Below are 63,452 nucleotides of genomic sequence, written 5' to 3' on the forward strand. Positions count from 1 at the left end.
CAGTTTTTTTTTCTCCTTTACATGAATTTCCTTTACCTCAAAGTCATCATCCCTTCCTTTCAATTCAAACTCAATTTCCGGTGACTTTTCTCGTAAGAAGAGCACAAAAACTGTGTAACCTTTAAATGAAAGTCTAGTGCTTGTCATTTCTTTTAAATCTGTCATTAGCCACACAAAAAATCTTGTGGGCCATTTTGGTTTCTTTTCATAACAGGAAGAATAAAGAAAGTTTTTTGGGGACAGCAGGTTTGCCAACATGCTGATAAGGGTTACACATTATCTGTTTATAAAGTACCAAATCTCTGAAATAAGATCAGTGCACTTGTACCATAACCAGCAAATATGAACATTTTTTAAACTAACGCTCTCTTCAAACTGCTGAGTCCCATGATGACACTGGCCAGTCAGGTGTCAACCAGCTTGTACCAAGATACCGATGCTTCAACAAACATTGACAAATCCATAGCTGGAAATCAGCTATGCTCACTTGCGTGTTAGTGTTGTTAAAATAGGTGGTAAGTTTATGAGAATGCATTTAGTGTTTAGACTTTGAGCTGCTGCATGAATTATTTACATTTATAATAGATGGATCCCATGTTTTATGGTGTACAAGTTTGTTTCGTCATTTTAAAAAGCTGTGCTACTAACCTGGACACATCCTCCACCACAGCAAGAGAGAAGGAAGACCAAGTATGAAACACTAGTTTACCACAAGAAATGTTATCTCCTGCCCAACAGATGGCCCATAGACACAAGATGAACTCTTGTGGCACAGCAGTGGTCAAGAGACTTACACGACTGCTTCTCCCACACCCAGGAAGAAGGGCCGTGCACAAACTCTCGTCCCATCACAGTTTGAACTCTGTGGGGAGAGAATAAAAATCCCTGACCAGCAGGAACCTCTGCAACTTACAATTGGGAACTGGCAACATTTCTAAACTTAAGTGAGAGATTCCCCAAGCTGCTCAGCTTAGATTAGCTCATAAGGGCTACGTCTACATGTGCCCCAAACTTCGAAATGGCCACGCAAATGGCCATTTCGAAGTTTACTAATGAAGCGCTGAAATGCATATTCAGCGCTTCATTAGCATGCGGGCGGCAGCGGCGCTTCGAAATTGACGCGCATCGCTGCGCGCGGCGCGTCCAGATGGGGCTCCTTTTCGAAAGGACGCCGCCTACTTCGAAGTCCCCTTATTCCCATGAGCTCAAGTAGGCAGCGTCCTTTCGAAAAGGAGTCCCGTCTGGACGAGCCGCGTGGCGGCGAGCCATGTCAATTTCGAAGTGACGCTGCCGCCCGCATGCTAATGAAGCGCTGAATATGCATTTCAGCGCTTCATTAGTAAACTTCGAAATGGCCATTTGCATGGCCATTTCGAAGTTTGGGGCATGTGTAGACATGGCCAAGGTCATGCGCATGTGCATTTTTATGCGCTTTAGCCTTGTAAACAACACTCTTCTGCTTCCTAGTTAATAAACCTTTAATTTGTTACAGGATTGGCTACAAGCATTTGTCTTTGGTATAATATGCACTTGACCTAGGGTAATTGATACTTTGGGACATGGGAGCATAAGCACCAACTCTACATGAGCTCCGGAATTTAGGCACACACGCCGCAGGAAAAAACAAGGGTATTCTCAGCTGTTTGGCAGAGCCACCAATCAGCCATCAGTCTGCTGGTTGGCAGCTCATGAGAGGTGCTTGGTGAGGAAACAGAGCAGGGGGAGAAACTGGGCAAGCCAGTGTGAGGCCTCAGGGTGAAGTTGGGGTGACCCACTCACAGGGAAAAAATAAAGGTCAGCATGTGCATGGGGAGTAACGTGAATGTTCTGTTTTTCATGTAAGGGATCATCTAATCACAAAGGCAGGTTAGCCCAAGTGGCAAAGGGCTGTCCAAAGGGCTGTCTGTGACTTCCTGGTAAGGCCACTGTAGTACTTGAGGCTTTCATGTTTGGCGGTTGGTGAAATCTACGGCTGTGTCTACACTGCAGGTTTTTCATTCAGAAATAATTTATTTTGACATTCCAACATTGAAATAACTTATTTCTGAAAAAAAGAGCATTCACACTGCAAGAGTATTTCAAAATTGAACATTCACACCAGAGAGCCCAATTTCAAAATGATAGCGATGATGGGATGCCCCCCAGAGGCTAATTAAGGGGTACACATGGAATCAATTTTGAAATTGAAAGGAGTGGGGGAAGCGGCAAAAGTTATTCCTTTTGGTGGATTTACTATTTCAGGTTAAATGACCTGTTATTCCAGAATAACAAGCTTTGCAGTGTGACAAGTTTTCTTGGAAAAAAGGGGAGCACAGGGATTGCTTCCTCTGTGGAGAAAAGAGGAAAAGATGGGCCTGGGACCTCACCCCATCAGCCCCACACTGGTTTTGAAGCTGACTGAGCAAAGAGAGGGGGAGCGTAGGACAGCATAGGATACACACTTACAAGGCAGTGCCTAGATCACTGAGGGGGGCACAGGTTAGTGATGCCCCACTGGGGCGGAATAGCTGCATATTGCTATGTTTCATGCCATGTGCTCACATGGAGCAAGCAAAGGTTTTTCCAACCTGTAACTACATTTCCTAGAATGAGTCAGCAGTGCTAGTGTTGATCGAGCAGTAGTTGGCAGAACTTAAGGAGGTTGAGAGGAAAAGTCACACCTAGAAGACTGTGAGGTTAGGGTGGTTATATGCATAAAACCAAGAGTTGAATTTAACTCAGTTAACTCAATGCCCCTCTTGCTACTTTTATGATAACAGAAGGCAGTTTACTCAGTGCAGATTGTTCTAATTTGCTGCAGCAAAGCACAATCTGGCCCCGAATTAGGGAATTTCCCAAGCATCTTTGCACCATGAATCTTACGCACTGACTTAAAAGGTCATTAGTGCCACATTAACCCCTGGATATATCAATGTACAGATCACATGGGTGGAAACAGAGCACAACTAATACTCAGGACATGTTAGAGTTTTAAAAGATATGCCAAAGACCAGTTTCCATAAAACAACATTTATTTGTACAACTTTCAACTTTGTCACTTAGAAAGAAGCAATTTTTGAAAAAGCTAGCCAAAGCAGGGGCACCTCATTTAACACCAAGAACCATCCATATTTTGCCAGGGATAGCACTGTGTATGCTAATGGTGGATCTGAATTTAGCCATTTGGCTTTTAAAAGTCTCAAGTCCCAGCTACGCCATAGCAAATTCATTTTTGTGACAGATTCTCTTAACACAGTGGTCCCGTGATGTATTTAAAGCACAGAAAGTACTTGCAATGCAAAGTGAAACTTGCTCAAGCCATCTTTTGAAATCTTATTGCAGGTCTGCAAAAGTTTTCTCCACAAGACTGATGTAAAGTTTTAACCATGTCAGTGGTCTTAAAAATTATAGAATACACTGAGCCAAGAGTCTATTACATTCAGTTCTATGGTGGGAGTCATTTTTTATTAATTAATATGGCCATTACTTTTCAAATGGTGCTTGCTGGTGCTTATATTATCTCTGCCCACTAGACACTAGAGCAACCAGTGGAATTCCCTAGCTGTAGACTTCACCTATGTAGCTAACCTACACTGAAGGTGAAATGCAAACATGGGACCCTCGTGGTCTATCTGCAGCTGCTTTCAGTCAAGCCAAAGAAGCAGCTTCCCTAGCTGAAGCATAGGAAACTATGCTAAATTTGTCACAATTGGAATTTCTAGTTCTGAACTCTTGCAGCCTTCTATGTAATCGTGATAACAATAAGTTCACACTGTTCTGCCCAACATTAAGAAAATATTCAGCAGCAGTCACACACCATACCACAGAAACACTAATCCAGGAAGCTATGCCTGCAACAAATCCCATTGCCAACTCTGTTCACATATCTATACAATAACATCATAGGAGCTAAACACATCAGCCACACCATCAGGGGCTCATCCACCTGCACGTCCTCATCATGTTCCAGCAATGCCCCTCTGCCACATACATTGGACAAACCAGACAGTCTCTACAGAACTGGAATACACATAAACCTGTAGGGGAACACTTTAACTGCCCTAGACATTCAGTTAAGGACTTAAAAGTGGCCATTCTTCTACAAAAGAATTTAACCACAAGATTACAGAGGGAGACAGCTGAATTGGAATTCATTTGTAAAGATGGCACATTTAAATTAGGCCTGGACAGAGATTTTAACAATATTACACTTTACAAGGGCAATTCCCCTTCCTTTGTATACATCCCACTTAACTTAATTTGCATCATCTACTGGTCCTACTACTGATGAGTAACCCCCCTTTTTCCTCCTTCCTTCCTTCCTCCTCCATCCCTCTGGATGCTAATCGCCTACTCTAATCATGTGAGGAAGTAGGTCTTACCCACCCCAAAGCTCATAACCTAGTACATTTGTTGATTAAGGTGCTGCAGGACTGCTTGTTATTTGTGAAGCTACAGACTAACATGGCTACCCATCTTGTCAATTGTGTTTTCTCCCTTCTCTGCAGCCAGGAAAGGAATCATGATGACTGAAAACTCCTAACAGATTCACATCTGATTTAAGACTGGCCAAGACCATCCTACCAGTGGCTGGATTTGAACAAAGCTAAGGAAATACATCCTATACCATGAAACCAGCTATTGGGACTTAGGGTCAGCTATGCCCTTGACTGATGATGCCCAACAAGGTGAAGAGCCCAAATTTCAAGACTTATTTAAAAGTCCTCATGTGGTTAAAGAAGAAAGAAAACCATCATGCAGATATCTGAAAGCCATGTCAGTCTGACCCGGTGTAAATAACTACTCTCCATGCCAAGGTACAGGAGAACCAAGATTAGTAACTTAGACATTTGCAATTATTTTTCCCTTGGTTTGTTCAGAGTACCTTAGACCCTCGACTCCACTGTCCCTTTTCACCTGGAAGTAGTTCAGATACAAGTTGTACTTACTGGAGTAAGCAGTATACCCCACCCTCCTCATCTAACAGGCCCATGGGCAGGAATTTCTCAGGGATGGTATCTTTATAAATGTAGACCACCCCACATACACAGGGGGCCCTGCCCTTCTCTCCCCACTCCCAACTCTCCAGCTGGCCCTTCCCCCTCCTCCAGCTAGCCGTACACCCTATTAACCCTCAAGTCACCCCAGGTTTGGCTCTCCAACACCCGATAGGCCCACCCTACACTTGGCCCAAGGACCCCCACCCCACCCGTGCTCAGACTGAATACCCTCCAAAAGCCCCCAACGCCCCCTCAGCCTGAACACAGTCCCCACCTGAGCTTGGACACCCTACCTTTGCTCGCCCTGAAGATTCCCTCGACCCCACCACTCAGCCCACGACCCCACTCCCACCCCTCTGCTTGGCCTGGGAGGGGAAGGATTATCTGGGGCAGGCAGTGGGAACAGGCTCATCTCCCCCGCTTCCCAGCACTCACCCCACAGTGCTGCATCTCTGTTTCCCAGCCTGCTGAGCTCCACTTCTCCGCAGATGGCTGGGAGGCCTTGAGCCAACCAGCGGGGACCAACAGGCCAGGAAGCTGCAGCAGAGCACCATGGTGAGTGCAGCTTCTGCCACCTGGACTCTGCCCAAGGTAATCCCAGGGGATGAGGGTGGGGGTGGAGCGGGGAGAGGGTGGGGTGGCCCCACTGCGGGAGGTACATTCACACCCTCGAGTACAGGCCTGTCTAAGCATTTACGCAGAGTACTCTGCGCTGTCAGAACACGCCTCAATAAACTGAAATATTGCTTTGTCAGGATACCTACCAAAAGCTACCCTCCAGCACTGGTCAGGGCAGTGACCACTGACGACTACTGTTATGACTGATACATGCAAATATACCATATTTCTATTGTTACCTAATTCTCCCCATCTCCCTTCTTCCAACCCAACCCCTCACCAACATCCACCACTGTATTCATCTTTGTTATACTGTCTAAATCTTACATATTGAACTAACAAGGGCAGAAACAGTCTTTGTGTTATTTGTTTATATAGTGCCCCTGACTGGAGTCCTTCTGCGCTATCACACCAGGAACCACGAATACCAGTTATTACATTTGTCAATAACAATACTATGCACATATAGACTATTCACAGGCCTTGAGCTGCTTTACAAAAGTGTGTAAGTAGAGCCAATGTCTTTCAATTCGAAGAAACTGACACAAACAGGTTTTAAGGTGTCCTGTGTCACACAATGACTCTAAGGCAAAGTCAGGTTAGATTCCTAGAGGAAGTTCCTCAGTTTGTGTGAACTGTGCATCCCCAAGGTGGGGAGAAGCAGGGTTAACCTAAGATCTCTGGCCTATGACAATTTATGCAAGCTGAGGATCTGCCTCCTTCTCTCTCAAGTCCCAGTCAGTGTTCTAGTAGCCTTGTCTCTCTAAGACACATGCACTTTATATCTTCCATGTAAGTAACATCATGGGCTCATTTCTGCAGCATGTTTCTTTCCCAATATTTGGTTACAAGAATGTTTTAGACTCCCAGCACACAGCTGTCACTTGGGTTCCTTCTTCTGAAATAGGGCTCATAGAATTATTGTGATTTCTCTTGTTTGACTTGGAAGCTTTTGCCGGCATCAGGTACCGTAGGTTCTTCCAAAATCTGGAATTCAAAGGAAGAGACTTGTCCTCTTTCCACTTCACAACTCTCCTGGATGGTAGAAGCTCCAGTGATTTTGGCAAGAAATTATAATCACTTATAACCATGTACTCAATTAATATTATTTTAATTTTCCTTTCAACGAGTGCCTTATGCAGTCCAGTTTCAAGTTCATACATGACTCTGTCAGAAATGTAGTTTTGGCTCAGTATAATGATTAATCTTCTGCTTTTTTCAATAAATGAGTGAACATCATCAACAACAGCTGTAAATTAAAGATAAAGTCTTTAATAAAATCAGTTGAAAGTACAGACTGACTCAAGACATCTTTTAGTCATAATAGTGTACACATTTCAAAGTGACTAAAAATTACTGTATGTTTTGTTTCTTTCCTAGTCTATCATACTACTGAGTAATGTAAAAAAAGAAAAAGATAAGAACAATTATATCAGATCTTAAATTCTGATCAATGTATGCAAAAGAGCAACGGAATGCTCATTTGTCTGTAGTCACCATACATTTTATTTCATGATGGAAAGCAATTACAAACCAACATATCTGCTTTGACTATTTTTTTTTAACCAAAGGAGGTCATCCAGAACAGTCCATCCTAACCTTAATGTGGAGAACATAAGAATGGCTGTACTGAGTCAGACCAAAGGTCCATCTAGCCCAGTATCCTGTCTTCCAACAGTGCCCAGTGCCAGATGCCACAGAGAGAGTGAACAAAACAGGTAATCATCAAGCGATCCCACTCATGTCATCTATTTCCAGGCTCTGACAAACAGTGACTCAGAGCACGATTTCTACCCATCCTGGCCAATAGCCACTGATTGGCCTGACCTCTAGTTCTCTGTTTGAACTCTGTTATCGTCCTGGTCTTCACAACATCCTCTAGCAAGGAGTTCCACGGGCCTACCTTGTGCTGCATGAAGAAAACATTCCTTTTGTTTGTTTTAAACCTGCTCCCCATTATTTTCATGTGGTGACTACCTACTTCAGAACAAATAAATAATTTTGCCTTATTCGCTTTTTCCAGATACTCTGATGCTACCAGCCATGCACAGCTAAGCATCCCCTGTAACAGTCACTCATCTTTTAAATCTCACTCTACTACTTCTTTTGTACCACCAGACCACCCTCAGAAATCTCAGTACCATAGATAACCAATAGAGAGGGAACCGTGCTAGTCTATAAACTACCAAATAAAAGCTGTCAAGTAGCACTTTAAAGACTAGCAAAATAATCTATTAGGTGAGCGTTCGTGGGACAGACCCACTTCTTCAGACTACAAAAGCTCACCTAATAAATTATTTTGCTAGGCTGGGTCTACACGTGCCCCTTCCTTTTGAAAGGGGCATAGAATCATAGAAGAGTAGGACTGGAAGGGACCTCGAGAGGCCATCGAGTCCAGCCCCCTGCCCTCATGGCAGGACCAAGCACTTTCTAGACCATCCCTGAAAGCCATCTATCTAACCTCTTCTCAAATATCTCCAGTGATGGAGATTCTACCACCTCCCTTGGCAATTCATTCCAGTGTTTGATCACCCTGACAGTTAGGAACTTTTTCCAAAATGTCCAACCTGAACCTCCCCTGCTGCAATTTCAGTCCATTGCCTCTTGTTCTATCCTCAGAGGCCAAAAAGAACAAGTTCCCTCCCTCTGCCTTTTGACACCCTTTTAGATACCTGAAAACTGCTATCATGTCCCCCCCGCTCAATCTTCTCTTTTCCAAACTAAACAAGCCCAATTCTTTCAGCCTTTCTTCATAGGTCATGTTCTCTAGACCTTTGATCATTCTCGTTGCTCTCCTCTGGACCCTCTCCAATTTCTCCACATCCTTCCTGAACTGCGGTGCCCAGAACTGGACACAATACTCCAGCTGAGGCCAAACCAGCGCAGAGTAGAGCAGGAGAATGACTTCTCATGTCTTGTTCACAACACACCTGTTAATGCAGCCTAGAATCATGTTTGCCTTTTTCGCAACAGCATCACACTGTTGACTCATATTTACCTTGTGGTCCACTATGACCCCTAGATCCCTTTCTGCTGTACTCATTCCTAGGCAGTCCTTTCCCATTCTGTATGTGTGACACTGATTGTTCCTTCCTAAGTGGAGCACTTTGCATTTGTCCTTATTAAACCTCATCCTGTTTACCTCAGCCCATTTCTCCAGTTTATCCAGATCTTTTTGAATTATGACCCTATCCTCCAAAGAAGTTGCAACCCCTCCCAGCTTGGTATCATCTGCAAACTTAATAAGTGTACTTTCTATGTCAATATCTAAATTGTTAATGAAGATATTGAACAGAACCGGTCCTAAAACAGACCCCTGCGGAACCCCACTAGTTATACTTTTCCAGCAGGATTGAAAACCATTAATAACTACTCTCTGGGTACGGTTATCCAGCCAGTTGTTCACCCACCTTATAGTAGCCCCATCTAAGTTGTATTTGCATAGTTTATTGATAAGTATATTATGTGAGACCGTGTCAAATGTTTTACTGAAGTCTAGGTATACCACATCCACCGCTTCTCCCTTATCCACAAGACTCGTTATTCTATCAAAGAAAGCTATTAGATTGGTTTGACATGATCTGTTTTTAACAAAACCATGCTGGCTGTTCCCTATCACCTTACCACCTTCCAATTGCTTGCAGATGATTTCTTTAATTACCTGCTCCATTATCTTTCCTGGCACAGAAGTTAAGCTGACTGGCCTGTAGGTTCCCGGGTTATTCTTGTTCCCCTTTTTATAAATGGGTACTATATTTGCCCTTTTCCAGTCTTCTGGAATCTCTCCCGTCTCCCACGATTTACCAAAAATGATTGCTAAAGGCTCAGATATCTCTACTATCAGCTCCTTGAGGATTCTAGGATGCATTTCATCAGGCCCTGGTGATTTGCAGACATCTAATTTCTCTAAGTAAATTTTAATTTGTTCTTTTCCTATTTCAACTTCTAAACCTACCCCTTTTTCACTAGCATTCTCTATGTCAGGCATTCCTTCAGATTTCTCAGTGAAGACCGAAACAAAGAAATCATTAAACATCTCTGCCATTTCCAAATTCCCTGTTACTGTTCCTCCCTCCTCACTGACCAATGGCCCTACCCTCTCCTTAGTCTTCCTCTTGTTACCAATGTATTTGTAAAAAGCCTTCTTGTTTCCCATGTTAATGAGCAGGTTCAAAAGGTGCTAATGAGGCGCTGCAATGAATATGCAGCACCTCATTAGCATAATGGCAACCACAGCGATTCGAAAGTGCATCTTTTCAAATCGCGTGCAGCCCATGGAGATGGGACCTTCCGAATGGACCCCCCCGAGTTTTCGAAAGCCCTTCTTCCGATCACCAGATAGGAAGAAGGGCTTTCGAAAACTGCGGGGGCAGTCCTTTCGGAAGGTCCCGTCTTCACGGGCAGCACGCGATTCGAAAAGCCACACTTTCGAATCGCCGTGGCCACCATTATACTAATGAGGTGCTGCATATTCATTGCATCACGTCATTAGCATATTTCAAACCTGCTCATTAACATGCCCCTTTCAAAAGGAAGGGGCATGTGTAGACCCAGCCCTAGTCTTCAAAGTGCTATTTGACTGCTTTTAGTTTTGATACATAACCAAGTTTGTGTAATGCTGGCATTCTTTCCCCCCCACATAACAGTGTATGTTACTGTAGAATGACATTTAGCAAATCTTTATTTCATAGGTTTTCACAACCTGGTGATGCTTTGAAAACACAGATCGCAGAATAATTTTGTTATTAAAAGTAGTGAATTAAATTAAATGGAGGAGACCTACATACAGCAAATCATATATAACAATATGCTCATGTGGGGTCAAATTTTTACTGAAACATTTTTCCCTGCAGACCTCAAAACTACATGAAATCCCACCATGTTGTCTGAGATTTGCACCCTTTGTGTAAGGTTATCTATTTATTGACTCTTGGTATATTCAAAATTCCATGTTATCACATCTATTTATTTGACACACGGGTGTAAGCCAGTTTTAATAAAAGCAACTTCATCTTCCACATAAAATCGTTAATACAGTGTGCCATGGGAAAATATGTTGCAGAGTAGATACATCAGAAAGTTGTATGGTAATGTCTAGCTTGATTTTCAAATCATTTGCCCTCTCAGGTTTCTGAGAAATTTTAAGCAGAAAGCTTTCTGGAAAGGAAAAAGCCACTTGCAGCATTTTCACACTTGCTCTGTGGTAACACCAAAGCTAAACTGTTTTTTCCCTCTAAATTAGACTTATCGTTTAACTAGACAAATGGTAATATTCCACCGTACTAGATTATTCTTGGCTGTGGGGGCAGTGTGACATATTTTAGCTAATAGACTTTTACATAAGAATGGCCATACTGGGTCAGACCAAAGGTCCATCAAGCCCAGCATCCCATCTGCCGACAGTGGCCAATGCCAGGTGCCCCAGAGAAGGAGAACAGAAGACAAGTGATTTATCTCCTGCCATCCATCTCCTGCCCTTGTTATGAAGGCTAGGGCACCATACTTTATCCCTGGCTAATAGCCATTTATGGACCTAACCTGCAAAAATTTATCAAGCTCTTTTTTAAACCCTAATAGAGTCCTGGCCTTCACAGCCTCCTCGGGCAAGGAGTTCCACAGGTTGACTGTGCGCTGTGTGAAGAAAAATTTCCTTTTATTAGTTTTGAACCTACTACCCATCAATTTCATTTGGTGTCCCCTAGTTCTTGTATTATGGGAAAAGGTAAATAATTTTTCTATATTCACTTTCTCCACACCATTCATGATTTTATATACCTCTATCATATCGCCCCTCAATCGCCTCTTTTCCAAACTGAAAAGTCCCAGTCTCTCTAGCCTCTCCCCATATGGGACCCTTTCCAAGCCCCTAATCATCTTAGTCGCCCTTTTCTGAACCTTTTCTAATGCCAATATATCTTTTTGAGGTGAGGAGACCACATCTGCACGCAGTACTCGAGATGTGGGCGTACCATAGTTTTATATAGGGGAAGTATGATATCTTTTGTCTTAATATCTATCCCTTTTTTAATAATTCCTAACATCCTATTTGCCTTACTAACTGCCGCTGCACACTGCGTGGATGTCTTCAGAGAACTATCCACTATAACTCCAAGATCCCTTTCCTGATCTGTCGTAGCTAAATTTGACCCCATCATGTAGTACGTGTAATTTGGGTTATTTTTTCCAACATGCATTACCTTACACTTACCCACATTAAATTTCATTTGCCATTTTGCTGCCCACTCACTCAGTTTGCTGAGATCTTTTTGTAGTTCTTCACAATCCCTTTTGCTTTTGACTGTCCTGAACAACTTGGTGTCATCTGCAAACTTTGCCACCTCACTGCTTACCTCATTTTCTAGATCATTGATGAACAAGTTGAACAGGATCGGTCCCAGGACTGAGCCCTGGGGAACACCACTAGTTACCTGCCTCCATTGTGAAAATTTACCATTTATTCCAACCCTTTGTTTTCTGTCTTTTAACCAATTCCCGATCCATGAAAGGACCTTTCCTCCTATCCCATGACCACCTAATTTACATAAAAGCCTTTGGTGTGGGACCGTGTCAAAGGCTTTCTGGAAATCTAGGTATATTATGTCCACTGGGTGCCCCTTGTCCGCATGTTTATTAACCCCTTCAAAGAATTCTAATAGATTAGACCACTTTTGTGGTCTTTGTTCCACTAGGACTCAAAATCTGCTCCAGCTCCATACACTGCTAACATTATTGGGTCTTATAATACCTGTGTACATCTTGGGAAATCTGATGACTGTCTTGTCAAGCCCTCAAGTTTCATGGTCGCAGCCTAGGTGGGGATTAGCGGTTCCACTGATGCATGAAGAAGCATTAAGTCACAGTTTTTATGTCTGAGAGCAGAAAAGAACATGGCACAGAGAGAGGCTGCTACCATGCTCCACCCTCTCTTATTCTTGTCTCTAAGACTTCGTCTGTACTATGTGATTCAAATTTGAATTTATGAAATTCAAATTTGAAATGCTGGGTTTTATAAATTTGAATATGAGTATCCTCACCTCCCCATATATTCGAGTTAGTGCTGCCACATTAAACTGCCAAAGACTGACTGTTTCAGCAGTGCATTGTGGGAACCTATCCCACAGTTCCCTCAGCCCTATAGCATTCTGAGCTTTTTCTCTGGTGAATATGGGAAAAAGTGCCCTGCAACTGATTGTGGGTATGTGATGTCATTTTCCCACATCGCACTGCCTTCATTCCCCTCCTGTGGAAAGCAAATGGCCATTTTTCAGAAGGAAAGAAGGAAAAGTAGGGAATCCCGGGTGAAGGAAAACCAAATAGGCTGGCTTCCGAAAGTGACTGACCCACGTATACTGGTTGCTCAGTGGCTTTTCCCCTATAGAAAGAAAACCTTTAGGTATGACTTTTGTCTAATTGGCCAACTAGCACACCAGGCAAGGGAATGTCATACTCACATGCCAGAATGACTCTGTGCCCTGGGATCACCCAGGTGACTGTGTCACCTCAACTCGCCCCTCCCCCAACCCTTGAAAACACCCCTGCCTGGGCAGAAGGGTATGACTTTTATGTGATAAGCCAACTAGCTTGCCAGACAGAGGACTGTCATACTGCCCTAGGATCACCCTGGTCTATGTCTGTACTACCCAATAAATTCAATTTCATAAAATTTGATTTTACAACTCTGGGTTTTATAAATTCAATTTTGAGTATCCTCACTTGCCACAATCCACACAACGTTGAGTTGGTGCTGCCACACTAGAGTGGCCAAACATCCATTGTTACAGCAGTGCTTGGTGGGAACCTATCCCACAGTTCCCTCAGCCCCACAGTCTGTGCCCTCCCCCTAGGCCCTGCTGCACTCCCACCGCTGGCAGCACTCACCCTGCAGTCTGGTTCCCAGGTCCCTGAACCTTGTGGGAAATGGGAAATTGACCAGTAATGCTGCGCCTGGTTCACAAGAGCCAGGAGCAGCGGGGAGCCAGGTGCTGTGCTGGTCAGTTTCCCGGCTTCCATGAGCAGCAGGGAGCCGGGAGCCAGATGCAACAGCACCAGTCAGCCTCTGGAGGCTAATGAATTCAATTCAAAGACATGGCGCTTCCACACCAGCCTTCATTCGAACTGTTATATTCAAACTTGACATGACACCCACCCAGTTCCAACAATATTATGCTATTGATATTAGTGCTCCCTAAGCCGAGCCAATGGCATTTACAGTGAAGACAGTCACTTGGTACAATTGAGCTAACTGCCTTAAATCGAATTTATCTGGTAGTGTAGATATAGCCCCGGTGATTGTGCCATCTCAACTGCCCATTCAGCCTGGGTGAAAATATTATGGGAACTGATTACAGCTTGTGATCTCCACCCTGCCCTCCATATTCTATTAGGAGATGTGGTTTGAGGGCCAGTTGACAGGGTCCCTTCAAGGGCTGTCTCCAGCAGGGGGCCAACCCCAAATGCCAGTGACTGCGAGGGCCAGCCCCCCAGTGCTGGATATCACAAACTGTAATCTGTTCCTGTTCAAGGAGCTCATAGAGGAGGGATCTGAGCCACTAGCTACCATCTTTGAAAAGTCATCTTTGAAAAGACTTCCTCCCATTGACAGCCAGCACCCAAAATCTTTGCCATGTGGGGAAGACTTCCCCCTGTTGACATCCACCCCATGAAATCTTTGCCACCTTTGGAACCTTCACCACATGCAAGGAAGGACAGGTGTGGGGCATTGTGGGATGCATGTGGGACTCCTCTGGAGGCCAATTTAACCAGTTTACAAGGAAGCTGTTTCCACACTACCATTAATCCAAATGCTAACATTTGAACTTCCTGTTAATCCCACTCGAGTTGTTGAAGTAAGAATATCGGCCATCACACCCCCTAGACTCGAAATAATGGTATTTGATGTGTGAACAGTAATGATTTGAAATCCGGCTAAGTGCCTTAGATTCAAAGCGTAGACAACTTGAGAGCTGTGGGTGCCCAATCCTGCCTTTCACATTCTAGAAAGGGAAAGAGCAAAACATGGAGCTAGTCCCAGCCATCCTCTTCTATCCACTCTGGCTAAGATGTACCTAGTGGATGATCCAAAGACCACTGAAGTCACTAGTCTCTGGATTCAGTTCTTTGGATTGCATTCAGGCACTGAAAATGAAGGCCAGAATAAATATAACCTTTCTCAAAAGCTTCAGATTTGGCATGCATGTAATTTAATGTGTATATTCTGTCCTCTGCATCCCCAAATCCTTTAAAAATATGTCACTACAGTAAAAATGCCACATTTAGAGAGAGCTTTCTGGCTGCAAATCCTGGCATCTTTGTGAGAATTTGGTACGAGTTCAATATCAAGAGCATTCCATTGCTTACCTCCTCCAGGAGATACATCCCGTTCAAATATACACAATTTGTAACCAAAATGTTCTTCTAATGTCCTGGGCAATATCTCCAAAGCAAATTTTCTTTCTTCTACATTGGTAGTTATGGAGTCTTTCAAGTAAGACACAAAAGCATCATATTCTTTTCCATCTGAAAAAAAAGGGTTTTATTTGTTGGTGAGTGAACCGATACAACATGATAGCTGACCCTTCATACTCAGCCTTGTAACTACTGCCCTCTTGGCAACAATTTTGAGATAAGAGCTCTCTCACTCATCCATCTGCCAATTACCTTTCACACAAAATATTCAAGACTAATTTCAATCTGACACACATAGATCTAGCCATTTTGTTTTCTCAAAGAGTTCAAAACCCGTGTCCCCTTTTTGACCAGCATTAACCATACCTCATTAAACGGAACTTCTTGGTAGAAATTTGCATCCTTAAAAGGTGATTTTACTCTGAAAAGTGACTCTGTAAAAATGACATTGTGGTATTCCAGGTTTCTTTCAGTTTCTCTACTTTAAAGACTGAAATACTTTGAAATGTACTAATGAAAAAGACCACCTAAGAGCTAGGTATTATTATTAATTATTACTATTACTATTCCACTCTTGGGTAGAGTTGTAGTGTGAAGATCATCAAAACAAAAAAAATCAAGATATATTTATATTTATACAGTAGGGTCTCAACATTCACAAATTAAATTATTTGCGAGTGGCCTTGCTCCCAGTGCTGCAGCTTCCCCGGGGCTCTGAACCCTGCTTCCCCTCCCACATTCGCAAAAATCCACATTCACGGGGTTTCTGAGCACAGAACCCTCACAAATGTTGAGACCCTACTGTAATAGCACAACAAAAAGAGGCATCTTCTCAGGCCATAGATGCTATTGGTAGTCACAAATACATATCACAGCAAAGAAAATTCAGCAGCAACTGCCACCATACATGGCAACTAATTAAACCTTATAACAGAACAAAAGTAGCATGGTCTCCTCTTCAGAATATAGTTCCTCAGATAACACCTCCCAATGTTTTCACAAAAGCTAACAGCTCAGCACAGGATGGGTTAATAAATTCAAGCTACCTCAGGCCAACTGCCCTGAAGCAAGTTCCAAAGTCCAGGGATGCTCAAAGAAAGCAGTCTACCTAATTTCTATTGAGAAAATTCCAGCTAGAGCACTTTCACTCATCGCAGCTGTGGCACTACAATATGGAGGAATAAAGCACTCTCTCAATTAAATAGCATAGGCTCTCGCTAGGACTTTGCAGAACATAAACCGTATGATACAAGGAAAAACCAACAGTTCCCCTTTATTGGTTACGAAGCACCAGTGTAACATGTTTCTGGTGGAATTCTCCCCCTTAACAAGCACGCATTCTGCCCCTGCTTTAACTTCCAAATGGCTCTAATATTCATGCTCAATTATAGCACATTACAGTAATCTACCACTGATGTTAACACAAGTATGAATCCCATTAGTGTGGTCTGTATCCAAGAGTAAAATATTCATCCTCCTAGCCAGATATACCCAATGATGGCTCCCTTGACAAAGAAATCAATGCCAGAATCTGCCAGGCCAGCCAGGCACTAGGACGTCTGAGAGCACGAGTGTTAAATCAGCACAATATCTGACAGTCCACTAAACTGAAAGTGTACAAGGCTGTAGTCATCACCAGTCTCCTGTATGGCTGTGAAACCTGGACCTTGTACAGAAAACATATAAAACTGCTGGAGCGCTTCCACACATGCAGCCTGAGGTCAATACTGCACATTCGATGGCAGAACAGAGTTATGAACCTGGAAGTCCTGGACAGAGCAGGAACCACGAGCATCAAAGCCATAATTATGAAAGCCCAGCTTCGCTGGACAGGGCACATCATACGAATGGAGGAGTCAAGAATCCCTAAGCAACTCTTCTACGGTGAACTCTCCCAGGGCAAAAGGAATCAAGGCAGGCCTCACAAGAGGTATAAAGACTGTGTGAAGGCCCACATTGATCATGCTGGTTTGAAACCAGATCAGCTAGAGCAGAATGCAAAAGACCGAACAGGCTGGGGTGCTCTTGTATGACATGCGTATGACAACTTTGAAAAGCAGCGACACGTATCCCTCGTTGATGCTCGTGAGAGGAAGAAAGCAACAACAGCAGCTGCACCAACAGAGCCAGGACAATTCCCTTGCCCCCACTGTGAATGCCCATGCCGTTCAAAGCTTGGACTCCTCAGCCACATGTGAGTCCACAACCGATGAGCCTGCGCAAGCTCAAGACGTCATCGCCGGACACGATGGACTACCTACAGCCAGATATAAAAGAAAAAAAGACCTCTTGTCTTAGCCCTGATGAAATCTTGTCATCCAGGGAAAACAGAGAAACGAGGCAGATTCACAAGCTGCAGAGACAAGAAATAAGTCCAGGACAGACATCTGCAATCACAGGAGTGGACATCATCCTCTTCCTCAGCCTACTAACTAACATCACTGCTGCTTTCTCTTGATTGAACCTCAGGCACCACTCTCTACCATGTTCTGATCTCTATTAGGCACTGGGAAAAGCTTACCAGTGTACCATTTGAGTCTGAGGAGACAAACACCAAGGTGGGGGTCAACATCACAAACCATATTTTGTTACCACCTTTCTAATGACCCCTGTGCATGTTTACTTGGAGGGAAAAGTCACCTGTGTAAAACTCCAGAGGAGAGAGGTCCTAAGGGCCTGTGGGAACCCCTCAAAAGATGGAAATGAAGTCTCTCAAGCATAACTCCCAACCATGCATTCTGAGGCCCTCACGTGAGTCAACAATGCCTTGTCATTAATAACGGAATTAGACTAGAAAAAAAGGATTGCCACATACAATTCTATTAAGAGATTACCAATCACTGCAACAAGAGCAAATCAGCTACTGCAGACTGACAAAGGTTAAATAAATCTGAGGAATCTAGATAATACAAGGGCTCTCTCACCACCACCTTCTGAGAAAAGTAAACCAGAACCATGTCTCTTCCACCAAGCAACCCTTGATTCACAAAATCAAAAATGCAGGACACGTTATAGGATGAGGCAGGCTAAAACAACATGTAATGCTATCGGACTTGTTTGCTATTTTCTCCTACTCCCAGACACTTCTGTGCTTTTGACCCTGTTTCTGCCAGCCACATACTTTTTATATATTTATTTCACCTCTCCTAAGCCAGTCTTGTCTTGTTTACCCCTCTCCATCTGTCTCTATGCAATATCCTTCCCTCCTGGATTTCTGCTCTCCATTTCAATATTTTATAGAACCCACCTGAAGCCAGTGTATATTATTTTATTAATAGTTTTATATCACTAAATGAACTTGTTCCAATGGTAATGTTTGCCAAGTCTTACCTCCTACAGTGTCATCTTTTCCAATGACATCCCTGTAAAATAAAACTAGGTCAACTCTGAATATCACACAGAGAACTGCCAGCAGCACAACAAAAAGCAAGATGAATACAGCCATGGTTATTCCAGTAGTAAATACACGAGGGGAGAGATCTGGAGAGTTCCCTGTAAAACAAAAACTCAAAAAATTACAACTTCGTGACACAGATGGCTTGTGACATGATTTTTCTCGGTAAGAGTAATTATTTTACAGCTAGGACTAGAGAATTTGACTTCCAATGTGAACCATTTCCTGGTAACATGGCATAAAGCCATGCATTAGTTTGTACGGAAATCAGGGACAAAGCAGAGGATAAAGCTTTCAAGGTTTTCTCTGTAGGCTGACACCCTGTTCTGTCCCCAAATTAGAAGAAGCGTTTTACCCCCTCAGCCCCACACTTCACCCACACAAAGCTCAGTTATCTGAGCATTAGCTGGGGGAAACAAATTTGACTCTAAATTGCTTATCATCCCAAACTGCTGATATGTCTGCAAGCCCAAGATTCCCTCGCCTATTTTTATCAATACTATTTATGCACCTTCTTTATTTCTCTCTGTCTGTTTACACCACTTGGTAGGCATATGTCTGAATTAAGGAGAGATTTTAAATAAATAACTGAGTAAAAGCCACTGTGAAACTGGCACTGATTTCAAGCTATCAAAACAAAAAAGCAGTCATGTAGCACTTTAAAGACTAACAAAATAATGTATTAGGTGATGAGCTTTCACTGGACAGATCCACTTCTTCAGATCAAAACAGACTCAATATATAAAGCAGGGAGGTCCTAAAATGGCTATCAAGGTTGGCAAATCAGAAAAATTATTAGGAAGATTGGCAAATCAGAAGAGCAGAGGGATGGTGGGGGGTGGGGAAGTTAAGAGTTAGATAAAACATCAAAGTATGTAAAAGAGTCCTTGTAATGGGTCAGGTAATTGCTGTCCCTGTTCAAACCATGCGTTGAATTTGAATATGAATGTTAGTTCTGAGTATTGTCTCCATAGATAGTTGTTAAAGTCTCTTTTCAGTAGACCACAAATTCTCAGGTCTTTAACAGAACTGCCCACTCCATTAAAGTGCTGGCTCACAGGTTTGTGTATTTGGAGATTTTTGATGTCAGAACTAACATTCATATTCAAATTCAATACATTAACACGTGATTTGCACATGGACAGCAATTACCTGACCCATTATAAGGACTCTTTTACCTACTTTGATATCTTAACTCCCCCACCCCACCCCACCCACCCCTACCCCCACCCCATCCCTCTGCTCTTCTGATTTGTCAACCTTGATAATTTTTGGACCTTGGTGCTTTATATATGGAGTCTGTTCTGGTATGGCTAGGATCTGAAGAAGTGGGTCTTTCCCACGAAAGCTCATCACCTAATAAATTGTTTTGTTAGTCTTTAAAGTGCTACATCACCGCTTTTTTGTTTAGATAGAATACAGAGAAACATGGCTACCTCTCTGTCACTGATTTCAATCAGGATGCCACACTCCAGAAGGCCCTAGGTGACAGGCCTGTTCTCTCCTACAGACAACCTCCCAACCTTATGAGGATTCTCACCCACAACCACAGCTTATACTGCAGGAACACCAGTCCTGGAACTTTACCTTGCAACAAAGCCCGTTGCCAGCTTTGTCCACATATCTATTCTGGAGATACCATCACTGGACCTAACCATGTTATTTACAGAGTCATGGGCACATTCTCATGTTCCTCAGCTAACATCATATATGCCATCATGTGCCAACAATGCCCAGATGCTCTGTATATTAGACAGACTTCTAACTCTCTTAGACAAAGAATTAATGGGCATAAAACAGACATAAAAACATGCCCGATTCACAAAGCGGTCAGCCAGCATTTTAATGGAGTGGGCCATTCCATTAATGACCTGAAAGTTTGCATCTTACTGAAGAGGATTTTCACACTACTTTGGAAAGAGAGGCTGCTCAACTCTCTTTTATATTCAAATTAGACACATTAACACATAGTCTGAAGCGGGATGGGAATTTTTTAGGTCATTATAGGGGCTCTTTTGCATACTTGGCTTAATCTAATTCTTGACTCCCCCCACCCCCGACTTCTGCCCCTCTGCTCTCTGATTTGCTCACCTTGATAATATTTTTCTGATTTGTCAACCTTGATTACTATTTTTGGTTCTCTGTGCCTTAAATATTGAGTCTGTTCTGGTATGGCTATGGTCTGAAGAAGTGGATCTGTCCCACAAAAGCTCACCTAATAAATTATTTTGTTAGTCTTTAAAGTGCTACTGGACTGCTTTTTCATTTTGATTTCAAACTAGTGTGTGATTTTTCTCTCTACTATTTTCCCTCATCCCCCTTAATTTTGATTAGTCTTGATGAAACTGCACTGTCAGAAGTCTGCATGTATACAGTGAAATTGACATTTACCAACTTTTACTGATAAAATCCTAATCCTTTCAAGCCTACCTATAGTATTTGTAAGTCATTAAATAGCAGAAGAATATTAGATCATACTGTACCTTTCTTCAGTTTAAATGTTTTCTGTTGTGCTTTATTTGTAGTTTTCAGGAAGCAGATATAACTATAATTCAAGTCCTCCTCTTTAACCTTTTTAATCCACAGCAGGGTTGAGACATATTTCTTGTTTCCCAAATAACTAAAACAGAGGCACTGAGTTAAGGAGTAGTCTTTCCTCATTACTACAGCCAAAGGATTCATTTCAATAAAATAATTTAAAGGCACAAATATTATATGTAACGTAGTCTTAAAGGGAAGGCTATTTCCAATAACCTGCTTAATATTCACCGAATTTTATAAGTCTAAAAAGAAAGTATCAAAGCTTTCAAATAACCCTTTCTTTGTAGCTTTCTTATTCACCTTCATGGTTAAGATATAAAATTTGAAGTTTACCAAATGATTCTTTATGACTGCAAATGAGAATAAATTAGACGTTCTCTACTAAAAAAGGAACAGTTCACGAAGAAACACATTCATACATTAGACATATAGCTAGATTGCTTCCTTCTCATTGGGTGCGTCTACACTAGGAACTAACTTTGAAGTTAACTTTGAAGTTAGGCACTACATCAAAGTAGCCAGCAGAGAGTCTACACACAGTTTCCCTTACTTCGAAGTAGGGAACCCAATTTCGAAGTCCTTACTCCATTCCTGGGAATGGAATAGAGCCCTACTTCAAAGTTTAACAACTTTGAAGTTATTTTTGTAGTGTAGACATAGCCATTGTCAAGTTAATCTAAGGGCTGTGACTCCATGGTCAGACTGCTACAGTGACCCTGGAGTATGATTTATTTGATTTTGCAGGTCCCCATTTTCCCCATCCAACTGGTCATGAATATCACCTAAAAGAACTAGATAATTTAAAAGCAGCACTCAATAACAGATTCTAACTCTGCACATATCGATTCACTGTAAGAGGGGAATCCAAGCATAGGCAAATAAACAATCAAAGCAATTAAAATATGATCCAGAAAGATGATCTTATAAGCTTGAAGGCAAGGATTATCCAGCTGCATTTGAACTGATCAAAATGTAAAGATTTTGACTCCAGGCCTATCTCTGAAGATTTGACGTGTTCAATATTTATTGCATAGCTAGCCCCAGCTGGGTCATCAAACTCTAAATGTTTCCAATAGAAAATGCCATTTTGTCAAAACTGAAATTTTTTGTTGGAATGTGATTATTTCTACAAATTTCATTTAGGAAAAAAAGGTCAGAATTTTTCTCATTTACATGTTAAAACAATTTTTAGTTTAGAAATTAAAAAAATATAAAAGTCAAATTCAGAACACAATATTTCAATGTTACAAAAGTGAAATGTTCTTGCTGTCCCAAAATATATTTTGTCTAAAAATTTTCTTTCCTTGTAAATTTTGAAATGTCAATATCTCAGAATGTTTTGTACAACAGAAATTCCAATTCTTGCGTAGCTCTATGAAGGATATTATTTTTCTCCTCTCTGCATTGCTAATTTTCACACTGAATCTGCAGAATCAGTAAACAACCGAGAAAAACAACAGAAGAATGGGAGAGTCCAGCATAATTATGACTATGTCTAGAACACTGCACATGCAAATACAATGAGGAAATAAAGACAGACATTCCAAAAACGAAAAGTTAAGCTTCATTAAAAGTCACGGTCACTGACATTCTGCATGGGAACCTATGGCCAGCTGTTAGGTAGACTGTGTGAGACAAAACTGAAGGAATCTCAGATGTTACACATAACTTGTGGTCCACAAAATGCAGTATGGTATATTGCACGAATACAGAAGTAGAGCATTTTGCAATAAGCATACTTACAAAACATCACACTTCTTTTCACATACTGAATGTTCCTCCTTTGTGCTCTCTGAACATTCATTTATATTTCTGTGTGCCCAGAATAGGAGATATGTTTGATTGGGAGCATCTGTGTAACCCAAGAAAACTGTGCAGTTGAGCATCACCTCTTTACCTAGGCAAAACATAATATAAAAATGAACATATACCTAGAACTATTCATATGAACAGTACATACCTTCCCAGTTTAATGAGGGAGTCAGACTGCCAGATGGGTACACTCTGGATATCACAGAACATTCCTAAGTTTGGCTCCCAGCATGTTGAAACATACAAACAACCTTTCTGTGTATTACAGTATCATGCAAGTGCACTGAAAATTAATGGACAGGTCCATTTTTAGAGGATTCTGGGCCCTTTTAGCAGTTATGATACTAGCAATGCATTTAGATGGCGTCAGCTGATACTAATGTTCAACTGATAGACATTCAGGGGCCCTATAACTGAGGGAAGATCAGTCATTTCCTTCTTAACACCTAATACACCTGTTCTATGACTAATAATACCTACTGAAGCCCAGTATGTACTGGGTAGGTGGCCCACATTACAAAAGTGTTCTCTCGCATCTCTACAGAATTCTTCCATGCAAGAAGAAATATTCCCTTCCATTTTTATATCTCTACATGACAAACTTGTTTCTGTCCAATGATGAAGCACTGAAGCTGTGCCAGCTAAAGGTGCTGAAATTTTCTAACTATACTTGCACACATGCTGCAACAGTAATCAGTTTAGATCAACCTAAAATACAGTTTGAGCCTCTCATATCCGGCACCCTCGGGACCTGACTGGTACCAACCAAGAGAATTTGCTGGACCACAGGCAGCCAATATTGTCTAGCAGCATTACCAACACTTCCACTGCTTATTGGGCTCTTAGAAAAAAATCTGGGGTAAATGACAGCTAAATAAGATTGCAGAACACTGGGGGGCCAGGACTGGTGGCTGTAAACAAACTTCATGGGACCACAGGAAACTTGGCCACACCCACGAGAAGAGGTCATCCAGCTAATTAAACTCATGCCAGACTATGGATGTTACCAGATGAAAGAGTGCCTGAGTAGAGAGATTCAACTTGTACTGTAAGGTTAATTTAATAGCACAGGCATTTAATTTGCCGACGAACAGTCTTGGTTTTATTTCTATGCACTGTATGGAAAGTAAACCCAGAGGACAAACAGCTGCCTGATTTTAGAGCTCCAGGAAAATTGTTGAGCAACTCAAGCCTAGATCCAGACAGATCTGGAGTTTAGGTGCCTAAGTTCCAGTTTTGGCACCAGCATGATCTTGAAACTCCTGCTGAACCTGGGAGAAACCTCAACTCACTTGGCGTCTATGTTTTCAGGGCAAAAGCTCTCATGGTACCTAAGTTTCTGCCTATGAGCATCGTGCATTCTTCTAGGCATGTGAACACTTCTCTCAAACCTAAGTCCCATAGTGAGTCACAAACTTGAGAAAGGCATGTTCACCCACCCAAGTCATATGTGGGGCTGGACTGAGTAGGCTTGCTCAATAGTTGTCCATTAACCTGAGTCTCATTCAAAATCTGGATGGAGGAGTCTGGGTTGGTGCTGTTTTTATAATTTTTAGTCCATGATTGACACACTCACCTAGGACATGGGAGACCTTAATTCAATTCCCGCTTCTGCCAGAAGTGGAGAAGGAATTCGAACAGAGGTCTTCTATTGCAGAGAAGTGTGCTTCACCACTAAGCTAGGCTTTAGTGCAGCCCTCTTGATCTCTCCTATTGAGCTGTTGCACTAAGGATAAATAATGAAGGAGCAAATCGAGCAGGGGGACCGGAACCTGGGTCTTCTACGTGACAGGCTACAGAGTTCTGTTCACTTGCTCCTTTCTCTTGCCCAGTGGCTGTTCCATTCTGGATAAACGCTTAAATAGCCAGTGGGCCAGAGTGAGAGAGATTATTATTTAACCACAGTGGAAGAGCTTCAATGAGAGAGACAAAGAACCCCAGTAAGAATATCCCAGTGGTTCAAGCACTTGCCTGAGAGATGGGTGGCCCCCTGTTCAAATCTTGTCTCACCCTGTGGCAGAGATGCAGGATTTGAACCTGGGGCTCCCACATCTCAGATGAGTCATCTCACCACCTTCTTCAGGTATAAAAGGTATAAGGTGGGTACCACCGCCTCCTTCAGCCACCTGATGTGCAATGAGGCAGGCACTTACCCAATAAATGCCTTGGGTGACCAAAATGTCTGAATCCAGATGATGAGTTCTCATTCTTGGATCATAAAGCCAAGACCAGTGCTTCCCTGCCTTCGAACACACTCCTCTCATCAGTATTTCCTATTGGCTAATTAGGTAGCTCTTCACCTAATGTGCTGACTTCTATGGATCACACTATAAGCTGCCTTTTCTCAGTCTAAGAACCTAACTCAAGCTTTGTGGACTGCAGCGGTGTTCCTAAGATTTCCCAGGCATTTAAAAGCTAGGCACTGGGGTGCTCAGCGTTGCAACTCTTAAATCCTTTTTTGGATCCAGTCCTTAGATTCCAGGAGCAGGAGATATACATAGCTTACCTACAAGCTTTGCAGCCAGTAAGAATGAACCAAGTTCTGCATCATAGTATATAAGACTAAACTGTCCAAACTAAGCTACACTCAAAGGACCAGTTGTACTGAAAGTTAATTGTGTCCCTGGAACAGTTCTTCTGCCAATAAATCTAAGTACTTTCCCCCACATGTAGATGAACAAGAAAACAATACAAAACAGGATACTTCTGTTCTCAAAGACCTCAATGAGATCATTTTCTAACCCACTGAAATGCAGATGTTAGTGGAAAGACAAATTTTCTATGGAATTTGTCACAGGAAGCCTGATCTGAGGTTAGTTTTATCTTAAAAGCTCTTTCCAAAAACATGATAGCATCAGTACCCATCCACACTTTTAAGGTACTACAGCCTCATAAACCACAAAGTAGCTTTATAAACCATGCAGGCTGTGTCTACATGTATCGGATCTTCCAGAAGAACACTGGCTTCTTCCAGAAGATCTGGGGATCGTCCACACATGTAAGGCGCTCTTCTGGAAGGAATCCAGAAGAACACACCTCTTCTTCCCAATCCCTAATGCTGGTTCCGTAAGGGGAACAGCACATTCTTCTAGAAGATTCTTCTGGAAGAAAGCATGTGTGGATGCTCCATGGTGCCCACTTTCAGCAGCAGTTACAGCTACAAGGACCTAGAAACCCCAGAGCAGGAAGCAGGGGCTGTGACGCTGGCAGCATGTCCTGGGCTGCAGAACCCAGCCTACTGCTACCCCAGAACCAAAGACCAGCAGCCAGATGGCCAGCAGCTAGCCGCCCCCACACTCCCCAGGGCAGCCCTGGGGATTCAGACGATGGCGGCCCGGAAGGGGAGCAGCCCTGGAAAAGGAGGGTCCCAGCCTGGATGGAGCCAGACCTGCGAGACCTCCTCGCACTATGGCATAAGGAAGACGTCCTGAGGGACATGTTGGACCACAGCCCTGGCCACCTGTGGCCATCCTGCCCGGACTGTAGACTACGTCTGGTGCAAGATTAAAGAATTGCACAAGGGATACGTGCGGGCCAGGTACAGCAGCCACCGCTCCAGGGCCAGCCACATGGGGCTTGGCTGGGCCCTAATCACCCCTCCTCCTCGTCTTACAGCAGCTCCATCCCGGGAACATGAGAGGTGCTGGAGGAACCTGGGGCCCACCAGGGGGGTCCAGGCCTGAGGAACAGGAAGCCCCCCAGGCAGGCCATGACCCTTGTGAGCAGCTGCAGCCTGGCAGGCTCAGAGGGTCCGTCACCAGAGCCTGGCAGAGGAGGCTGCAGCTAATGCATTCGCCCTCCACCACCAGAAAGATGGGGCAGAGATGTAGCCCTGGAAGCAGAGGACCTGTGGCGATGCAGGGACACATGGGAGAAGGTGTTGGGAATGCTCTGCCAGGTGGGTGGGTCCCTTGTGGCAGTCCCCCCTGCCCCCTTGCTACCCCCTACTCCCTGCAGCCCCCAAGCCACCCCCCTAAACCCCTTGCTGCCCCTGAGGCCCGAGCCATCCCTGCCCCTCAGGCCCTAGCTGCCCTCCTTCCCCAGGGGCTTCCCACAGTGGCCCTGTGAGACCTGGGCTTGGCTCCTGGCCATGGTGGGCCCTGTGCCAGGCCCCCTACCCCAGGAACCTTCTCCTCTCACCCACCCCCACCAAAGACGTGCCACAGGCTACCCACCACCACTTCCCTGTGCTTCCCACCCCATCGGGGACCTGAAGGGACCATGCACCCGGGGCAGGAGAGACAGCTGTGGGCGCCGGAGCTCACAGCCCTCCACCCCATACCTCAAGTAGGGGACCCTCCCCTCCCTGCCCCTTCCCCACCCATGTTGTTATGCCCCCACTGCTCAGACACCCACCCTCGTAAATAGTTGACCCACTCCCTCATTTTATATCAAACCTAGATTTACTGTTGATACAGTATGTTCTATAGTTCATTATTTACATACATACAGTTTTTGTTGGCACCCCTGTGTTCCTGTTCATTGGGGGGTGGAGGAGGACCTATGTTGGGGGCCCAACTCGAGGTCCCCGTGAGTGAAGACCTCCTGGAGAGCATCCTGAATGCAGACCCTGTCCCGGTGGAGCTGCCTGTTGCAGGCTGCAGGTGGCTGTTCACATTCCTGTGGTGGTGAGGCCAGCCCACACTGGTCCTGTGTCCCCTCACGTGCCTTGATGAGATTGTGGAGAGCACAACAGGCAGCCATGAGCTATGGGATGTTTTCCACCCCCACATCAAGGCACACGAGGAGGCATCTGAACCTTGCCTTTAGGTGCCTGAAAGCACACACTATGGTGTTCCGGGCACATCCCAGATGGTCTTAAAGAGCTCCTGAGATGGGGTCAGGTGTCCTGTGTAGGGGCACAGCAGCCATGGCTGCAGGGAGTATGCTGGGTCAGCTACCAGGCACAGCAGAATGGCGACGTCACCAATGACGAGTTCCAGTTGGGCAATGTATGTGCCCGCTTCCATCCGGTGGCTCAGGAAGGAGTTCCTAAAGATGCGGGAATCATGTGCCCCACCAGTCCAGCCAACGTAGACATCAGTGAACCAGCCCTGAGCATCCACTACCACCCGGAGCACAATCCAGTGGTACTCCCTGCGACTGATGTATTGGCCGGCGTGATGGACCAGGGCCCTGATGGGGATATGGGTGCCATCCACTGCCCTGAAGCACTGAGGGAAGCTGAGCTCTGTGAAGCCTGCCACAGCCACGTCAAGGTCCCCGAGGCACATGAGCCGCCACAGGAGCACATTGTTGATAGCCCTCATGACCTGCAGGGGCAGAGAGCGTGCAAGCTCGTGGGTGTGACCTGGGGTATCCTAGGCTGGCCCATGGCCCTCTCCTCCATTACTCGCTCCCTTCCTACACAAACCACTGGCAGGGTGCCCCTCCAGGAGTGGACTTGTGTATGGGTGGGATACTGGGGTTCCCATTGCCCAAGACCCCCTTCTCTGCACCCCAAGCCAGGCTGGGGCCTGGCAAGTGGCTTACCTCTAGTAAGACGGCCCCAGTGGTGGACTTGTCCACCCTGAACTGCTGGCCCATGGAGTGGTAGCTATCTAGGGTGGCCAACTTCCAGATGGCGATGGCTGGGAGGGCTGACCATGTCCCCGTGTCCTGGTGGCGAAGCGCCGGGGCCAGCCAAGCACATATCTCACAGAACGTTCCCTTTGGCATGCGCAGGTTCCACTGCCACTGTTTGTCATCCCATTGTGCCATGACTACCTGGTTCCACCAGTTGCTGCTGGCGGCGTGGGTCCAGATGTGGGGGATGGGCTATCAGGGGCCTGGCAGGGCGAAGGGTGGGTCAGGGCCCTCGGTACTCATGCTGCATTTATGCAGCAGGCTCCCAAGCACCCGTGTCAGGGTGAGCCTGTGCTGCTGAAGGACCTCAGGGTCCATGGCCGGCGTGTGGGCTGTTGTGGGAACAGCAAGACGGTGAGCTACACTGGGAGCAGCACAACACGCCTCAGCAGGCCCTTTCACAGGCTGTGTGACCGGTGTCCTGGAAGGGCTCTCCAGCCTGGTGACCCCCTCTGAGGTGTTTCCTGCCCTGTTCTTCCAGAACAGCATCCACGGGTGTGTGGATGCGATCTTCCGAAAGATCGGGCAGCTGTTTTGGGCGCCACTTTGTGTATAGACATTCTCTTTTGGAAGATGATTTTCCTGAAGAGAGCATCCAGAAGATCCTCTTCTGGAAGATCTGACACGTGTAGACGTAGCCACAGAGATGTTTTTAAAAAGGTAGCAGTTGGTCTATAAAGTTTGTGCAGGCACATTTTAAATAAATGGCTATAGAAGACAACCTACATTGAGCATTGTCACAACACACAGTGCAAGTGTAATTGTTTTTAGAATCCTCATTTTAGGATCCATATGAAAATCTGTCCAACTCAGCTACACTGAATCACTGTTTGTAGGGATTGAAAAGCATAACTACAGCTCACCTACAGTGTAGCTCTAACACGTTTTAAAATAAACTAACCTGGTTGACTTCATACAACATATGTGTCCACACAAGTAATTAATGCACTGTTCCTAACCACTGGAGGAGCCAGAGTTTTGGCTTTACTACGTTTCTTGGCACAAATATGCATAGTAGTAGTTCTTTTGCGGTTCCGACAGGTCTGCCAAACTGTCTTCATTGACTGGTTTGCCAACATTGTTACTTCCCGTGACTTTGTACACAATGACACTGTGAAGCACATGTTAAATGGGTTGCTCTGTATTACTGTTCTGTTGACAATTTACCCCTCTTATGTCAGCCATCCAGCAGAGCTTCCAGGAGAAGGGAAGTTGATTAAACACAACTAGAACTTTCTTTTGCTGGCCATAGTGAGCAACTTCGCTTACTCTTGAACAGGGTAGCTGATCTCAGTAAATGTTTAGGCCATTTACTACCAATGATGACTCATCGGAAGGGAAGCCATGTATCAATACTTGACCAAATAGGTCTATGGACCTCACCAAAGAGAACTTGCAAACAATTCTAAGTTTCACTCAACTCAGTCAGAATAAACACTATATAGAGAGCAGAACAAAACAATATACATCCACAAAGATTCCTCATATAGATACCTATTTGTGTTTCAACAGAAGCATTTTCAGGTCCAATTATCTCCAGTTTAACAACTTCAGCTGTACCTGAAGGAAGAAAGCAAAATTTTAAAATACTATTTTCTATTATCCCACCTCTTTAAAATGATACTTTGGCTCTTTTCCAAAAACCCATGCTTAAGCATATCACCAAGATTTCAGCCTACTACCAATGTGAACATTTATAAATCATCAGCACAACATCATCTGAGTAACAACAGGATGACTATAGCAGTAGACTGATGCTCTGGCATTACCAAGTAGTTTAAAACAACAAAATGGTAGGTTATGTTGAATTTTTTGCCATGAACTCCTATAGAGTTCAGTATACAAAGCTTTAGCGATTTGACTCCAATATCACTTCTGAACTCTTTGAATTAATTACTGTGGCTGAATTTAACAGCACTGAAGGGGTCCATTAGGAAGAAAGGTAGGGGAAAATCAGAACGCTCACATAAGACTAAATAAAACCAGGAGATTTTTTTCTACTTCTGTCTTTTTGTGTTTTAAATTATTAAGAAGCTTCCCTTTGAAGTAAGTCCAAGTGCAAAGTCAAAGAGTTTTGCTCTCCCTGGGAAAGAGAAGTATAGTGCTATGTGTGCTGCAGAGCACAGAACAAGAACTGCAATAGATTGGAACTTTTTCAAGCTCACTCTTTTCTGACCTAATGCATATTTCAGAGGATTTTGCTTCATTTGAAAGAGTTCCTTCCCTATTCCACAGTATTACGGTTCGTCTATACTAGGACCTAACTTTGAAGTTAACGTCGAAGTTAGGCACTACATCGAAGTAGCCAGCAGAGAGTCTATGCACATTTTCCCTTACTTCAAAGTTAACTTCAAAGGGAGCCCAACTTCGAAGTCTTTACTCTATTCCCGGGAATGCAGTACTGCCCTCTTCGAAGTTTAACTTCAAAGTAGAGTGTGTGTAGACGCTCTGCTTTGAAGTTGCTTACTTCAAAGTTGTACCTCGACGTAAGCAACTTTGAAGATATTTCTGCAGTGTAGAAACAGCCTACTACTGCAGAATTTTTCTGTTGAATTCTAAAATAGGCAGCATGCTTAGACTGATAGATGCTACATGTTCAATAATTAGACTGAACAACATCCTCTGATTTGAACTGATCACAATATGCAATTAACTATGTGGCTTAATGATATCTACAGTTCGAGATAGTGACCTACATCCTTTCCTCTTCACAAAGCCTGAGACAAGGGACTATGCATGGGCAGTGGCTGTTAATCATGTCATTTTGTATAGTCTTCAGACTCCTCAGAAAAAAAATCTTACCACTTTTCACCATCAGCTCTGTTGTACTTGTGGTGTTGAATGTCCTTCCTGCATGATTAAGTGAAACCACACATGTGTAATTCCCAGAGTCTTCAATGTTTAAATTCAAAAAAATCAGTTCCTCCTTGTTTGCATTATCATAGATGAAACAGTTCTGTTTCAATAAAAAAAATTAAATATTTTTAATGGTAAGGATACATTCTGAAGCTTCAAAGGAGAACATAAATATTGTATTTATTTAAATACACTTCAAAATGAAATCTTTTGGTGGGGAGATTCTCAGAAATGCCTAAAAGAAGCTGATAAATTTGCAAACCTGGGTACCCAAAAACCACCTTTGGACATCCAAATGGCAACATAAACACACAAATTAGAAATGGTGTAAGCTAAGCTAAAAACATAGGCTATGTCTACAGAGCAGCGTTATTTTGAAATAATGCTGCTACACACAAAATACCTTTCAAAATAGCCCTCAGCTATTTTGAAATAGTGCAACTACAAACAGTAGAGCTAATTTTGAAATAGAGCCATTAGGCACACCACTGCTTATTTCGAAATAAGGGCTGTGTAGACAGCGAATAGGACCTATTTCCAAATAGCCATTTTGAAATACGTGCTATTGCTCAAGAACTGAGGTCCACCTATTTCGAAATAAGACAACGGCTATTTCAAAATTATTCTGAAATAGCGGGTGCTTTGTGTAGACACGAAGTTATTTCAAAATAACAGCTGTTTCTGCCCCCACCTTGCCTTATGGCTGTTCAGTACTTTTGAAAATCAGGCCATTTACCCTAAATAAATACATATATATATATATATACAGAAACTGAACTATAAGCAGTCATTTTTCAAATCTTTGCCTATGTTCCACAAGCTCAGCCAGTCCTTTGGGAAAAGAGATTGTGCAGTGGTTCACAATTTATTTTCCTGTAGACCACTTGAAATTTGCTGAGGGTCTCGATGGACCACTTTATGAACTTTCCAAATGTAGTCCGTATTGTTAGCTAACCACTGTAAAGCACTTTGGATAAAAGTGCTACATTAAAAAAATGCCTTAAAATAATTAAAGGTTTTTGTTTTACAAAAAAGCACACAACTAATATTTTAATATCCGTCGGGGACGCTCCTCCTGCCCCCAATAGCAACCACATTGCTGAGACTGGGAAGCAGGGCTGTCTCTCTCCAGCAGTCACGGCCCTGGTACTGAGAAAAGTCACCTTTTTCTCTAGCTGCTGCAGCCCTGCATATCCCAAATTCTCCCCACCCTTCTTCTTAACCCATTGCCCCCTTACCTCCTATGTCTCCCACCACATACCATTGGCCCCTCCACCTACCACCTATTTTCTCCCCACAAGGTCACCACCTCACCTTAGGGGTAAGTTCTAAGTGACACACTTTAGATGTGAGGATCCAGGGGCCGGGCACCACACTGGTAAGCCAGTAATTAGGTGGGAAGGCCTTCATTCTCTCATGTGTGCCTGCCCATGTTCAAACCATAGAGGGAACTATCCTTAAACCATCTGAATGGAGCTTGTGGAGTACTGATATTCCATGGACCACAATTTGAGAACCTCTGATCTAGCATGCCATGTGCATGTCTCTCTTATGCCTCAGTTTGAATTTGTTCAAAGATTAATGACTTACGTTCATATGGAAATACAACACATCAAAAAAGCAGGGGGGAAGGTAAGGGGAAATCAACATTTCAGAATTATTTACCGGGTTCAGAACAATCTCTTTGTCATTACTTTCAAAATTGTTAACCGTTTATATTTTAAATTGTAAGGAATTTCACAAAAAAAAATTGTTTGGTAGAACTCTATTCTCAAACTAGACCTCAAACTAGTGCTTTACCAATGAATAGTACAAAGTAGATAAATAAGGCACTGCTATTCAGCCTCTCTCATTATACAAGAAGAAAGGGACATTCAATGAATGATGACGGCAGCACATATAAAACCGATAATAAGAAATGCTTTTTCACACTATGTTTTCATATCCTGTTGGACTCACTGTCACAACAGCTCATGGGAATACGGGGACTTCGAAGTAGGCGGGGTCCTTTCGAAAAGGAGCCCCGTGGGGATGAGACGCGCGGCGGCGAGGCGCATCAATTTCGAAGTGCCGCTGCCGCCCGCATGCTAATGAATATGCATTTCAGCACTTCATTAGCAAACTGCGAAATGGCCATTTGCGTGGCCATTTCGAAGTTTGGGGCTAGTGTAGACGTAGCCATGGTGAAGCAACAAAAGGATGAATGCATTATGCCCAAACCTTTAGCTCAGTTATAGAATACAGTTCACTACGACCGCAACTGTGTTGTAATCAAGCCCCTGATTCGATGGTATTTGTAATATGGAAGAGATTTATGGTTCACTTTAAATAATGGAATTTATTTTACACCTCTTAATTCTAAATAATCTGAAACACCAAAACTTCCGAGCTGTCAACTACCATATTAGCCTCTGAGGTAAGACCCTTTGCACTCTGTTTAACATCAGATTCCTAATGTACTAAAGAGAGTTAAGGCTACGTAATTTATCTGCTATGTTCAAGCATCAAATCTTTCACCATTCCCAAGCAGACAAATGGATTTTCTTTTGTGTGTCTGAAGTAAGAACTGTGTTACTTATCAGAATTAAAAAATGTTACAGGATTGCAGAGATACTTTCAGACATCCGTACATTTGTAATCTACCTTTCTTATGGTCTCACATTTTTTTTTTTCTTTTAAACTATAATTTGGGTGATGTTGTTTTTTGTTAATTACCTTGTACCACTTTATGGTGACGTTTTTAAGGTGGGGAACAGCACTGCATTTCAATATAAAACTTCTTCCAGCATCTTCAATTTGCCTGGATAAATGATTTGTGTTAAAACAATGGTCTTTACTTCTTTTGAGGACATTCAGAGACCACTTTTGTGATGTGACATTATATGCTCCATTGCTATGAAAAAAAAACAAAAACAAAAAAAAAATCCCAATTTTGAGTATTTTAAGTCACGTAGGTTTCCAGATTAGACAAGAAAATTAAAAAAAAGCTAAAATATAATCCTTAGGAAAAACAGCTATATTGACCCATTTTCTTTTACTGCCTTTTCACTACTTCCCCATGTAAACCAGATAATGTTTTCAGGAAAGCTCCAGATTAAGTAACAGACAACAAGCATATCAAAACAGAATCATCAAACCAGTTTCATTATTATTCATAATAATATATCTATACATGGTGAAGCATCTACGAGCTCCATGACAGTCCCAAGCCTGGATGAAGGAGGAGGGTCGGCCAGATGAGTGTCGATGTGCTGACCATCAAACAACAATCCGAATGAAATCTGATGCCAGTGCAACTTAAATGATAAAAGATGCCAGCTCGGACCTCGCCCGGATAAACAAGGTCCGCGATACCAATCAAGCAATGGGGGTTGTGTGATAAGTTGGCTACTGAAAGAAAACTACAGCTAACACATATGCTATTAACGGAATGGACAGTTTGAATCAGAGAGGCAGACCCCACAGAGAATGGATTGATGATAGAGTAGATTGGTGCAGAGCTAGTCTACAGAACCTAAGCCACTCTGCACTGGACAGGGAAAGATGAAAGGAAATAGTGAGAGAGACATCAGACACCAATGGGCATTGAGCCCACAGTTATTGATGGTGATGATGACGATGATACAAACCAAATAGCTTAATGACAATCGACTAGCTTAAAATGACCATTTAGTGGGTTTACACCCTTATTCATCTAATTCACTGAGGTATGATGTAGTGATAGTAATTTAAAAATTGTTTGTGAATGTTTATGAACAAACTCGGCAAGCTCAGTGTGCTGTTGCTTATGTGGTCACATTATTTTTGCTTTGTTTTTGTACTCTCAGCTATCAGTGTATTTGTGAAAATCATGGAGAAGCACACACTATTACTGAGCAAGGACACTGTTTCATGGCTACTTAGTACACCAAACATGAAGTAAATTACTTGGTCCAGTATTTAAATACTTTCTTTGTGTGGATCAAAGGGAGCTGGAGGAGTCTTGGAGAAATTAATGTGCTGGGGAAAGTCAAATGCTACTGAGGGTACGTTTAGACCAGCGGGTTCCCAACCTTGTCCAGACAGTGACCCGTTTTGACAATTCAGGATGACTTGGCGACCCAAGTCAATTCAACAATGGGGGGAGGGGCAGGGGAAGAAGGAAAGCAGTGCCGTAACTAGGTAATTTTGCTCCTGAGGCAAGCATATAAAATTGTGTCCCCTCATGTTTATATATTCATAATAGTTTTTTCATAGAAAAGGGGAAATATATTCATAAAATAAAGCTACATTTACTGTAGTTAATCAGAGTTGTGCTGGTGGAAAGACACCCATCCCCAAACTGCTCCCCCTCACCTTAAACCACACAATCAGGGATTAGGGGAGTCACACTCAGGGGCTGGAGGAAGCTAGAGGAGTCACTCAGGGGCTGCAGGGGGCTAGAGGAGTCACACTCGGGGCTGGAGAGGTCTAGAGGGGGCTAGAGAAGTCACACTCAGAGGCTAGGAGTCACTCAGGGGCTGAAGGCGGGTGGGGAGTCACACTCAGGGGCTGCAGGGGGCTAGGGGAGTCATACTCAGGGGCTAGGAGTCACTCACAGACTGGGGGAAGCTGGGGAGGCACAGGGACCTTTAATCCTACTTGATTTATCAGCTTTTTATTGAAAATTTTTGTTGTTAGTCTTTAAAGCGCTACATTTCTGCTGCTTTGTTTTGCTGGAGTACAGACTAGCACAGCTACCTCTCTGTTACCATTAAAATACATGTAAAAGTCTCTGATTTGTTCCAAGTGCTCATAATTCGGTGAAGGAGAGGCAGCAGGTGGTGCTGCTTTTGAAAGGTAAGTGAACCTTGGGTTGGGGGTGGTGTTGGGGAGGGTTAAAGGCTGGGGGCAGTCTGGGGACATGAGCAGGAGGGAGGGTTAAAACCTGGTGGCGGGTTGGGTCTGTTGGGTGGGTGGTGGGTTAAGGCTGCAGTAGGTTGGGTCCACGGGGAGGGCGGGGCGTTAAGGCTACTGTGGGTTGCGTCTGCGGAGCCAGCGGGGGGCATTCAGGCTGTGGCAGGTTGGATGTGCAGGGTTGGTGGGGGTTCAGGCTGAGGTGGGTTGGGTCTGTGGGACGGCGGGGGTGGGGGTGGGATCAGGCTGCAGTGCGTTGGGGCCATGGACCTGGCAGGGGGCGGGGTCAGGCTGCTGCGGGTTGGGTCTGTGGGGCTGGTGAGGGGTTCAGGCTGAGGCGGGTTGGGTCTGTTGGGGGGGAAGGCTCATATTAGCGGGGTTGAGTTCAACTCATCTGGTGAACAAAGGTAGATATGTGTGTCCCTCATTTTAGCGAGTACTCATAGGTAAAATACTCTAGTGTCTCAAATATGTTTTTAGCATTATCAGTCACCTATATGATCCTCACCATGATGTTAATGTTAAACATCTTTTATTTTATATATAACTTCAGTGTTGAATGCTAAACTTTGTCTGAGTAGCACCTTAGAATTAATTATGGATTTATCCCTACAACACCCCTGTGAAGTTCATTGTCTAGACAGTCAGAGGAATCTAATTAGCTAGATTTTGCAGATGGGGAATAGAGGTGGGCCAACTGACTTGCCCAAAATCACACAGAAGCCCTGTGGTAGAATGTGCAATTGAACCCACATTTTTGGGTCCCGGCAGAGCACTCAAGCTCACGGCCATATTTCCTCCCATTAGCAGACAGTCCCTTAGTATCAGAGAGGCTCTCCATATAGAGACACATTTTGTGAAATGACTTCATGGCTAGCCATACAACACAGTGAAGATGTTGGGCCAAATTCAGACCTGATATAAACATATGCAGCTCTATGGAAGATGATGCTACATTCAGTATCAATATGACTTATAGCATCTCCAATACAATCTAGTAAATACAAGATTTTAATCAACATACACTAAGAAATATCTTTGCTTCTTACACTAAATGAGGCTTTATCTGTCTTGACTTTCACTCTAATTCTCTGGTTGTATTTTGTACCGATGATGGTTTTACAAAATCACTATCTGGCTAAAACTCAAAATATGTAGCCTGCCTTAAAGCACTTTGGAGATTGAAAATGTATGAAGTAGCAAATAAGATTTAATAAAAAAATTCAGAACACAAATTAGATTACTAATCATCCCTCAGTCATATCACTAATTCAGATTTTGATTTAGTAGGACCACTTTACAACTGAGTATTCTGCTCCCAAAACACTTAAGCATGTGTCCACCTTGAAGCATGTGAGTAGTCGCATTGACTTCAACAGGGCCCTAAATGCAAAAGCGAAACACATGCATAAAATTAGCAGATCTGTCCCACGAAAGCTCACCTAATAAACTATTTTGCTAGTCTTTAAAGTGCTACTTGACTGCTTTTTGTTTTGACATGCATAAAAGTGTTTGCAGGATCAGATCCTTGAAGCATGTCATTTGCTTTTCACTGACTTCCACCTCTCATCTTTTTCAGTTACTTACCTATCACCTAGTCACAAAGTGACTCACTCATACGAAGAGCTTATGTGACCTGATTTCTAGTAACCAAAGGAAATTAAAGTATGTGCTGTGCAAAACCATATAAACAACACAGATGTGTGACAATCTTTGCCAATCAATTCCATGTGTCAAATGTACCGGGAACCTTCATGACAGGAAATGGTGCTAACTGTGGTCAGTTCTAGGATAAAGTGGTAAATTGACTCAATAAACAAATCTGCACTCATTGGGTTTATTTGTTGAACGAGGTTCTTGGTTTGTTTGATTCTGTGATCGTTGTTTTTTTTTCCCCTCATAACACAGTGATTTATTATGAAAATGTTTCACTGGTGAACTTCTCCTTTATCTAATGAACTTCTATTTTTCAACAGAGTCAAAAGAGGTGAGGATAGAATATAACGTAAACAAATAATTTTAATCAGTGTTTTTTTAGGTTAAAAAAAAAAAAAAAAAAAAAAAAGGAGGAGCTGTAGTCAGCCGGCTTCCCGCACCTCCCTCCACAGCCAACCTCACAGAAGGAGCTTCAGAGGTGCCAGTACTGAGCTCCATACCAGCAAATACTGGCATTAAAAAAAACCTGAATTTAATCAGTTTCACATATTTCTTTTAGTGCATTTATTCAACAGACTGTCTGCAAATTTCAAACTGAACTTCCTTGAAAAAAATTGTTGGCATCAATATTTTTCATGAAAACTGTCAATACATTTAACCAACGTTTTAATGAATTTTCATAATGTTATCAAAAATGCTGACCGTCCTTTCTGAATTTTTAAGTTCATCTTTAAATAAAATAAATTTAATTTAAAACAAAAAATAATATTTTAATTTTTTTTAATATTTCAAAAATAATGGAGGCTTTATATTAGACCTAATTTAGCAACAGAAAGTTATAGTTCACCAAATACCAGCTCTTTTTAATACTAGAGAATTTAGTTTTGTATTTTTATTACTATGCATTTGCAATCGTATATCTATGGCATATTTTATAAAAAAGAAATGACTCTTACAATTTTCCAGGAATAGAACTACAATCCATGAACTACGTAATACACTGTTTAAAGGGAATTATTCTACCCTTTCATTTGAAAGGTACTGTTAGTTTCAGTTAAAGTCAGTTGTAACAGAAACATCCTCACCTTTTCCAAACTTGCTTGAGCCATTATTAAACTACACTATCTTCCTGCCCTACTGAATAATAATCACAACTAAGAGTGTTACAGCTCCACTTGACTCACTGCTTGATAAAAGCAATTCTCAGGTGAAAGAGCATACTCAGAAAGAAGTAAAAATATAACCATTACATTTGCATTTGTACTGGTCCAATTACGTGAAATTCTGTATAGAAACCAGAACATAATTATGCCATTGTTACTCATCTTGCATATTGCCTTAACGTACAATTAGTGCCCTTGATTTCAATGGGAACATCCACAGATGGTTACTTAATGCAAATTAGGCTCTTCCATATCAGATACAAGAAGTACATTATTCATCAGTTTCTAAGCATAGGTAACATGCAGTGTCTGGAAGGAACAGAAAAAACACTCCTCTCCTTTAACAAAAGTTTTGCTTAAACTTAAAGAGGTTCAGTCACTTATAATTAATTTTCAATTTTATAAGCTCAACTCTGCACCGCCTTGCATTCTGCATAGTTTTTTACGGCTGGGCACATGGATGTCACTTGGGTAAATGTTACTTTCCGCATTTCCTGTGCATGGGTGCCAATGACTATATGAGGTTAGGGTAGTGGAGGATCAAATCCTATTTTTATACAATTGCAAAGACTCTACCTTATCCACTAGGCTTATACCCACCTGAGTCTGTAAGCATAATTCCCCAGGTCGCCAAGTTCAACTGGCCAAAACTCCAAATATCTTTCACTTATAACCAGTCTGTGTGTTTTCTGGATCAAATTCATCTTTCTTTCACTTTCTTTGAACCAGGTCACTGTGTATGTTGTATTGTGGAGAATATTTTGTATTGAACCAGGCAAGCAAAGAAAAAAATATTCTCCTTCGAGTACATCAATCGAGCGATGCAAGGGGCACAGTTCTTCATTAAAAAAAAAAAAAAAAAAAGAATGGTTAGGTAGCAAAACACCACATTCAGATAATGAGATTGGACTGAGTCTAGTGACACTAGCCAGGTCTGGTGGGCTAACTATCCAGTTTCTTTTAAACAGATTTTCTTTCACAAAAAATCCAGTAGCTAGTGCAGAGTGTAGCCATGTCAGGGAATCAATATTTATCTCAACCTGAGAACCCAGTTTTCAAATTTTATTCTGTCTTTACTCAGGCAAAACTCTTCGTGACTTGAGGAAAGTATGAAATGGGAGTTTTTCCTGTGCATGTCAGGGCACGTCTCTAAGGCCTATGTGATTAGGCAATTTCCTTCTCTCGTTTTCCACTCGGACTGTTCAGAAATTTTCTATTGTTAAACACGACCCCATTGTTTATTTTTGTGGTTCTTCCCCACCCTCACCCTACCCCCGGTCTTTACTGATCACATCATTAAGAGCATCAGTTTCTCCTCTGCCCAGGACAGGGAAGAGCTTGATCCATCTGCTCTACATCCACTAACTTGCCCCTCCACAGCATTTTCCTTCTTCTATTCTCTTTTTAGTCTGTTAACGGACTAATTATCTGTTAAGTCCTCCTCAGCCCATTCTAATCTGCCAACTAGGCACAGTCAAGCCCAGCAGGAGGGTTGGGGGGGACTTAATTGGTGTTTAAGTGATCAGAGTGCTGGCTCAGCTGTTGGTCCCCAGCTACCTGTCACAGCCAAATTCTGCTATCCTTATTCAGGTGGGGTAGTACCTTACTGCTTGATTTCAGAGGTGCTACTTACAGAATAAGGCCCTAATCTAAACTCCTTTTAATCAAAGTGAATTTTTCTGCTGACTGCAATGACTTTGGATCTGGACCTAAGCTACTAATTTTAGACTATGTCTACACTACAAAATAACTTCGAAGTAAGCAACTTTGAAGTGCAGCACCTACACACAAAAAGCACCCTGACTTACTTCAGAGTAGTCTCCCAACTACTCTGAAGTAAAACATCTACCCACAATAGCCCCTACTTCGAAGTCAGGGGCCAGGAAATGATGCAGGCAGGAGCTGCAAGGCCGAAAAGCCCTTTCTGGGCTTGCAGCCAGCCGACCCCTTAAAGGGCCCCTCCCAACACCTCCACCCCGCACGTGCTCAAGGCTGCCAAGCTGCACACAGCAGAAGAGCACGTGCTGGGGAGAAAAGCTGACCAACATGCCCACTCACAACCGCACCAAAAATGATGTCCTCTCCACCCTGGCCAGCCTGGTCGCACTGCTGTTCCAGCAGCGCAGCCAGGTCACCCACACAGGACCCAGCCTGCCAGCCCTGGCCACAGCCATGCTGCCCCTCTCCCGGGCCTCACAGATCTGGCGCTGGTGGGCCTTTGCCACCAGCAGCAAGTGGTGGGACTGGCTGGTGCTGGAGGACTGGGGCGATGAGCAGTGGCTGAGGAACTTTCGCATGACATGGCAGATATTCGAGGACATCTGCCAATGGCTCGCTGCAGTCCTCAGCACTGGGACACGTGGAGGCGGCCAGTGCTCCCAATGCAGAAGAGGGTGGCCATCGCGCTATGGAGGCTGGCCACCTCCTACAGTCACCAGTCTGTCGGCCACCAATTTGGAGTCAGCAAGGCCACCGTCAGAGCGGTGCTGATCAACGTAAGACCAGCCCCCACCACGGACTCACCCTGGGCCTGCATCATGGCCGATGCCACATACTCACTGTGCCTATGGCTCATGCAGCCCTATACCAGATGCACCACGTCAGCCCAGGACACCTTCAACAGTCAACCATGCCAGGGGCATAGTTGAGCGGGCATTTGGGAGGCTGAAGGGGAGGTTTCGCAGCCTCCTCACCAGGCTGGCAATTCCGTCAGTGATTGCCGTCTGCTGTGCCCCCCACAATCTTGGGGAGGGTTGGCAGGACCTCTTTATCCAGGGCTGGGCCATGGACCCAGGGGGCCGGCTATGAACAGCTGCCCACTGCCCTGTGCCACGAGGCCCAAAGGGATGGGGTCAGGGTCCGGGAGGCCTTGTGCCAGGCCTTCATGCAGGGCCTGCCCTGACCCTCCAAGCCACACCCCACACCACAGGCCGCCCACTCCCCCACCCCTCATGCTCCCACACAAAACACACCCCCTCCTGCTCCCTCTCTCACCACTCTCCCACCATGCACCAGGGACACAGGGTTAGGGTGGGAACAATAAACTTTATTTTGGGCAACAAATGTATTTGAGACAACAAAACAGAGCTACATGTTAAACTATTTACAGCACACAGGGAGAAGCGTCCACAGACAGGGGGCGGGGGGCCTGAATGGGGAGGGGGACTAGGATGGGAGAAGGGTCTGTTGCCAAGGTGCATGGGGAGCTGGGAGCTGCAGCAGCTGCAGCTGCCCCTACTGGATCCAGGACCCCCTGCAGGGCTGTGACAGGACAAGGACCACGAGGAGGTAGGGCTGGAATTGGGATGCCCTGGGCTCAACCTCCACAGGGTGTGCGGAGGGGGCCACTGGAACTGCGCCCATTGTGTGTGCCCCATCCAGCAGCCACCAAGCCAGCTCAACGCGGGCAGCTGGTGACAGGTCTGCCACACGGTGGGCGCCTTCAAGGAGGGCGGCTGCCAGAGGGGCAGCTGTAGTGGGGAGCTGGCTGCTGCGAGTCGGGCTGGCTAGGGAGCGGGACGGTGGGCAAGGTGGGTGGCCAAAGCCTGGGCCAAGGTGTCCAGGCTGCCAGCCAGCCACACCCACATGTCCCGCTCCATCACCAGCCATTCCCAGAGCATCCTGGTTATTTCCTGCACAACCACCCATTTGGCAGCCGCCTCTTCGTCTCTCCAGCATAGTCGCCAGGAGGCCCAGCCTGGGCCATGGGGGGATGCAGGATGAGGCGATGGGATGGCCTCCTGGCCCCCAGCAGGTGTGGCCCACTCCAGTGGACTGTGGTGTCTTCCTGACAATGGACCTGTGGAGACACAAGGAGACAGGGGGATGGCCCATGAGTGCTGGGTCCCAATGGCCCCCACTCTGCTGGCCTCTACCCCGCTCCTGTGCCGCCCGATGGCCCATGAGATCCTGGGTGCCCAGAGATTCCAGCCTGGCGAGGCTCAGGCCATGTTACCTTCCCCTCTCCCCAGCACCAGGCATGTGGGCTGCAGGGATGTTCTGGGGAGGGGTCCCATCCCCAGCCCTTATGACATCCCGCTCACCCCGTACGTACCGGCTGCAATCTTGCGGGTCTCAGGCAAGGCTCGGCTGGACAAGGCTCAGCTGGGCATCCTGGAGGGGAAGGTGATGACGAGGGTCCCATCGCTGGAGCCCTCGTCACTGCCCTTGGTCTCAGTGGGCCAGTCTCCGCATGGGGGGCTGGTGGTGCCGGATGGGCCCACCTTCTCCTTGATGTCCACGGGGGGTGGGGGGGACCAGCTGTGTTGACGAGGTGCTCTGGGGCAGCTGCCTCCCTTGGCCCCAGGAGCCTGTGCAGCTTCCTACAGTGGGGGCAGTGCACAGGCCATGCCCCCGACCAGCTGGCAGCAGTGTGGGCTTTTGCAGTAGGTCTGCCTCAGTTTCTTCACTTTTATCCGCATGCTGCTGCCAGTGCAGTTGGGTGGCCAGCCAGTAGAAGGCCTCAGCATTCCACTGGCAGACACCAGTTTGCCGAAGGACCTCCTCCTTCCCCTGCAGAGCGAGGAGCTCCTTCAGCTCCCTCTTGCTCCAGGAGGGTCCCCTCCTGGCACGGCCCATGCCCAGGCACTGCGAAGCCTCAGACTCCTCGTCTGAGGTCCCTGGGAGGATAGGGGGATCATACCATGGTGGCCAGGGGGTGCGGAGGATGGCTGGTGCTTCAAGCAGGGGCAGTCCAAGGGAGAGCTCATGCTGCCCCTGCTTGTGGCACAGTGTCAGCTTTCTTCCTGGGGTTGCCAGGGAATGTCTTCCTTTAAGGCAGCTGGCAGGAACCATAGGGCCCTGCCAAGGCTGGCCAGACTGTCTCCATCCTCCAGGTAGGGGCCACCTCCTGGGCAGACCGCTTACTTTGAAGTATTATATACAGAATGTCTACACACATCCTACTTTGAAGTTAAACTTTGAAATAGGGCACTACTTCATTCCCAGGAATGGAGCAGTGACTTCAACATTAGCCTGCCTTACCTCAAAGTTAACTTTGAAGTAAGGAAAAGTGTGTATAGATGCTCTGCAGGCTACTTTGAAGTTAATTTCAAAGTAAGTTTGTAGTGTAGATGCAGCCTTCGTAGGGGAGGGTGGCTAAGTCTGTTCTTTAGGCCAACAGCCACACTACTGCAGAAGATCAACCCACTCGGAGTCGATTGGTTTGTTTCACATGTGCGCGAAATGGCGCTTTCTGAGGTCAAAGTCAACCCTGGAACTCCTTGCAAGCAGTGAGGATTAACGAAGGTCAACAGGAGAAATGCTCCTGTCTACCTTCTTCTGTGTAGACAGCCATAGCAGCTGACCACTGATAAGTCAATTTTAACTACGCAAGTGGCTTAGCTAAAATTGCTTAGCAGTTGACTGCTGATATGTCTAGCATAGATATAGCCTGAGACCATCTCTTTTCCTTTTCCAATTTTGCTATGAAAGATGGAACAATATAAACTGAATTCCAGCTGGAACTAGATCTGAGCTTTACCTAACTTTGGAAATGTTTTGGTGCAGAATTTGGTTCAGACCCATTACTAGCTTAATTAGAATAATAACTATCCGTTGTCCTACTCAACTCCTGATATTTATTGTGGATTCCAATATTGCAACAGAGAGAAGGAGCAGAAAGCATTGCATTATGAGGAAGAACTGAGCAAATAATGATTTTTCCATTCTGTGGCCAAACTAGTAAACCCAGAATGACAAATCTTCAGTTTTTGTTGCTGAAATGAAAAAAAAAATCCAACAAAATTTCTCTTTGGATTGAACAAAATGCTCCGTTTGACTGAAACACAGAAAGCTTTCTTTTTCTGCATTTCATTTTGTTTTCATATATCCACTGCCCTTATTTGTTTGTTTTGTTTATCTATATTTCTAAATGAAATGTTGTTTCAAAAAAGTTGAAACGTTTCATTTTTACATTTTTGAAACAAAATATTTAAAAACTCTGACAATAAAAAATATGTGGGTCGAAACAATTTGCCAGATTTGACCCATATTCACAAATAGTGTCCATCAACCCAAAACTGCATTTTTCAGAAAAGCTATACATTCAAAAACATTCACCCTGCTACAACAGTGTACCAAATATTCACCAATTTGGCAGGTCTTGCTGTCAAAATGATGCTGACTTATGCTTACCGGTTGTAGCTCTGCTGAGGAACATTAAAAATATAATCAGACTTCCAAAAGCCATTTTCTTGAATTACTTCTTTCTTCTCTGGAAAAAGGGAGATATTCTTATTTTAACTGACAGTGTCAATAGAAAATCAAATATACGTAATCCATCAAACATGCAACAATTTTTTCTAAAACTAAGTTCATGAGTAATATAACAAATATCTGGAGAAGAAGAGATTTCCGGCCAAATAAGTTATTCTTCTTTATCATCAGAGAATAATTCAACATATACGGTCACAATCCAGGAGTTTTACTGGCAAGATTCATACCAGTTGGACAGGCGATTGTATTTCCTTACAGTATTTATATTTCATATGCTTTATCATTTCTTTTTTGCCTCACACCTGTACTGTACGTTAGAACGTTACTCACTCTAGATATAAATATATTCAAACTAAAGACTTGATCCTGAAAATCTTAATTATTGGCCATTAGGCTTTCCCTCATGACTATGGTGTTGGCAGGATTGTACCATTAAAGGAAATGGAAAATTTGCCAATGTCTTCAATTAACCTAAGATCAAGCCCATAGTTTGGATTCAACTGTAGTTACAGCTAAAAATACAAAAAAAGATGGCAAACCAGGAAGCACACCAATCTTCAATTTTCTTCATATTTGATTTTATTTCACTTGCCACATACATAGAAGCATGCATTATTTTAGATGATTTATACACTGCTTTTTACCATGTACACTCATCCCTCACTCTATGAGCACAATTGGCTGCCAAATTTTTGCTTGCAGGCGAAAACTCGTAAGAACGACACTAAATTCCCATTAAAATACATGTAAAAGTCCCCAGTTAGTTGCAAGGGCTTGTAACTTGACATAAACCACCCGAGTTCAGGTACTTTTCTAGTGTATTTGAATAGTTTGGCACCAGAAATAGGATACAGTATATGTATGTAGAGCAGGGATTCCCGACCTATGTGTCCCATTAGATTTGTTAAAGGTCGCCAGCTAGGCAGTTCCCAGCTGCATGTGGCTGTTCAAGAGGCCATTTGCAGTTTCTTAACACTGCTGCTTCAGGCAGATATCTATTAATAGAGTAACAGCCCTCTCCAGTAGCTATCTCTATCACTAAGGATACCAATTACCTTACATCTAGGTACTGAAAGCCTAACACTTGAGTTAATTGGTTTTAACAACTGTTACCTGCTGGGGGAGCCACCCAGCCTAGCAACCCTGGTGAAAAGGCTGTGGGGGGAGGAGTATCTAAGGCTGGGGCCATTTACGGATGCGGGGGGGGGGGAGATCTAGGACTGGGGGAAGTTTAGGGCTGCTGGGTGGTGCATAAACCTGGGGCAGTTTGAGGCTGCAGAGGGAGTCTAAGGCTGAGGGCACTTTGTGGCTGCTAGGGGGCTCTAAGGCTGTGGGTTGGTCTGGGGGTCTCTAACCCTGGGGGTGGTTTGGGGCTGCTGGGACGGGTCTGAGGCTGGGGGTAGTTTGGGACTGAGGGGGTTAAAACCTGGCCAAGGGTGAGGTCTGCGGAGCAGTGGGTAGGGACTAATAAAGTAAATCCTCAAGTTACCTGGGGTTGTTCCTGCAACCCCTGCATAACTCAAATTTTCCTGCAAGGGGGTGGGGAGCCAGGAACCCCCAGGGCTGGTCAGTTTCCTGGCTCCCAGAGTGACAGGAGCTGGGAACCAGAAGCAGGCTGGTTCCAGTCTCCCCATAGCTTGCAGGGTTGGGAAACTGATGAACTCATGGCTGGTCAGTTTCACGTTCCCACCAGCACAGGGGAGGAACCAGGCCAAGAGCCTTCTCCCTCTCTTCCCCCAGCCACAGGGCTGTCAGACAGCTGCATGTCTGACAGAAGGGAGGGAGAAGGCTCCAGCTGCAGGGCTGCAGGTCTCCCCGCCCCCTCAGTCAGGGACCCCGCGGCTTGCTCATATATATCAGAGAATTTCATTCATTTACTGAACAAAAGGTAGGTATGTGCATCCCTCGTTTTAGTGAGTACTCATAAGTAAGGTACTCGTTAAAGGAGGGATGAGTGTATAGACATTTATACATAGCAATGCGTAACACAGTAAATAAGTCTGGGGTAAAGAATTTTCAGTGAGAGCACAAGGTAATCAGCACAGCACCTAATAATAGCGTCAGTTCTAATACGGTACTTTACAAATGTAAACATTATGTGTACTCATCAAAATAAAAAGCTAAGACCAAATACTGCACTATATAGCTGTACAACCAGGCAAAGCAACTTTAGCTAGTCCCTCTCCCTTAGGAAGGTCTGCCACATGTCTAATGAATACCATAAAAGGACTCGGTGAACAGCTTTGACAGAAGCAATCTATTTGGCTTTCAGGTTTGTTTGGGGGTATATTAACTAAACTTTTTGCAATTTAAGCATAAGCTTGCCACTGAAATTTCCATCTATACAACATTTTGATTAAAACTGTAACCCCTCAGGTCATTGAAATAACACTTTAAAAATAAAATAATACAAGTAAAATAAAACTAATAGATTCAACTGTTCTCCCCCTTTTCCACTGGCACTCCCTGATCCCTTATGTACGGTCAGTTTCCTCCTGCCTGCCCCTCTGCTCCCACTTCCATACAAATAAGTTAATTTTCCAACATTTAGGAGACACTATTACCAACCACCTAGACTGGGTTCTTCTTCAGGAGGACAGAATAAAGGAATTTTCTTTTTAAATATTCCAGTAATAATAAAAGGAGGCAAAACATATTTCCATGGATCAATACCAAAGTCTGCTACTTGTTCCAAGGTTCCACTCTCTAGCCTTACCTAAATGTCCTTTTCACAAAAGCACAGAATCAGCTCTGTCCCCAACACTCATCTCCCCAGTCCCTGCACCCTTCTGGCCCAGCTGCCCATGTGCTACCTCAGCCCCCTCCTTGCAGGATCTGAGCCCCATAGCCATATCCCCCTCTTTGCTGCATCCCCCAAGCCAGAGTGCCCATGTCCTAACCCAGCCCCCTGTGGTCTGCCCCCGACATCCCAATCTGCTCCTCACTGTAGCTTCACACGGGGCGGGAAGGGAGATGGGGCTGCTCCTTTCCAAGCATGGGAGACCTGGTAGGAGTCCCCAAGACACTCACTCAAGAAACCCCCTCAGGCAGCAGCTGGTCAGATGTGAGTTCCCTCCTCTCCTCTGGCCTCACAGGACCCCCTTTGTCAATGCCAGGCAGAGAGCAAAGACTGATGTTCATGTCCCACTCTCTTTCCCTCTTACTCACAGGTACAGCACATGGGACCACCAGCTGTGAGCCTGCTGCCTCATGCACTGCTCTTGTCTACAATTTTTTTACCACTTTTCCACTCACCCAGGACACTGGCAGCAGCCGTCCTCAGACAGAGGAGGGACTTGGCTGCAAACGCTGCTAGAGCTGAGCCTCCAGCCCGAAATATGCATGGTGCTTGCACTCCTCCAGCCCACGTAACTCGCCACCTAGGGCCAGGTCTTGAGGGTGCCAGCCCAGGGAGGCCCAATCTGTATTATAAAGTCTTTGAGGAATGGACTGTCTTTTTGTTCTGTGCTTGTACATCATCCGGCACAGTGGGACTCCAGTCTATGATTTGGGCTCTGAGGTACAACTCAAATATAAACGAAAAACAATATTTCTGGATGAATGACACAACAGCAATAACTTTTTACAGACACAGAAAGGTAGCGGCGTCAGTCTGTACTCCAACAAAACAGTTCTAATGACTGAAGAGGGAAACCTGCTCAGTAGCTCTGAGGGAACTGCTGACTTGAGGGGAACACCAACTAGGTGAGGCAGGGGAGTTTAGATCTATTTACCAGCATGGATTCACTGCTGGATGGACACTCTCCAGTTGGGAATGTTAACCTTTCTGCACTGGTGAATAAGGAACCTGCAATCCAAATTTCTGAGTTAAGGACTATTTCTGCTGCCTTGACAAGGGTGTTCTTCAAGAGAATAAGTATTCCTTACTGGGTGGGATTAACTGGCCTGATTAAACCATCCCCTCTGAGAGTCAGTTTGATTGTGTGACTTTTCTGTGGTGCCAAGGATCAGCAGAGGCAGCCCCAATGCAAGCTGTTAAGTAGCACGTACTTAGGTAAATGATCAGGAAAACGGCAGAGAAATGTAGAAAAGGACAAAAAATGAATAATCTGTGCCTCAGAAAGCAGGGAATGAGCAATCAGGAAACCGAGAGAGCGGGCGAGCGAGGGGGATCCACCGGGCTGCTGCTCCATAAGAGCCTGCGTCCTGGCGCTTAGCTAGGGGAGTCACAGTGTCTGGGATCGGTCCCGAGGCAGCGCGTACAGCTCCGTGCACCTGAGATCGGTGGCCCGGGGGAACGGGGCGATCCGCTCCTTCGCCTGGCCGAGCCGCGGGGACTTCCCCCTTCCCGGGCTGGCTCGCCGGGCTACCGACTCGCGGAGGCAGCTGAGGCGAGTTGGGAAGCAGCAGCCCGCTGGGCAACAGTGGGAGGGGGGGGTATTTCCGAGCGACACCTGCCCATTGGCCAGCAAAGTTACCCCCCTCCCCGCCGCCCCGCACCCGCGCCCACACGGCCCCTTCTTACCGGGTCCGCCAAGGCGGCGGGCGGCGCAGGAGAAGCGAGGGCAGCAGCGCGGAGCGCCACGGGAGCCGCACAGACACCGGGCTCTGGCGGGAGCGGGTTGTGTCGCCGCCCGAGGCACATGCGCCGGCCTGCGATTGAGGCTGGCGAGCGTAGGCGCGCTTTCCTGTGCGGAGCCCGGGGCTCTGCGGCTGCTCCCAGCCCAGCGCCGCTGCCGGTGAACTCCCCTCCCTTGCACAGCGGCGCTCTTGTCCCACGTGCAGGTGGGGAAACCGAGGCCCAGGCCAAGCAGGACCGCCTGACGGATAGGCTGTGCTGCCGTAGTGCTCCAGGGTAGGTGCTACCTCTGGGGAGGGGAGGGGAGGGGAGGAGTCCTGCCATGGGCATAGGTCAGGGGTCAGCAACCAAAATAGCAAGACCAGCCGTTTTTTCAAATGCGGTAACAAAAGTCAATTATTGGAGAGTGAATAAGACATCATTGGCACCAGGATCAAACACTGATGCAGTATCATACCGCACTGCACATATTAAGGGGGGAGTTACCTAAGGCTTGGTGATCACATACAGTTTGCTATTTGGTTATGAGTTGTTCATTGTTGGTCTTTTTAGATGTTCACCGTTTATTGAAAATAATCAGGAGGGGTTTTTTTAACTTTGCAATTACAGCGTTAGGAGCCACAAAGAAGTCCTTAAAGAGCCATGTGCAGCTCCGGAGCTGCAGATTGTAGACCCCTGGCACTGGTAATCCACCTCCCCACACAGCAGGGTTAGATTGATGGGAGAATTCACCAGTCAACCTAGCGCAGTCCACATAGGGACTTAGCTTAGCTTAACTGTGCCACTCTGGGGTATGGGTCTGTCACATCCCTGATCAATGTCGTTAAAACCAACTTAATTTTCTAGTGAAGGCCAACCCAGAGGAACTTAAACTGTTAGACTATGTCTACACTCTTGAATAAGCTATTCCAGAAGAGCTATTCTGGAATAGTTTATTTGGAAATAACGCTGCTACACACAAAATACCTTTTAAAATAGCACTTAGCTATTTCAAAATACTGTGTTGACACACAATTGAGCCTATTTCAAAACAGAGCCATTAGACTCACTGTGGCTTATTTTGAAATAGACGCTATTCCCTGTCTAAACAGCCCCTATTTCAAAATACGTGCTATTCCTCATGCAGTGAGGTTTACCTATTTAAAAATAAGCCAACCACTATTTTGAAATTATTTTGAAATAGCAGTTCCATTGTGTAGACACTAGCACAGCTACTTCAAAATAACAGCTCCATCTCCAGCTGCTTCGTGAATGTCACTCTCAACTTTGAACTATTCCTTTCTATGTCCTAACAACAACCTAGCCTCCAGGGAATCACTGTGTTCCCTGCAGCTCCTCTTGGGGCTCTGCAAATACTTGAGGCTCCTGCACCCTGTGACTGAAACACTCATGGCAATAGTGTCAAGCTGTGCAGGATCCGTTCTGTCAGCAAGAAGTGGGGAGGGATGCATGGGTTTGTGCAGATTTTGAAAAGAAGGGCAATATTGTATGGGAGGCAGATGAAATTATGGGGCAGAGAACACAACAATAAACCCTCGATTTAACAGACTTAATGGGTGGGAAGGGGCGTCCGTTAATGCCAGAAATCTGTTTTATCTGAATGGTTATATTGTTTGATGATGCACTGACCTTCCCAGCCCATCACTCACTCCTGTCCTCTGCCCACCCCTTCTTTACCCCTCCTGCCCCATTCTTCCCATCACACCTCCATCTCCCTCTCCCAGTTACCAGAAGAGGAGCTGAATGCTGGCCTGGCTCCTTCCACTTCCTGCAACTCTCAGCGCTGCGACTCTACCAGCCCCTGACTCCGAGCCACCCACGCGAAGATAGAACATGGTTGCCCCCAGCCTGACAGTGGGCAGCAGCCTCCGACACCATGGCTGCTACTCAGCACCATTCCATTGTAGGCAGTGGTGGCTGGGCGCCGACATGCTCCATGCACGTGGGGCTGGGGGAGGAGAGCTCCTGCGCCCTGCCACAACCCCCCCGCCCCCCAGCTCTTCTGACACTGATGGCTCCTGCGCCCTGCCACAGCCCCCCTGCCCCCCGGCTCTTCTGGCGCTGATGGCTCCAACCACTGCTATGGCCCCTCCAGCCCCGGCAGCCCCAGTAGTTCCGGTGGCTCTGGTGAGTCTCTGGCATTTATTTGGCGGGTGGGTGGTGGGGCTGGCAGACAGTGTCCGTTATTTCCAAAGTCCATTATATCAGGGGTCCATTAAATAGAGGGTTTATTGTATTATGGGAAATTGACCTCATGCTTGCAGTCACTCCTGGGCAACTTTTCAGCCACTCCCCCCACAAAATCAGGCATTGCAAAAACTTTGCAACACAGCCTGCGCTGCACTGTGGCAAGTTGGAGAGCGGGATATATACTCACAGTGCACTGATGTCCACATTGGTACGAGTACTCCAAATGAGGACATGCACAACCAATACAAGGGGCAAGGTGTTGATGTGTACAAATGGGCCATGTCTGCACTTGGGCAAAGCTTGGAAATGGCCATGCTCATGGCCAAATCGGAGAATGCTAATGAGGCACTGAAATGAATATTCAGCACCTCATGAGATGCTGCCAGGTGCAGCACTTCAAAAGTGCCGTGTTTCGCTCACGTTCAGCTCGGCTACATGGGGGTCATTTTTGAAAGGACCCTGCAAACGTCGAAATTCCCTTATTCCTATTATTTCAGTGCCTCATTAGTGTTCTCTGATGTGGCCATTAGCATGGCCATTTCAAAGTTTTGCCCAAGTATAGACGTAGCCATGATGTAGTAACTGCTGCAGCTGGTAATGGAGGTCAACTTAATTTTGTACTGTAGAAGTGCGTCAGTGTGAGTGACTTTCTGGGGGCTTGTCTACCCAGGAATGTTATACAAGTATAAGATATGAAATTAAACTAAGATAGTTATGCCAGCATAACTCCCCATATGAACACTTGTTCAAATATGTGACGGCCAGTTTTAGCTTGTGTCATTTGGGAAGGGATTTGTGCTAATTAAAAAAAAGCCACCCACATATCAGAATAAGAATTTCCCCCAGAGGGTTAGATTAGTATAACCATACCACTATAACTATACTGGTTTAACTGGTTATACTTTACCAGATAGGCACACAATCAGATTTATAAAGATATTTAGGCACCTAAAAATGCAGTTAAGTGCCTAAGCCAACTGCTTAAGCACCACAGAAATTTTCAGAGCCACATCAACGACCCCGTGAAACCTCTTTCCCCTCCCATCAGTACCTACTGACATTTGCAAAGCACTCCCAGAACTCAATGACACGGCCAGAGGATCTGGGCTCATGCCTAGGTACAGTGACAGACCTGACTCCTCAGAACATCTGCACAGATGCCTCTGTCACCTTTCAATCCCCTAGCTGAAAGAAAATCCTCTGAGTGCCTATTTGGTGTTTTCAACCTAGATGGCTGAATGCTTGTCTCCCTGGGGGAGCCTGATCAAGTAGGCATGGAGCGATGAAACCTAACACCTACCACCTGCCATGGCCTGCATCAGAAAACCCACTAAGAGGTGAGTGGTGGCAAGATGCCCCTTTGAAAGACACATGGTGAGAAATGACATCAGGGTGAATGAAAGAGTGACTCGGCATGAGCCAGAGAAATAGACATTTTTGAGACTGACAGAGTTGAGTTGCTCAAGAATGGGGACTGGGCTGTGTGATCAGGAAGGTAGTGGGGCACAGAGTAAGGGGAAGGAAGCATGTAAAGAAAGCTCAGATAGTCAGATAAGGTGGAGCAGAGGGAGCCCAGCCAGATGGGGCCGGGAAGTCAGGGGGAGGTTCAGAAGACAAAATCATCTGGGACAGCTCTAGAGTGCCATTCCTAATGAATATGAAGGAGACAGTGTTAAGGGAGACCAGTAATGACCTGGAGGGGGCAGAGAAATTCCCATTCCCACAGCCTCATACTTACCAGCCTCCAGGCATTTTTCTTGAGCTCCCTGAGCCAGTCTGCACACAGCAAATAGGCTAAAAAGTGAGCCAGAAGTTTATCCATGACCTGAACAAACTGAGATCCACACGAAATGGAGTCAGGCACTCCTAGAACCTTGCAGAGTCATAACTGCCTTGGATATTCTGACTGCTGGACCTTTCCAGAGACACTCTTAGGCTAGACTGCCGGAATAACCCAGTCCAGTGCCTCCTACGTAGTGCACCTGTAACTCACACACCCAAGTGTGATTCACTTTCCCATGTATTGGCACCTTGACCACTTAGACAGAGAAAGAACGAGTCTCCTCTACATCCTTATCTGAGAGGCAGCTGCCTTTTATCTCAAACTGTAGAGGCTTCTGCACAAAGCTCCAGAGGTCCCAAGTCCACCTGTGGCTGGTTACACGCTGATCCCTGAAGTCCTGTTGAGGTACACCCTTCACTATGTTGATTTCCCAGAGCATAGACAAATGCAGCAGAGGAACATGTGGGAGTCTGATAAGTTAACCACTGCATTTGCCATCTGTACTCAGAGCTGAGAGTGGCACTCACCTCACCATAAGGAGGCTGAGCAGAGATGTACACACACACATCGATAGACCTACAACACACACTCTCAACATGATGGCTCCCTGCAGTGCATAACTCCTGTTTATGGATGTCACGGCCCAGATCCTGCTATGAGTCTCACATCCAGGTGATGTGAGGGCTCTCAAGCCGACTCATCAAAGTGGAGTTTCCAGCAGGGTAGCCAGTAGATTAGAAACTCTCACCATCCCCCCCACACACATGCACACTCTGCACCACTTCTTTTCCCATGACCAAGCACTTCATATGGGCAGCCTCCACCCACAACCCAACTTAAACAGTGTTTGCTGCCACCACCAGCCCTGCCCACTGCCAATGACTGCAGTGCAAGACAAGCATAATGCTATGGGTTCTTTCCCCTTGCTTCACATCTCTCCTTCACAGGAGCTTACAATATCATAGGTACCAATTCCATGGATACTCTGGGGTTGGAGCATGGAAGAAAACAGCTTGTGCTCAGCACTTGCCAGCCACTTCCCAGTTAGGGGTTCAGCAGGTCCCATTGATCAGCTGCTCCCCATCCCCTCCCCGCCCTCCCCTCCCCACACTGCCCAGTTAGCTGTTCAGAGGTGGGCAGGAGGCAATTTAGAAGGAAGTGGAGGAGTATGGTGAGAAGAGGTGAGCAGGGGTGGGGAAGAGTTGGAGTGGGGGCGGGGTCTGGGGCAGAAGAAGGGTGGAGTAATCCCAGGGAAAACTGAAAGTGGTTGCTTGAGGACAATACAGTAGGCCCTCAAGTTATGCAAGGGTTCCGTTCCACCACCTTCATGTAACCCAGATTTCACATAACTGGGGGTCCAGCTTTTTCTCTGGCAGAACACATATTCTGCAGCCAGAGGAGCAGCAGAAAGGTAAGCCCTGGGGTGGGGAAGGAGGCCGTTGGGGAAGGTTAAGCCTGGCAGTGGGCTGGGGCCATGGGAGGCGGGCAGGGGGGTTAAGCCTGGGGCAGGTTAGGGCTGCAGGGAGGTGAGGGGTGGAGTTGAGCTGGAGCTGTGTGCAGGGGTGGTGAGCTGGACTGTGGGCATTTGAACCGGGGCCACACGCGGAGGGTTTGAACCAGGGTGGGAGGATAGAACCGGGGCCACGCATGGGGGGTTGAACCGGGGTTGGGGGGTGGTTTGAACTGGAGCCATGCGTGGGGGGTTGAACTGGGGCAGGAGGATGGAACCAGGGCTGCATGCAGAGGGTTAAACTGGGTGAGGGGGGCGGGGTGTGTGCTAGAGCTGCATGTGAGGAGTGGTGAACCGGAGCCGAGTGTGGATGGTGAGCCAGCAGGGGTTTGAACTGGGCCTGGGAAGGTTGAGCTGGAGTTGCATCTGAGGGGTGGTGAGCTAAAGCCATAGGTGGGGGTGGGGGGTGAGCAGGAGCTGTGTGCGGGTGGTGAGTGGAGCTGGGGCAGGGGAGGGTCTGAGCCGGGGCCATGCGGAGCAGGGGGGCGGTGTTGAGCGAGTTAAGCAGAACTGGAAATCACACATTTTCAGGGTCTAGTGTAGGAATCGGGGTCAGCCGCGTAAGAGGAGAGTCGCGTACTCTGGGTTCGCATACTGAGACCTTACTGTATCACACTCAATCATGTTCAAGTATCAGAGAGGTAGCCATTTTAGTCTATATCTTCGAGAACAACAAGAAGTCCTGTGGCACCTTACAGACTAACAGATATTTTGAAGCATAACTTTCATGGGCAAAGACCCACTTCAAAAGATACCATTGTTAACTCTCAGACTGAAGCCAAAACCCGTTCTCTTCACCATGCCCACCACTGAGACAGCCTTGGTTCCCTGAGTAAACATCGTGGCTACGTCTACAGTAGGGGAAAACTCCAAAATGGATATGCTAATGACCAAATCAGAGAATAGTAATGAGGCATGGAAGTGAATATTCAGCACTTCATTAGTATGCTGCCGGCCACAGCACTTTGAAAGTGCCGCTTTTTTCTCACGTGCAGCTTGTCTACATGGGGGTCCTTTTCTAAAGGACCCTGCAAACGTTGAAATCTCCTTATTGATAGGAATAAGGGGATTTCAATGTTTGCAAGGTCCTTTAGAAAACGACCCCCCATGTAGACAAGCCACATGCAAGCGAAACACGGCACTTTCAAAGTGCCGTAGCCAGCAGCATTCTAATGAGACGCTGAATATTCATTTTAGCGCCTGATTATTATTCTCCGATTTGGCCATTAGCATGGCCATTTCGAAGTTTTTCCCTAGTGTAGACATCACCCTTGTGAATGTTCTTTGTTTTAGCTGAGTTTTCACTCAATGTTTCTTTTCTACCTGAATTTATGCTAAGCGGAAGGGCTAACGTTTAAAACTAGAATGTGAGAGCTTAGTTGGAAAGCAACTTCCATCTTAAATAGCAATGTATTCTAGGGCCATGAACACAGGGAAAAAAAGCAGATCTTTTGGTTTAGCCTGCAATATTCTGTGAATCTATCCTCCCATCTCTTCATCCAGACATTTCTGATTCTCAAGTAGGCATTAAATGTTGGCTGTAAAACTGCCTGTCAGGGGTGTTCTAAAGCCAGGTCCCCAACTCATGACAGTAGCTTAGCTATCATGAGATTTTAAACAAATTATACATTCTAGGTTCTTTGCCTTCTGCTTTCTGACCTATTAAGATTGATCATTTTGAGCTTTTCTCCTCAACTAGGTGAGCTAGAAGCTTACTTTTCAAAAATGAATAAACAAAAGCTGAGATTATCCAATAAGAAAATGATGCCCCAAAGCCTTAAGAAAACCAGCAAATATTATGAGTTTTGGAAACATTTTGTATGAACAAGTCTATTACAAATGTGAGACTTTTTAAATATATGAATAGATCACAAACATACATCTCCCTATATATATTAACTCTGCTATAAAAAGTCTCTGGTCAGCTGACTACATTCAATTAAAAATGAAACTTTTTTTCCCCAAACGTGCAAATACGGATGGTATTACCACATAAATTATATTTACCCCATTACACATAGCTTCAGCATAAGAGCAGTCCCTTTCATGGTCAATTACTGCACAACAGAGTCCAGAATGATGTGAATTAAAGTAACCTGCAAGTTTATGGTACCAACTTTAGCTGTCATGGTCTAAAACTCTGTGGTATATACAGAAATACAAATTAGAAATGCCTGAGCTACCCTTGCATTACTGCAGTTGTACACTGGCATAATTCAAGTGAAATCAATAACCAGATCTATCAATATGCTCTGGTTGCTTTGTCGTCATCATCATCAATAACCGTGGGCTCAGCACCCGTCGGTGTCTGATGCCTCTCTTGCTATTTCCTTCCATTTTTCCCTGTCCAGTGTGGAGTGTCTTAGTTTCTGTAGACTAACTCCGCACCAATCTACTATATCATCTAACCATTCTCTGTGGGGTCTGCCTCTCCTATTCGAACCATCCATTATGCCGAACACCAGGCTTTTGACTTTTCGTTCATCGTTCATTCTGCAAATATGCCCAAATACCTGTACCTTCCATTTTATAACTGTCTGCAGCAGGTGCTTTGTGCTACTCAGCAATGCAAAGCACCCTAATCATACCACTGAATCGGGCTGGGTGGAGTTACAACAGTATAAAGCTAGTTTACTGCAGTTTGGCCTCAGGTATTTAACAGGTTTGTACAAATATACACAAAGAATATACAGCGTAAATGGTAGCACACAGGTTATGAAAGTAACTTGGTTCTTGTTAGCTGGTGTCTCAGGTGAAACTCTGAATCATAGAAAAATAGAGCTGCAAGAGACCTAAAAAAGCCATTGAGTCCAGCCCCCTGCTCTAAGCAGGACCAAATCCATCAGATCAGCACCGCCAGGGCTTTGTTGAGGCGAGACTTAAACACCTCCAGGGATGGAGACTCCATTACTTCCCTCCCTGGTAGACCATTCCAATGCTTCATCACCCTCCTAGTGAAAATGTTTTTCCTAATGTTCAACCTGGGCCTTTCCAACCGCAACTTGAGACCATTGTTCCATGTTCTGCCATCCGTGACCACTGTGAACAGCCTCTCTCCAGCCTCTTTGCAGCCTCCCTTCAGTAAGTTGAAGGCTGTTATCAAGTCCCCCCTCAGTCTTCTCTTCTGCAGACTAAACAGTCCCAGCTCCCTCAACCTTTCTTCATAAATCATATGCTCCATCCCCCTAATTATTTTGGTTGCCCTCCGCTGGACCCTCTGCAGTGTATCCACATCCTTCCTATAATTGGGGGCCCAGAACTGGACACAGTACTCCAGATGCGGCCTCACCAAAGCTGAATAAAGAGGAACAATCACTTCTTTGGATCTACTGGCAACACTCCTCTTGATGCAACCTAATATGCCATTAGCTTTCTTGGCTACAATGGCACACTGTTGACTCATGTCCAGCTTCTCGTCCACTACAACTCCCAGGTCCTTTTCTGCAAAACTACTACCGAGCCAGTCGGACCCCAGACTGTAACAGTGCTTGGGATTCTTCCGGCCCAAGTGCAGGACTCTGCACTTTTCCTTATTGAACCTCATCAGATTTCTTGCAGCCCAGTCTTCCAATTTGTCTAAGTCACTCTGGACCCTGTCCCTACCCTCCAGCGTGTCTACTTCTCCCCCAAGCTTAGTGTCATCCGCAAACTTGATGAGGGTGCAATCCAACCCCTCATCCAGGTCATTGATGAATATGTTGAACAGAACAGGACCCAGAACCGAACTTTGGGGCACTCCACTGGAAACTGACCGCCAGCCCGACATCGAACCATTGATCACTACCTGCTGGGCCCGACCTTCTAGCCAGCTTTCTATCCATCTTACCATCCATTTATCCAATCCACATTCCTTTAACTTGCTGACAAGAATATTGTGGGAGATCATATCAAAAGCTTTGCTAAAGTCAAGATAAATCACATCCATTGATTTTACCCTATCTACAGAGCCAGTTATCTCATCGTAGAAGCTAATCAGATTGGTCAGGCATGACTTGCCCTTCATGAATCCATGCTGACTATTCCTGATCACTCTCCCCTCCTCCAAGTGCCTCAAAATGACTTCCTTGAAGAGCCCCTCCATGATTTTTCTAGGGACTGGTGTAACACTGACAGGCCTATAGTTTCCTGGATCATCCTTGTTCCCTTTTTTAAAGATGGGCACTACATTTCCCTTTTTCCAATCATCCGGGATCTTTCCCGATCTCCACGACTTTTCAAAGATAACGGCCAAGGGCTCGTCAACAACATATGCTGACTCCCTCAGAACCCTCAGATGAATTAGGTCCGGGCCCATTGATTTATGTACATTTAGCTTTTTTAGATAGCTCCTAACCTGTTCTTTCCCCACCAAAGTCTGTCCACCTTCATTCCACAGTGCATCACTTATTGCATTAGTCCGGGAGCTGTCTTTGTCCATGAAGACAGAGGCAAAGAAAGCATTAAGTACTTCAGCTTTCCCTATGTCATCTGTCACTGGGTTACCTCCCTCATCCAGTAGGGGCCTCACACCCTCTCTGGTCACCTTCTTCTTGGCAACATGCCTGTAGAAACTTTTCTTGTTATCCTCCACATTCCTCGCAAGTCGCAATTCCAGTTGCGTTTTCGCCTTCCTGATAACTGCCCTACATTCTCGAGCTATACGTTTATACCCCTCCCTAGACATCTGTGCCACTTTCCACTTTTTGTAATCTCCCTTTTTGTGCCTAAGTTTTCCAAGGATTTCCCCATTAAGTTAGTCTGGTCTACTACCATATTTACTTTTCTTGCTGTGCATCAGGACAGTTTCTTTCTGTGCCTTCAGTAGGGCTTCCTTAAAATACTGCCAGTTTTCGTGGACTCCTTTTCCCTTCATGGTAGCATACCAGGGGATTCTGCCCATCAGGTTCCTGAAGGAGTCAAAGTCTGCTTTTCTGAAGTCCAAGGTGTGTGATTTGCTGCTCTCTTTCCTTCCTTTGGTCAGGATCCTGAAGTCTACCATCTCATGATCACTGCTTCCCAGGTTGTCCCCCACCTCTACCTTCTCTATTAGTTCCTCCCTGTTTGTAAGCAGCAGGTCAAGCCACACATGAGCTCTGGTCGGGTCCTTCAGCACTTGTACCAAGAAGTGATCCCCAACATTCTCCAGAAATTTCCTGGACTGCTTGTGTACCACTGTATTGGTCTCCCAACAGATGTCAGGGTAATTGAAGTCCCCCCCAATAACAAGAGCCCGTGACCTGGAAACTTCTCTCAGTTGTCTAAAAAAAGCCTCATCTACCTCATCATCCTGATTTGGCGGCCTGTAGCAGACACCAACCACCACATCTCCAGTGCTGCCTACACCACTAAGCTTGACCTATAGATTCTCAACAGGCTTTTCTCCCTCTATGTACTGGAGTTCCAAGCAAGCATAGTGCTCTCTTACATACAGTGCAACCCTCCTCCTTTCCTCTCTTGCCTGTTCTTCCCGAACAGTTTATACCCTTTCATGGCAGCGCTCCAGTCATGCGAGTCATCCCACCAAGTCTCTGTTATTCCAATCAAGTCATAGTTCTTGGACTGAGCCAAGGCTTCTAATTCCTCCTGCTTGTTACCCAGGCTTCTGACACTGGTGTACAAACACCTTAGATAACCAGTCGATCTCCCCACGCTCACTACTCGAACCAAGGGTCTACTTTTGTTGCACATTCCTCTTTGCATTTCTTCCCAGCCTCCAAGTTCCTTTCTACCCACAGGGTTTCGGTCACCTTCTCCCAGCAAACCTAGTTTAAAGCTCTCCTCACTAAGTTTGCAAGCCTACTTGCAAAAATGCTCCTTCCTCTCTTGGTTAGGTGGACCCCATCTCTTCCCAATAATCATTGTGCCCAGAACAGCATCCCATGATTGAAGAATCCAAAGCCCTCTTTCCAACACCACCTGTGTAACAATGCATTTACTTCCTCCATTCAACAGTCCCTACCTAGCCCTTTCCCTTCGACAGGAAGGATGGACAAGAATACCACTTGCGCTCCAAATTCTTTGACCCTTCTTCCCAGCACCACGTAAGCTGCAGTAACCCACTCAAGGTCATTCTTGGCCGTATCGTTAGTTCCCACATGCAGAAGTAGGAAGGGGTAGTATTCCAAAGGCTTGAGCAGTTTTGTAAGGCTCTCAGTCACATCCTGAATTTGAGCTCCCGGTAAACATCGTGCCTCACAAGATCGCAGGTCCGGTCGGCAGATGGATGGTTCAGTCCCTCTTAGGAGGGAGTCCCCTACCACCACCACCCATCTTTTTCTTCTGGGGGTGGTGGTCATTGAACCCCCACCCCTAGGACTACACATCCCCTGTCCTGCAGTAGAAGCAGTTCTCTTGTGATTTTTTTCCCTGGGAGGTGCCTTCCAAAGCATTCACCACAGCAGAACCAGTGGAGAGTGCCTGAAAGCGATTACTTATCTCTATATCAATGGGAGACTTGTGTACCGGCGTTCTTTTTCTTCTAGAAGTTACATTCTGCCAGTTCTCCACTTCATCCCTTACCGCCCTCCCCGGTTCTTCCGACTGCCGTGCTCTGGTTACATTGGAATCAATAGGAATTTTACCACTGACTTCAACAGAACCAAGCATGTTGAATAGTACCAGAGAGGTAGCCGTGTGAGTCTGTATTCTAGCAAAACAAAACAGCAGTCATGTAGCACTTTGAAGACTAACAAAATGATTTGTTAGGTGATGAGCTTTCATGGGACAGACCCACTTCTTCAGATCAATAGCATTTCCAGTCAATACTGACTGTTATATAGCACAGTGGTCCAAAGAAATAAAAAAATGACAACTCAGATACATGGAACTGAAGTGGGGGTGAGGGGGAGAGATACTAATTATCTTGCCTGAGATAGTTATGAATACCAGAGGAAGGGAAACAGTCCTTGTAATAGCAACAAGGGGTCCTGTGGCACCTTATAGACTAACAGAAATGTATGAGCATAAGCTTTCGTGGGATGCAGGGTCCTTATAATCTGTGAGATAATTGCCATCTCTATTGAGACCAAGTGTTAAGGAATAGAATTGGAGCATGAACTCCAGTTCACACGTCTCCCTTTGTAATCTGCTATGAAAGTCTCTTTGTTGTAGGACACATATTCTCAGGTCTTTAACAGAATGGCCCACTCCCTTGAAATGCTCACGGACAGGATTATGTGTATTAAGATGAGAGTGCCCAACTACTTGCACCACAGTCCCTATAGACTCCATGCTTTGGAGGCAAAAACTTCCTTTTAGCAAGGTTTATTTTATTCTTGATTGAGCTAGTGGGCTGCAAAAGCCCAGTCTGCTCTCTCAGATGTTCTCATGTAAATCAGCGTAGCTTCACTGACTTCAATAAACCATTCCAGATTACACATGGTGAGAAACTGGCCCATCGTATTCACTTCTATTAAGTGTTTTTTAAACTGACATAGTCCAGGCACATTGACCTCTATTTAAAATTTCATTCATCCAGGTGATGCTTTAGCTCTTGACTACAAACTGAAAACCTGATCAATTATCAGAGACGAATGTTTCTATTTTATTCCAGTGCATCTTTCTGAATATCCTAATGAAACACATGGTTTGGGATAATTTCATCACATATATCTGGGACAGGATTTTGTTTATCTTTTTAAAAAGTTCAGCAGATTCTTTATTTGGAAATAAATCTGAAAGTAAAGGGAAGGATAAATTTGCCAGGGATCCAATCAGACAGGCACAAAAGAAAAAAAATCTGATCTACAACCATGCTGAATTTGTTCTTTTTCAGCTAAGACAAATTAAAGTCAAATATCTTGTAAAGTATAGGAGAAGAAAAATGTCCACAAAAATGTCACTGAAATACTTAGCTGAAAATTTAGACTTTTTGTGAAAGAAAAAAAAAACCAAAAACCCATGGATTATGTCTACACTACAGAGTTTTGTAGACAAAACTGGTGTTTTGTCAGCAAAACTCACAGAGCATCTACACACAAGCCTATGTCTACACTAGGAGCATCTGTGTACAGAATTTACTGTCAGAAGAGATGTCCTGACAAAACTTCTGTTGAAAGATCATGTCTACGCATAAAAGCAGATCGATCTTTTGAGCTGAAGCGTCTACACTACTTTTTTGTTGACAGTTTCTTAGACAAAATGCATTTTGTACATAGATGCTCTGTGAGTTTTGTCAACAAAACTCTGAAGTGTATACACAGCCAATATGTGTTTTGTCAAAAGAAATTGTCAACAAAAAAGCCACGTGGATGCGTTGTGGGGCCCTTTTGTCAAGAGAGCAGATCAACAGATCGATCTGTTTTGATGTGTAAACATGATCTGTCAACAGAAGTTTTGTCAGAACAGTTA

The 63,452-nt window shown here is 44.9% G+C and overlaps 1 protein-coding gene across 1 annotated transcript; it reads right to left on the minus strand.

Moving 5' to 3' along the window:
* Positions 1 to 6,408: 6,408 nt before the first annotated feature.
* IL18R1 (interleukin 18 receptor 1) lies at positions 6,409 to 45,075 on the minus strand. Its single transcript, XM_074983264.1, has 11 exons — positions 45,021 to 45,075; positions 44,160 to 44,162; positions 39,486 to 39,723; positions 33,907 to 34,084; positions 31,138 to 31,291; positions 29,830 to 29,895; positions 22,681 to 22,834; positions 20,880 to 21,016; positions 18,333 to 18,494; positions 14,955 to 15,113; positions 6,409 to 6,846 (listed from the first exon to the last, which is right to left on the minus strand). The coding sequence occupies exons 1-11, from the start codon at positions 45,073 to 45,075 to the stop codon at positions 6,443 to 6,445; spliced, it is 1,710 nt and encodes a 569-aa protein (XP_074839365.1). The 3' UTR covers positions 6,409 to 6,442.
* Between the last annotated feature and the right edge of the window lie 18,377 nt (positions 45,076 to 63,452).

Source organism: Carettochelys insculpta, chromosome 1, assembly GCF_033958435.1.
Source record: "Carettochelys insculpta isolate YL-2023 chromosome 1, ASM3395843v1, whole genome shotgun sequence".
Classification (NCBI taxonomy): Eukaryota; Metazoa; Chordata; order Testudines; family Carettochelyidae; genus Carettochelys; species Carettochelys insculpta.

Excerpts from the sequence above, each read along its gene's own strand:
- IL18R1 (XM_074983264.1), bottom strand. The coding sequence starts at position 45,075 with ATGGCTTTTGGAAGTCTGATTATATTTTTAATGTTCCTCAGCAGAGCT. Across the intron at positions 29,896-31,137 it reads AGAGCTGATGGTGAAAAGTG|GTACAGCTGAAGTTGTTAAA; the intron begins GTAAGATTTTTT and ends TTCTTCCTTCAG. Across the intron at positions 21,017-22,680 it reads GAAAAGAAGTGTGATGTTTT|TTATTTGGGAAACAAGAAAT; the intron begins GTAAGTATGCTT and ends CCTCTGTTTTAG.